Source organism: Pavona decussata, unplaced genomic scaffold, assembly GCF_977016875.1.
Source record: "Pavona decussata unplaced genomic scaffold, jaPavDecu1.1 SCAFFOLD_214, whole genome shotgun sequence".
In the NCBI taxonomy this organism is placed as follows: Eukaryota; Metazoa; Cnidaria; class Anthozoa; order Scleractinia; family Agariciidae; genus Pavona; species Pavona decussata.
In genome coordinates this window covers 3,201,000-3,265,307 of record NW_028145619.1, presented here as the reverse complement: position 1 = coordinate 3,265,307, position 64,308 = coordinate 3,201,000, and the positions used below count along the sequence as shown (strand labels likewise).

The window sequence follows — 64,308 nt, the reverse complement described above, 5'->3', positions numbered from 1 at the left end:
GAAGTGAACTCAAAAAGTTGATGCACAACTACGTCAAGATTCACCACGCTGAACTTTATACACGTGAGAACAACACTGGCGTGCTTCTTTGTATATATTAAAGTTCAATAAAGGCCTAAAGGCCACTGTTATTTTCCGGAAAAAAAAAAACGCCACCCACAAAATGTCAAACTCATTTCACTTGATCTTTTACAGTTATTTCCCTTTGTTATGGGGTTGAAATATTTTCTGCTTTCTCTATTGCAGAACACAAACGGTCGTCCATTCACAAGCGCTGCCTTTTTACAGCACATCAAAGGCATGTTCCTGAAACTAACAGGTTGTGCAGTCAGCATCAACACCTTGCGTTCAGCATTCACAACATGCGCATACAATCGCAGGTAATTAGACCACTGGTCACAGCTTACTTTTTTGAACTATGACAGCCTGGATTTATTTCGCCCGCCAGTAAGCATGATTACTTCCCTTGCCCTTGGACGACCAAGGCTTGAAATTAAACAGAAGTTCTGGAGGAAGCAAACCCTTTGCTTAAAATCAATGAATGAATAAAGGAATCAATCCATCAATCAATACAACACGGAAGTTCCAGTCACGCAAAAGTCAACCATTTTCAGTTTGGTTTCTTTCTTTCCCAGTGAGCCTTAGAATTGACAACGAATTCTCTCCACAGTGACTGCACGGAGCAAATGAAAGACAGCCTCGCCAAGGCACTCCGCCATTTCAGAGAGATGGCCCAGAATAGGTACCACAGGCACACGGCGGTGGAGAAAAATACAATGGCTGTATTCTTAGCCAGGCAGGCAGCAGAGGAAGGAGAACAATCGACAGCCCCGGCTGGACGCTTAGCTGGTGACCAGGACGAGGATGTGATCAAGGCCGGCAACTTTGTTGCAGTGTTCGAGACAGACAGCACCCTTCAACAGCCCAGGTTTCTGCTGGCGCGCGTACAAGCGTTTGTTCCTGACAGAATGGCAGCCCTGCTTTGGTTCAAGTCAGATGTTGGTAACCTGTACAGCTTACATCTGCACAGTACGTGCTGGAAAGAATACCTGGACTGTCTGGTGCCAGTGTCCGTTAAGGCCGCCAAGGCCAGGCCTCACTCTTATCACATGCTAACAAGTCTGAGGACCGTACACAAGCAGATTCATCCTAAAGAGGATTGAAAAAAAAGAAAGAAAGAAAGAAAAAGAAAAAGTAATTGACAATCCAGAGCAAAATGCTATAAATGTTTGAACTGGTGATTCAGTATTTAGGATGCTCTCTCTGTCTCTCTGATTTGTTTTTGTTTTTTTGTTTGTTGTTTTTTTTTTTCGACGCGAGCAAGCAAGTGTGTACTTAAGGCCAGTGTCATTTTTTAAATAAACTGATTTCAAACTGAGCTGAAGGAAGTATTCCAGTCTCTGAGTGTCTGTTGAGGCTCCCAGATTGGAAATAAGGTATTTATTTAGCTAGCTGATTCTGCTAACAGGAAGACATAATTACAAAACATCTTTAACTGTAAAACAATTATCATTCTCATTCATTCACCAGGCTGGAAATATACCATCACATTTCTTTCATATACCACACGTTTGACATTCAAATCCTAGCAGTATGCAGGATGTTTGTCCCATGAACCTAGTTTAATGGCCTTAGCTCCCACGAGTCTCCTGTAGCTCAGTGGTAGAGCATCCGAACTAGTAATCGGAAGGTCTTAGGTTCGACTCCTGATAAGAGCACTCGGATTTCTTTTTTCCGAGTATGCCTGCGTCACTTTCTTGAATAATCATCATTCTACCCCTTATCTTCCGGACTAATAGTACTCATCAAGGGCTATACGATGATGCTATGTCATTGTTATTACGTTAAAAAGAAGTTTGCAGGAAAAATGTAAAAAATGCCCAAAAATGGTGCAAATTTTATCTTTTAATACTTCAGCAAGACTTCAATATTTTTTTATTTTTTTTTATTCAATAGTTCTATTGTTGTATATCATATTATAGGAACAAGGCAAACTATGTCTTAATAAAAGAAAAAGAAGTCACAACGATGACATGGGCCCACCTGTGTAACAATTTTCATTTGTGTTGTGTGACCCTGATTGCGGCTAAGCAGCTGAACATAGAGTCACTCAAGATCCAAACGGAATTGACGATGGGGTACCTCGTGTGGTTGGGTTGGCACCACTTCCATTGCAATTTTGATCGCGGGCCCTTAGAGCTAAGAAGCATGAGATTATGGAGGCCATGCTGGTGATGTCCCAAGATGTGCCTCTGACAAAGATGCGAAAGCTGTTCCACCAGCTGAGCAGCAACTCTGAGGATGAGAAAGAGAAAGAGAGCAGGTCTCCTAAGAAGAGACCTTGCCGGGTGATCACTAGCAGCAGTGACAGCGAGCAAAAGCAAGAGGCTAGAAGAGAAGTGCCAGAAGAGGAAGAACCAGCAGCAGCAGCAGCAGACGTTCCAGAAGAGAGAGAGCCACCAACAGCAGCAGAAGCAGGCGGAACAGCAGGAAGAGGAGCAAAAGTGGCAAAGAGTAAGAGGATACACCATAAGACATCCCACTGCCGTGTTCCTGGGTGCTCTTTCAAGGGCCAGGACCTCATAAGGCATCTCAGACGCGTTCACCTCAAGAACGGGGACATCAATCAAGAAGACCTTGCCGAGATGACCAAAATCATGAATCAGGGCAACAAGGCATGCCGCCCGCGCTCCCAAGGCCGATTAAAGAAGTGGTGTCCCGTCGAAGGATGCGCAAGCCTCATATCCTACCTGACCAAGCACCTGAGACGGGCCCACAACCTGCAGAAGGATAGTGCTGAGCTGGCCAACATGGTCAAGGAGGCCAAACCATACAAGGGATTCCTCGGAGCTACAACTTGTGGATTCATCTTCCGATAAAGAAGCTCCAGTCATGGAAGATGTTCCAAAAACCCTTACCCTAACTTTAACCCTGAAGAAACCAACAGCACAAAGCAAACAAACCCTAACCCTAACAGCAACTAACAACCCTAACCCGAGGCCAGAAGAGGAGGAAGAAGAAGAAGAAGGGGAGCCGAACCATCATGGCATCTCTGACCCTGAAGAAGTGCCAAAAGATCAATCTGACGACAACAACGGTGACGATGATCCAAACAATGAACCATCAGATGACACTTCCTCAGAGTCAGGGTCCGAGGAATCTGAAGAATTCGCAGAGAACCAGGAGGACTACTTCAATGCAACCTCGTACAAGAATTATCGCCATCACTGGCTCTGCGGGTTCTTTAAGTACCTATCCTTACCAGACGCCGGTAACAAGAAGAAGGTGAACCGGCTCCAGCACGCCAGGCAGGTCGAGATCGTGTTGGAGGCCATTGACAAAAATGGAGATGACATCACCCCCCTTGCTGGCCAAGGCGCGACATTGTCTGGCTTAACTGGGTGAAGCCAGCAATGGACCCAAGGCCATCTCAAGGTCCCAGGAACCATTTTCTCGTACCTAACGAGCTTTGAGAAGTTTCTCACCTTGGTCACCTCCAACAAGTACCGTGTTAAGGACATGCCACCCCTCAGTCAGAGCTACAGAGAGGCCTTTGTAGATCTGAATCCTTGTCTGAAGGGGTGGAGAGCGTGTGTTGACTGCCGACTGGTTGGCTCAGTGTTTAACCGCCGACCGGTTGGCTCAGTTGGTAGAGTACCGGACTACCGTGCGGGAGGTCGTGGGTTCAAACCCCGGCCGGACCAACACTCAGGGTCTTTAAATAACTGAGGAGAAAGTGCTGCCTTTGCTCTGACATCTGCAAATGGTTAGACTTTCTAGTCTTCTCGGATAAGGACGATAAACCGTAGGCCCCGTCTCACAACCCTTGTTTGTAAATAACTCTGTGGGACGTTAAAGAACCCACTCACTGTTCGCAAAGAGTAGGGGACGTAGTTCCCGGTGATGTGGTCTGGTCTTTATGTGTATACTCTCATGGTTGGGTGGGTAAATGCTCGGAGATATTAGCTGCATTAAGCTACTCTGTAAATCCGAGGGTAAATAAAGATATGATGATGATGATGATGATGATGACAACTCCACGCAGGAGCAGCAGGTGTGATGTCACATCGACGAAAGTGACAAACTTCTCACTGTGGAAGACGTTAACAAGCTCAAGTCTTCAAAACCGTACATGAATGGACTGAAAGCAATAAAAGAGGCGGAGGCTGGGAAACGACTGAGTAAATCAGAATTTGGATTAGCCCGTGACCTGTTGTTGGGCAAATTCAGCCTTGCGACCGGCACGAGACCAGGACTTCTCAAGAACGCCACCCTGGACGACTACGACACCGCCAGAGAAGAGGGGGGGAACTAAGGTAATGCTTGTGGCCAAACACAAAAGATCGAAGGATGGCCCTGCCATATTAGGCATGGATGCAGAGATGCAGTCCCTTATGTACACCTACGTCAATAAGATCAGACCATTCATTGCAGTGGAGGGAGAAACCAAGTTGTTCGTCGAGGACGACGGCCACGGTTTTAAGGAGGGCACCATTGGCCGATGGTGAACCGAATTTTGGGCCAAGAGTGGCGTTCAACAGGATGAAAGAATGTTCCACACAAGCGCAAGAAAACTAATCGCCACACAAACCTACGAATAAGGACTGGAGGAAGCCCCAACGGTCCAAAGGGTGCTAGACCACTCCGACAAGACATTTAAAAGAGCTTACGTGCGCCAAGAGTGTACAAGAACAGGGGCAGAGGGCATGGCCGTCATTGCAAGAGTCACCTCTGCAAGTGACATCCCAAAAACGAACAAGGAACAATCTTCTGAAGAGCAATCTTCGAAGCCATCAAGCCTGCAAAAGGCGAGCTCAGAATGCGCAAGCTCTGATGTCATCCCACAATCAGACCAAATAACCGAAGACCCAAACCAAAAAAAGTTCACAGACAGAGAGAAAGACGCTGCCAAAACTCTATTCGCCGAAAACATCCGAAACGGAGTGAAACTTCGCGTGGCGGAAGCACGCAACAAGATGTGCACTGTTTCTTCCCTACGCATGAAGGCACTCAAAATTTCAGAAGCCAAGCAGGTCGTAAATTTTATAAATTACATCATCGACAAACAACCGGTTGTGTCACCAGAGTCTCTTCCTGTGGTGAGCAAACAGGCAAGGGTAATGGAGTACACAAACTTCCAAGACGATGATTCGTCCACGATTTATTCCGGCAGACACTTGCACTGGACTGAGGAGGACACTGCCCTCATCAGCGAAAGTTTCGAAGAATATGTAACATGCCCATCCCAGGACACACACCTTCATGGGAAGCGATGCCCTCTACGAGATAATGCATCGCGAAACTTTCAATCACTGCTACGAAAAAGTGAAAAACATCTTCAAGGGAAAGCGGCGATGAGGCAACCTGTCATCTTTAGAGTCGAGTGATTTGTGGAATGTCAGTGAAATAAAAAAACAGATAGAAAAGAAAACATAAATTAAAGCTCTTGGAGGTCCTTGACATCCCTTCAAGCATTAAGTTAAATATAAATTAAAGTTGAGTTCAAAGTGATCTCACAATAATACTTTGCCAGTATCTACGTAATCACTATGTTTTCTTCTTTTTTTTTCCTTTCTTCCAATCAGGTTTTGGTCTCTTTTGGTGATTTTAGCCCTTGGTCTGTCCAATAGACCAGAAGCAGACTACAGCCCGGGGCCTGAAGAGGAGAGCCAACAACCAATGGCTTTAGCAGAAATGGAAGCTGAGGTTGCCTTGTTCGAGGACGCATGGTTTACAAGGGTTCAAGGTACTGTTTGTTTTCCGACACTACAATACTATTTAATATATTACTTCTGATTGATATGAAAATCGAATTATTTCCTTTTTTGTATCCAAACAAGTTATTGGCTTACTTTTGCACCAAAAAGTAAGTGAAAAATCCGATGAATGCTAATGTATGCAACAAACCCCCAAAACAAATTAATCACTTAGGTCAACTCAGCAGTATTGTTTTAAGTTGTTTCAAGGAGTATGTTGCTGTTTGCAAAATTAAGTAACTTAGCATTTTGTCTCTGTAAATTAAATAGGATAGATTCCAAGATAAGCGGTTAGCTAAAACCTGTTCAGGTAATTTTTTTATTAATCTTGTTCACACAGAGTTCAATTAAAGCCAAGAGGAATCAACATTGGATGGAAGCCATCACTCTGAGGCTGTCAAGGTAACCATTTTACCCAGTAAGAAATAGAAGTGCAGATAATTGAGAAGCATTTGTGCACTGTGAAGTTCTGTTAATCAACAGCTTACTTTGAATCTTATTCAACTCCTGAATGCAAGTTATGCACAACTTTTTGTAGAATTAAGGCAGTTATAAACTCCCTTGCTTCACTGCATGATTACTCTAAATTTAACTAAAGTTCATAAAATATTAATTATATGGTGAGGTTCCGAATTTTGCTAAATGTAGCAACTCTTTTTGCATATTTTTATTTTGTGTTCATGTTAGATGAATTTGCTGCCGATTACAGGTAAGCGTATCGATAGAAACCCAGGTCAAGACACAGCCCCATGCTTGTAGACAATACTTGATAAGACTAAAATCTCCCTTCACAGAAACTTTAAGCCAGGTTTAACTCTTGACAGGAATATGGTATAATAATAACCTTACATATTTATGAACTATGCAAAAAAATATCCAAATGGTTCGGCCCCAATGCTACACAAAATTGAGCCACCATGTACTAAATATTAGAAATACTATCAATTTTTTTTAATAATCCAGTATGATTCCTGTTTTTTATGGCACACTTATTTCATTGCTCTTTTCGCCTTTTTTTTTTTTTGTTATTGTTAAACCAATATGATGTTAATGTGCCTTGCTCCACAGCCCATACTTGATGCATATCCTTGCATTTCTTGTTGGTGCAGGTCTTGACATTGACTTCAACAGGTTGAAAATTGCATAGCGTTACAATGTAGGATGGATCATTGTTCCCCTGACCTGGATGTCTTTGTGCAGTTGTCAAGGCACTTCCACACTGATCACAATGGCTTGATTGTGGACTACAACAATCTTGGCAAATTGTTTCCATGCTTCCTTCAGACAGCATGGAAATCATGAAGTATAATAAGGGCCGGTTTAATATCAGTGTGGAAGTTGAAAGCAGTTTGGGTAGCAAGTATTGCCTTAAAATTTGTAAGTCCCCATCTTGCACCTGTACATATAAGATAAACAAGCCCAGACAAGTTTATAAGCACATCATATGGGTATTAACAAATGTACTGAGTTTGCATCAGGATGACACAGTACTACAACAAATAGCTCTTACTGAGGCTGAAGTGTTGCCTATTTTGTTAAAAGCACCAGACGGTCTCCCAGAAAATTATCGCAGAAAACTGATTGGAAGCAAACCATGGCCTATGTGGCATTTAAAGTGAAAACCATCAGACTTTAAAGCAATTTCCGAAGGTGAGCTTCATATTGGGGCAACAGCTCTTTGAAAACCGAGAGATAGAGACCAACCAATTAACAGAAATTTCCGATTTTGCATCAATAAAGATTGTGTTCATCAAACCCACTACAAAGTCAATTGACACCATGGAATGGTGCAGAAGTGAGATCTCCAGCCCTTCATCCTCGCTGAGCTTGTAGAACCTGCTGCACTTGCATCATCCCTTGCTTCTTGGGATCCTTTAGCATCTCCTACACCTGCATCACCCATTGATTGATGGCAGCCTGTTGAAACTGTTACGTCAATACCACCTGGTGACTCATCAGAGCCTCTTTAACCAGCTTCGTGTATATCACCAATTGAGGGCTTGGAGCCTGTGGAAGCAGAGATGGCTACATTGACTAGCGATCCTTGTGAGCTTACAGAATCTCCATCTAATAGTGACTTTGGTGACAGAGGTGAAGCTGTACAACCTGTTTCATCAGCTCAAGTTCACTCATTACCTGTTAGCACCTCACAAACGCAAGAGGAAATGAATGATGCTGAGGCCCTAACCCTAACCATAACACTAACCTAATACATTAGCAAACTGCTTAAGATGTTATCCAACTGGTTGTTAGCGAAACAACTTGTAGGCGAAACGACAGTAATTCATTTCATGCCTTCCAGGAAGTATGCATTCTCTATGTCGCTATTTCAATCATCTCTTTTGAACAGAGCAGAAGACCTATTTATGGATGTGACCTGCGCCGGCAATGACTTTTTTCCATACCTTCTCAACATCGTAACTTTGAACGCACAAACACTTGTGTACAACGCTTTCACTAGGGTACTATGCAGTAAACAAGATAATGACAAGGTTTCAAGTCATTATGCCCATTTTGCAAATGGTTTTAACTTGAAGTCTATACTCGTGGATATCGACAATGCACAATACAAAGGATTCAAACAGGGCCTCAGTGAGGAACTGGTCAGGAAAGTCATCTAAGGATGCAATCAGTCAATCATCAAAGAGCCTTTTAAAGAAAAATGTCGAAGCACTCAACGATGGCAGTTGTGGCAGGGAGTTGCAGATCACCTCTGGCCTGAAGTTTAAGTCTCAAAAAAGGTGTCAATGAGCACTACTCATTACTTGAGTAAAAATTCAAAGAGATGATAAAAGGCAAAGAAAATGCTTTAGGAATAGATGTTAACATGACTGAATTAGATGTCTTAATTGAAGATATTGTGGAAAAAGAAGTTTGACAGAGATCTGTTAAAAAACAAGGTAAACGAAAGGCAAAGTAAAACTGAAGCCAACAATATGAGGCTAAAGGCGATGGAAAGTTCTAATGAAAACATGAAAAGGAGGTCTGAAGAACAAGACGACAACCAATTTGGTGAAAAGAATAGAGACTATTTAGTTCTTGAGCATGTAGGAGAAAATATGGGAGAAGAGAAACATTTGAGAGAGCAAAAATTAGAGATTAAAATAAAAGACCAGGAAAGAGATCAACAAAAGCAGAAGTTGCGTCCAGATCAACGCAAATACATGATGACAATGATGACTTTTTATTGATTTAATATCAATAGCAGAGGGAGTCCCAGAAGCTCGAATCAACAACAGTGAGAAATGCAACACGTTTTCAGTGTTCAGGTTGAATACAATCTCCCTGTAATGGAATATCATCAGGGCTTTAGCATACTTGCTCTCAAAGTACTGTCTGATTCGTTTAACGTCCTCCCTAAAGTCCTTGTGGGCTGTAATGTTTGCTCTGGCTGAGCCTAGAGAAATCATTCATGGAGATGATGACCCATACGCCAAGAAGACCACCCTTGGGTGGGGAGTAATTGGTACAGTTACACCTGGTATTAGAAGTTAACCGTATCATTACATGTAAAGTCCAGTTTAGCCCCAAAAAGTATGTCACTTTGCTCTGAAATGGCACACCAAAGATATCCAGAACCTGAAGTGTTCAATGGAAACCCCCTGTGCTACCCACACTGGATCAAGTCCTTCGAAGCTTTGATTGAAAAGAAAACAAAGGATCCTTAAGAGCGCCTCTACAATTTACGCAAATTACAAAGGTTGAAGCCAAGGAAGTTTTCAGTGGTTTGCTGTCTCTAAACAGCGTGAATGTTTACAACAAGGCCAAAAGGACTTTGGCAAGTTTTGCAAACCACCTCATCTAGCATATGCCTTCCAGAAAATAAACAATTGGCCTAAGATTCAGCAAAATGCTGGTCCTGGACTGAGATAATTGTGAAACCCCTTGCTTGGTGATCAGTCTGACACTTGCTTTATTAAGCAAACTGCTGTGGAGGAAATTGGTTTAAGTGGCCATTAAGTCCAACTAAAACTTTCTACGCTCCTTCCCCAAGAAAAGATATCAAACAGGATGATTACTGGTCCAATGGTTTGTGGTGTGTTCGAAAGTGCAGAAATCTCCCTCCCTTGGAAAAACACAGGAGATATCATCCGAGAAATACGTAGTCAGAAAGTGGCTACACTTAAATAAAGTGCCAGATCTTCTGATGCCTTACAGTGATAGTTAAATGTTGGCATCAACTGTGCCTGTGCCATTGTCGGGTCACTAATGGATTCCTTCCTTTGGGTTGGGCTGACATCATGAGAGTTGTGCCTCTCAAGCAAGATTGCTCACATACCCTGACAACAAAGTAGTTGCTTTGAAACGTCTGAAGACTGAAGGCAAGTACAGACAGGACTACCTGGCATTTATGGGTGACATCATTAGTCAATGTCATGCTGAGAAAGTTCCCCTAGATGAATTCTCGCTTAAGAATGGCCAAGTATGGTATATCCCTCACCATGGGGTATACCATCCCAATAAAACTGAGAAAATAATATTTGCCTTTGTTTATAACGTGGAATTTGCTGGGGAATGTCTGAATTAACATCTCCTTTGAGGGCCCGATCTAACAAACAATTTAGTCGGTGTACTATGCAGATTCCACCAGAAACAAGTGGCTGTGTTGTGGGACATTCAAGCCACTAGGTCAGCATTGCAATAATGCGGTTGACAGGCCTGCACGACTCTCATGTGCGTGTTTAGCCTAAATAAAAGTTTTGCCCTCACGGGTGTGTCTTTCAGAGAACACCCTTTCCTCCTTGAATATGGAGGTAAAAACTATTGGGAAGAGCCAAAGGGGATAGTGTTCCTGTCTAAACTACTTATTCTATTCCAAACCTGTTGTCAGTGCTTTGCCAGCAATCTACTTCTTTCCATATCGCAGTCTGGATCAATGATAACTATTACATGAACCTGCACCCCGCTGGAATGAGGCGTTCACATGGACCAGCAAGCCATAAATGCTTGAAAAGTTCCTTGTAGGAAATTTGTTGCTAAGCTTTGGAATTCTCTGTTCTGAGGCATGGATCCTACTTGTGTTCCAGCAAATGCGAGTCCTTGTTTATCACTACCTGACATACTTGTACCATCAACAATATCTGCTGTTTCCTTCAGTCTTAAAGTGCTGGCGAGGCTACTAACAGGAAAGGAAGTGATGCTTGCAGGAGATGATCGTCATAGAGACGAGCTACACAGAAATAAAAGGCTGAGATTTCAAAACAAAGCCAGCACTGGAAGAAAAGCGAAATTACATCCTAAGAAAGGAGCGCCTTGGCGCCAGAGTTCTTAAATGTGAATGCTAAGAATATCACCAAGGTAGAAGAAGACATACAAGAGAAGATGGCGCAATTTAACACCATGATGTTAAATTACAAGGGATGACAAATAAACCAGTTGAAAAGTACAAATGTCTCTTCTCTTAGTCTTACGATAATCAAAGGGCCACTAACAAACAAAATCTAACAAACAAAAAGCACACAAAAGAAACAAACACACAACGCAATTTAATGCGCGTCACTTTGCATCCACCACACCATGTTACGCTTCGAACCATAGTTGGTAGGTTTAGTAGAAGTCGAACAAGAACAACCATGATAGCAATGAAAGAGGACGCGGACAATCAAACCTTGCAACATAGTAGGCGGGCCTTTAAGAGGATGTTTGTTTATCTAGATTGGCAACTTACGAAAGCAACATCTGACAAAAAGATGGAAGCATTGAAGGTGAACGAAAAGATCGCCGAAATATGTTTTACCAAAAACCACTCTGCAGCTGACATGGGGAGATTGTTGCTCGCAAATTTTCCGACTTTACTTGGAATATCGCTTAAAAGGTAAGCCTTAAATAGCTTTTACTTAAAAATCCCGGTTTATTGGAACATGTCAGTTTGGTATGTTTGGCTTGTGAAATAATAGGAAAGACATGCTATGTGAACGAAACACGTATATCAATCACTTTGAACTTTGATACTGTCCAATCAGTTAGACTAAGCGATTTTTTATTTTCTGGAATGCAAATGTTTTTGCTCAGACAAATGATACAATAGCATAAACTGAGGGCTGTTACATCTGGGGCACAACGGGGTAAAGACTCCTATCTGGTAACAAGCAGACCTAAGGTTACAAATTCATTACGTCGGACAAGTAACAATTATTCGCTGAAATTAGCATAAATAATTGTCCTGTTAAACAACGGAAGTGAAGTAATTAAAAAAAAGCCAGAAAATTTTGCGCGTGACCTGTGACAAGCGCGGGAAAAGTTATAACAACAGTTGATTCTAGAGTCGAATTTGTAATAATGTAGTCAAGGAACTGATCCTTCCATCGATATCTACAATCTCGCAACCATGTTCGAATGTTGGAAATTCTTGTGGTTGGATTCGATCAGTGCTACTGCTGATAACTGGAAAAAGCTGGCAGTGAAACTGAAAATGGGATGCAGTTGTGGTTTGCAGGATGAATAACAACATGTTTATAGCTTGTGTATTACACATCAGCTTATTTTACTCAAGTGCATCCCTAGATTATGACGTGATGATCTTTCTTTATTTGACCTTTAAAATGTGGACGGTTATTTGTAAATCAGTTTGATAAATCAGTTTACTTTTATTTTTACAGCTTGACTTTCATCAAGTCTCACGAAAGAGGCCATTCCATGGCCATCATAAAGAAAGAGTTAATGAGTGGGGAGAAACTAGTGGAGAATTGTTCCTCAGCTGACTAGAAAAATATTTATTTTCATTCAGGTATGGATATGCATGGCATTTGGAAATGTCAGGGTTTGGGCCAAGAGATCCATATCTGGGTACCAACATCATTTCAAACTTGTACCACTGCTATACAGTTTCTCCCCAGAGCAAACTGAGGCGACATACCAAAGTGCTCATATTATCTGGGTGTCCGTAGATTAAGCGGGCTCTCAAGATAAATGTTACGGACAGTTGGATACATGTTTTACTGATGCAAAGACTAATTAAAGCAGACATTTCTACGTTAAAAAATATGTTATTTAATTCATTAACTGTACAGTAACTGTAACCTTAGGCTCATTTATTATAGTTTTGGCCTAAAATAATTATAATGTTCTCAAAACACAACAACGGAGTCAAGACAAACTGATTAAACATGACATATTTTGCTACATCCCAGAGTTTACCTACCAAACTTTGAGTTTGGTTTTTTCACATTCTTGTTTGGTTGAGAAGGTGCATTTGTTGTACCAAAATTTAAAACGCACGTTTTAAATTTTGCTGTCGCCCTGGAAGCTTCTTAAACTCCCTAATAACAGTTTACAGAGAAGGTTGCTGGGGCTAGATCTGTATTAAACGGCGGGAATTGTTACACTGATCTGTTCCAAAATGTTATAAAAAGTTTCCTCCGCAGTTGAGAGAATTGTTTCTGTTTTGGTTAAAACAGTCTATCATGCAGTTCATGCATCTTATTAGCCAAGGTTTTTATCTTGCTCAATAAAAATGTTTCTCAAAGCTGATTTCAACCTACTGGTAAAGAGAAGTCTTTGTTAAAACTGAGGAAAAAATCTCTTTTTCCAGGATTCTACGAGTTCAATAGTAATTAACTTTGACTCAGCTATGGCCACCAAATCGCCTACCTCGTGTCTTCTACTTCCCTACCACAGTTCAGACGAAGAATCGAATGACCAGATTTCTGATGAGGAAGAGCCACGCCTTCTCGTTAATGAGGCCGCATGAGTATGAGCACGAACCACAGTGATCGTGTTAATTCTAAGGAGCTGGAACAAGGCGCGCTTGCCGTCGATATTTCAGCCTCAACAGCTGTTGTGAAATCTGCTTCGAAACGAAAGAATCCTTATGCACTGGGATTAAACCAACTAACAACGCCTTTCCAAAGGTTTGTCGCCGAGGTGAAATCATTCTTCATCGGCAAGGTTCATCTTCAGCATCAATCTTCAGCAATTTCTGCCAGCACTTTCACAAGAGTACAAGAACGGATCCTTTGTAAGTTGTTTTCATTTATTATTTCATTATTTTTCATTAGTATTTTTGTGCTATGCAGTCGTTAGCAAGTGCTATTGGAATCCAAAAACTTCTGCTCTCGTCGCAATAGTTTAAACATACCTTTATTACTATAGGAGTCTGAGTATCTCCAGCTAGCTGCGCAGAACATGTGCGCGCTGACAAAGGTATGCCGTTTCCGGACGTTATCAGAAGTCAACTTCGCCGAAAGACAGCCAGCTCTACAGCAAAAGAAAAAAAATTGCAGACAAATCTTGCCTCTTGTTACAACGTACCACCTATCGGTCTGAACCTTAAAAATATGTTGATGCAAAACTGGCAGTTTATACAAAATTAGCATTTGCTGAAAAACATATTCAAAAATCCGTCAATTATATCCTACAAGAAAGGACAATCTCTTAAAAAAAAGGCTCGTTGGGGCAAAAATATAAAGGCAGCGTTCATAAAAATGTACACCACATAATGCAGTGAGCTGTGCAGGCCTGTCATTTCTATTATTATCGAAGCGGAATTGCGACAAGTACTATCGGGAGAGATAGAGGAGAGATAGAGGCCAGCGAAGTCGGTCTTGGAAGCGAATTGATACGATTCAGTATAATGCCAGTTGTTAGTCTGCGTGCCCTCAAGGCCTGTTGTTTGCCACTACACGTAGTGTATAACTAGGTACTCTAGAACAAACAGCAAAACGTTGTCCAGATTATATCTCTGTCTTGGCCAAAAAATTTCATAACCATCAGTTAACCCCAGCCTTAGCCAGCAGAGTTGACATTGCTGAAGGCGCCCTAGCGTTAATCGATGAAGCTGCACAAAGGTCACAAAGGTCATGGTTATCCCTAAGCACAAGAGATCTTAGGCATGGACAGTGAACTCCAGAAAAAGATGGACATTTATGCCAACAAGATACGAACATTTATTGCCGTGGAGGGTGAAAATATGTTGTTTGTCAAAGACGATGGAATGTGCTTCATGGAAGGAATGATTGGCCGACATCTGAAAGAATTTTGGGCCAAGAGTGGCATTCTGCAGAATGAGAGAATTGCCCACACGAGCATCCCAAAATTAATCGCCACTAAAACGTACGACATGTACCAAGACAAGAGCAGAAGGCATGGTAGTAATCGCACAAGTCACCCCTGGCAGCGCGGGTGGTCTTTTTGCTGTGACGACTCTTTGGTCACAGATTACTTCAGCAAGAGACGTAGAGAGGAGGAGAGCCATGACCAGGGAGATGACCAGGGAAGTGGCGTCCTGACCAATATCACCAGGGGCACAGGAGAAACTGGCAAAATCACCTTGTCGGACTCTGAGAAGGTGACATTGCGAACCGTCTTCAAAGCAGACATCGACTCAAACAAGCGCCTCAGTGAGCACATGATCCGAACGAAGATAAGCGATGAAAGTGTGCCACTGAGGTAAATCTTGCCGAAGAAACCTAAGGCGCGGAACGTGCAGAGGAAGCACTGAAGAGAACAACACAAGGCAGCACCTCTCACACTCGACTCTCTGCCAGCCGTTGATCCAATGGAGAGAACCAAGAAGTTTGTGAGCACTGGAGGGGCTGTGGCACAATCGCTCTTGAGCACCAGCATACCCACAAAGTGGTCAGGAGTTGACACATTTTCTTATTTCTCATTTTCTTATTACTCTGGAAGAATGTGGGGTTTAGTAGGGTTATCTCGCTATACCATGCAATACTCTTGTGTCTTTGTTATGGTAAAAAAATATTTTGAGAAAAATGAATTGTTAATTTTTTATAAATTTAATTTTCTATCTCATGGAGTCGTTTCCTTGGAAGTTTGAAACATAAGGTTACAGTCAATTTTAAGGTATTGGAAAGTTACATACTGTGACGTAAAAGCTCCATCTCTTAGCTTTCTAACAATGTCTTCGCCATTTTTTAAACAGGAATGTGAATTTCTTAATTAATTTTTAAACATTGCCTTCTTTAAAACCTCACTTGTCCAATGGGTACGAAGTGCCCTCACAACAAAAATGTTCCAGCCCTCAGAGCCATTTGAGGGTTAAGAAAAAGTTTAGCGTGTAGAACATGAATTTAGTGCTAAACAATACTCTTACCAAGAATCGTGCAATTTGGCCCAAACATGAACACTATCCTGCCATCCTTTTCAGCCTGGGATAGTGAGGGCAATTTAGACATAGTCATATGAATTGTTAAAGTATTAAATTTCAATCGATAAGTATGAAATACTTAATAACGATGTTGTCCTCACTTTCAGCCAACACACATTTCAAAATATCGATAGATAACAAAGGCAGATATCCTGAACATCAATGAATGGAAAAGAAAAGAAATTGGTTTAAAGATACTTTACCGAAATAATAACGTGGTGCTTTATTGTTCAATGCATCTACATGACACATTATAACTAAAGTGAATCAAAACAGACGCATATAAAGTTACAAATCACACAATAACCAATTACTGTGGATGTTCTATTCTTCCGCAGTATTTAAAAAGTAAACTAATAGGAAGTACAAGTCCCCTTCCTTGTAAAACGTTGGTTTGCACACATGTCCATACAAAGTTTTTGTGGTTCAGACGAGGAAGACAGTTGTAGCAAAAGAACTTGCAGTCTCCATAAGAAGTAAGCAAATACTGGAAAGGCTTGGGATATCTGAAGAAGGGCATTATTCAGTTGGCAATGTATAGAGTGAACTAGAGGAAAAAAGATAGACATTGTTAAGAAACCCCAACTGATCATCAGAAGATTATGCTTCCTATTGTGCTTGCACATTAACATTTTTTCTCAGTAATAACACACCAAAGCGCTACCCCCCACAGTGAGTGATGGTGCATTATTGTTATTACATTTCACCCAAAATAAAAAGATTTTCAGTTTAATGCTGGCGACATTTGTAACAGTTAATGTGTACATTTACGGATGAAGGCACAAAAAGAACTGTAAATTGCCCTTCTTTGTTCAGAGAGCGAATCGTTGGTCTCTTGGAACTAGGAGGTGACTTATTTGTTCACAGTCAGTTCCCCTCTCATCCGTTCAAATTAGATAGCACTGTATTTGCTATGAAATCTGTCGAGCATTCACACGTGCACAGATCCCTGGTGGGTTTTTTTTTTTTGCAGCAGTGATGTCAATTATTTTCATCTTCAAGTCAAATTTGCCACTCTGTAACCCAGATAAAGATGATATTTTACTAACATAACCACGACAAAAATGGCTGAATCACAGTGCCTTGCATTGAACCAGTTATTCTGGGTGTTCTTGTGAGTTCAATACCTTGAATGGTCTTTTAAAGGTTCATCCGATAATACCATTTGAGACCCTGTACTTCATCAAAGTTGTGCTGGCAATGTGTGGTAAAAAAAAACCGTTGTGCTGGTAACTAGCGCGTCTTCCTTTTTTTCTTTTTCTTCAGGAGTTGTTCCGAAAATTTAAGCTCTTCTTTATTTAATGCAATGTTATACTGTTATTCCTTTCATCGTATTGTAAAAATCATCAACTGTTTTTCAATAAAATTAATTGAAATAGGCCATTTGCACTGTGAAGTCACGTGATATTTGCCGCTATGTTGGAGGGCAAACAACTTCGTTGCTAGAGGTTACTACCGAAAAAATGGCCACCCTGGTTGAAAAATCAAGGGTAAAAAGCTCAAATTTCTTCGCCATTTTTGGCTTTGTTCTGAACAATAAGATACTTGCGGACACTCAAGATGTGTACAAGTTTTTCGGATTCTCTTGGAAATTGTTCATATATTAAATGCTTTTGAAAATCGTTTTGATCATGCGTTGTTTTCAACAGCCTGAGCATGGTTCGTCACTGTAGTCTGTTTGTTTACCGATTTTATTGACCTTTTTCTGATTTTGTTTTCAAACAACTGAAAACATTTCTTCTTCTTATGTGTCAGATTTTATTTGGACAATTTAGAAATCATAGAATTGCAGCGATCAAGTGTAAAGGAACGATGAATTACCACGGTTTAACTCTTTTTGTGTGTGTGTGTGTTTGAGCCCAGACAGGCAGCTGCAAGTATCACTGTGTCAGACCAATGTGCAACAATGATAGTCGATACCACTCAATTAACGTTTCACTGGTTCCCAAGCCTCAGAAGCAGCCTTGAGTTAAGAAAGCAGTGGATTGAGAAAACTTCACAGGGATGAAAGAGAATATTTTAAGGTTAGCCTAAGTAGTCTCTATATAACCTGTCAATTCTGTTGTTACCAAGCTATATTTTGAGGCATGTGTGTGGCTTTTAGTGTCTACTTCTCAATTTCCTATATAACAGAGTAGAAGGGTTTGTGAGGAGTACTTTTTTGAAGATGACTAGCGGACCTGGATGGGATAGTTTGGAACAAAAGAAGCTTTAAACAACAGTAATACGGATCCAATTTGCTTGGTATCGCAAAAAGGCAAGGCAAACGATCGAGAGATTTTCCATTACAGCATTATATTATTATGTGGTGACAAGTGGTGTGTCTTCAAAACCACGTCCTAGGGGCAGAACTATGATTAACATGAAGATGGGGTCCTCTCCAGCAGGATTTAGCTCACAGGTTCAATGTCCATGAGTTCACTGTTAGTGGAAACGTTATTACTTGGGCCAACTAGTTATATTTTCAGGATTTGTTTGCCCTACAGCATGGTGGGAAATGACATGTGACTTCACAGTGCAAATGGCCTATCAAAAAAGATTATATCACTACTTTTTATTAGTAAGGACCTGTTTCAGAGCAGATCTTCTTTGGATAAGTCTCCATCAGCATCTGTTCGAGTGAAAGAAGAATACTGCAGACATTGTTATACTCCTCCACTTTACTACTAAGATCCTCTTCTCCTGCAATGTCAGTATACATTGAAAGAAACTTTAGCTAAAAAGCAGAGTCACATTTGCTAGAAGCTGGAAACCCACAACAACAATACAAAGACATCGTCAAAAGAGGGAACTAGGAGGAAGTTATAGTGGAATGAAAGTCACACTAGTATCATGCGAACACCCCCATAGGGAAAGAGTACTTTACCAACACTTGCTACACTGACAGCACTTGCTACACTGACACTTGCATATCTAGTAATTAATCTTTTTTTATCTGTAGGTTATTAGGTCACATTAAAAATAAACTTTGCCGACTTTTTTTTACCATTTTCTGCGGACTTTTTTCTGTTGACCTTAAACATCTCCCTAGTTCTTTCCTTAGATTAGAAACAACTCCCTTGTCTAGTAAGCAATTTGTGTAGTTAGCATGCAAGTATAAGTTTGGCCATACGTACAGCCTTGAAAATGCATGATTTTTTATTTACATGTCAAATGCTAATAGTCAGATCATAGAGTTCCTTTATCTTTTCCACTCATTGTTTTATACAATATCTGATAACTGTTTTAATAAGTCTCAAATAATTTTGACATAAATGTAAAAAGGTTATACATTTGGTGTACCATTAAGGGTAGGCTAACTCCAATGATCAAGAAACAAAACCTACCCTTAGCAATAGGTTTCAGAGACGCAGCAAACTCATAAATTAGCCATGAAAGTCGCAATATACAAACACCCCCAAAGATTGAGGAGGAACCAACTGAAACAAGGATGTCTGTAATTTCGTCAGAATCTAAACTCTATTAAAAAGAGAAGAAAAGCAAATGTTAATCAGCTTTGTCCGACACCTCTATATCTTCAATCATAACATATGGTAACAATGCATCTCAGCAAAAATCCCTTCTACCGTGTACAAGGTTAGAAGCCTGGTTCACCTGCAAACACTGGATTTGTTTTCAGTTAAATGTCTCATTATTAACACCAACACATTAAATGTTGTACCGGAAACGAGCTTCTCCAATGAAGCTGTAATTTTATAAGACTGTCAAGCAACTGCTCCACCTTTGGTTTGATTTCTGAGAAGTCATCCATCGTCAATGGCAAGGCTAGTATTATGAGAAGGTAGGATGAACAACAATTAGCTTAACCATGATTATAAAAAGCTGTATCGCCACAACCAAAGTCACCAACAAAATAATCAATTTCAAAGCAAATTTATTTAATTGGAATCAAAAGCGGGAAAACATGTTTAATCATGTTACAATTGAAGGGCTTTTTTGGATCGCTTTTTGTTCCTTTTTGCTCAGATTAACCAGATGTTTTGCATGTGGTCTTCAGGAAACGTGCTAGTGTTCCAATTGTTGCTTAACAATCCGTTTGCAATAAAACCCATCATTTTGGGGGGAGACTTCCGTTTTCAACACAAAATGAAGCACACAGCAGCGGATTAAACATTTGGGGCAAGGTTTCTTGAAGGAATTGAAAGCCACATTTGAAAACCTCTGGTGAATGTGTCTGGGTTAAAACAACAAAAAGCAACCCTTCAATTGGTCACAGAGTACAGTAAAGCAAAACGTATGTTTATTTAAAATTCCTTTCAACAATCAACCTCTATCAATAACTTAAAAGCCAAACAACAGAAATGGGTACACCATCAGATATAAGATGCACACTGGTCACAGAGAATGAAGGGAAAAGATTGTAAAATAATTATCAGTTACTGCCTTCAACAGAGGGAATTAAACCACTTTACTAAACTTTTTCTTACAAAATAGTTACCACTCCAACCCAAAGTTGTTTAACAACAGATCAATTTCTCATAAATAGTATCACAGATTAACCACGGAAATTCTGCTATCTTACTAGCTAAACTCAGCTACAACTTTCAGCCCAAAAAAAAGATGAGAACATTTATAGCAACACTAATTTTGTCTCATCCTCAACATAATTCAAATAATGCAGAAGAGACTATTAAAAGTGCAATTCCATTAACATGAAACACTGATAATTGCAGTTTACCTTCAAGTTTACGAATGCATGCCTGGTATATCTGTTTTGGGACAGGCAATCCCGTCTTACTATGCTGAGTGATCATTGTTAAAACTGAGGAATGAAATGTAAAAAGGTAAACACCTTGATACAAAAAAGGTTAATAGGGGTAACTGTTGTGTTCACAACTGCCGTTCTTGCAGTCAAGATTTTAGGTTGTGACAAGCATGAAAGCCATGAAGAGTCACAAACGTGATAGAAATCACTCATATGCCATCAATGGTATGGCATAGAGAACTGGTGTTATGCAAGAGGAAAGCAATATATTTTTACAGATATTCTTGCAGTTAACATGAAAAAAGCCTCTTACATGGTTGCTTTGAGGGCTTCATCAATTTACTCGCATCGTATCACTTTTCTTGGACCTTGACATCTGTAGTGCTTAATTGGTTCAGGGTCAATGGTTGCTTAACACTGGAGTCACAAATGACACAGGCAACATTTCAAGGATGTTTCATAGCTAATCCACGGTCCATTTTCCCAACTATGAACAGAACATTTTCGTTCAACTTGTCACATATCAAAATTGCACTCCGCATTGACTTTATCGTTTAGTGAAAGATAGGAACACTTGAACCCTCCAACATGAAAATTTGTTCTCTAGTTAGAATTTAATGCTTCTCAACAGTTAAACATTCAGTTTGTATCTTCCTAGACACTAAATGTTTCTATACAACAACGCAAACAAAGATGGAAAACAAACAGTATTCGGTTGAACCTACATTCTAATGCACCTAACAGTGTATCCTTCCAAATGGTGGAATCCTCTTTCAATAACAAAACAGGAGTTTCACAACCCTCACTCTGCAAAGGTACTGAGAAAACGTACAAGTAGTCAAGACAACAAATGATGGCAATTAACTGGCTCAAAAAAAGCGGTTTACTGATTAGAAAGGAGTGCACCTTGAGAAGCTACTGCAGCAATAACGTGCAAGATTAACAGTTATGTTTATCGCAGTTAAAAATCCGGGGCCTGCTTGTGGTAGGAAATGACGCACATTGCTATTGTAGAAAGCCGGGACGATTATCACATGTTCATCTGTACAGCCTTAATTCTAATTAGTTTAGCAAGCACGCGATAGTCTACTGCTGTAATTTTGTTAACTTTTGTTACCCATGTCGAACAAATTCAACTTTACAAAGTGGTGCAAGAGTACTGGGTTAACAAAGAAAACAGCCGATATGTTAAAAGAGCAGGACCTTGTCGGCTTGAGGCCATCTCTTTACTAGATCAGCCTGATGTCCAAGATCTCAGGCTCACTAAAGGCCAAGCAAAACTGCTATTCATGACAATTTCTGGTTTGAAACCAAAAGAGCATCTGTCCAAAGCTGATAGCAGCAAGCCAATTACAACCGCCAGCCTTGCAAAGGATCAGGGAATGGAGGAAGTTTTAAAAAAGCTTGAAGATGGTGGCAGACTGGATGCCCTAATGAGCTGTGGTGGTCTTGACGACATTCAATAGCAACAGAGCTTGGCAAATGACCCACTTATTGCCACAGGAATAGATCTCAACCCACACGTATACCTGGGAAAGCCACCTACATCAGGTAAAGCTAAGGAGGACAAACCTTTTCTTATTCCTGATTTTGTTGATGTTTATGCTGGTGTTAGCGAACTGAGGAGCACGAGATCTGTTCAACTGGCTGTGAACATGCATGCACATAAAAAGAAAGCACCACAACTGCAAGCGACTTTCCCAGTGGATGGGAGCAAGCATGAAGATCTTAATTGACCTGTTGGTTCACAACAGGATGGAAATGGGTGTGCTCCAAGACTACCTAACCTATGCAGTTAAAATCTCGGAACTAATCGAAGATCATACGTGGCAATCAGTCATCCTCTATGACAAACAATTACAGAAAACTTCAACATCACGGCCAGTTTTGGTGGGGAAGTGATTCCCAACATCTACACACCAGATTTCTGAAGAAATGGCAAGCGAGCCTCCAATCAACAAAGGCAGAGCATTGGATCCTCAGCACACAAACCACCCTCTGATGTCCCAATTTGCAAATTATACAACTTGCCACCCGGAGTCACTGGCCCAAGTGCAAGTTTCAACATATTTGCATCACCCAGGGCTGACAACTCATAAGAAATCATAACAAGACGATAATCAGAGATTCCAATCTTTGATCACAACATTTCTTCCAATAAAGCAGACCTGGGAGTGGAGGAAAGCACTGTAGCAATTGCAGCAGTAGATGACCCAGTGTATTCATTCATTTATCAAATAACACATTTAAGGGAGAGGAGGAACTCGATAAAGACTTCATTGATTATTCTTGCCATTACCAGAAAGTGAAGTCTTTAAAGCTGCTTATACCTGCATCACAACATTCATGACAGGACTTACACCTTAAGAAGATGGATGGACATTAAAAAATGTTGTTACATTCATAAAAAGATCTAAAAAAAACTAACTACAGAAGTGCATGCAGCTACTGTGATGCACATTTGCAGTGACCTTGCACAGTTAAGAGTAGAAACAGGAGTATTTACTAGCTGTCGTTCATACGACATAAGGCAATTATTGCTTTGATGTGAACTTGAACTACTAGCAGCCCCGTCAAAAAGTGCCGGCAGCCGGCGATTTTGCCATCTACAACGAAATATCTACCATTACTTCACACTAAATTTCATTGATAACAAATACGAGGTCTCTACTAGTTCAAATAGTAATAAAAAAAATAGATACCAACGTTTCTGCCGGTGAATCAAGCGGTAATTTTGCGTATATTTATGAACCGCCGCACAGCATCGTGCAAGGATTGGGGCCTTGGAACGCCTTGAACATTACGTGGAAAAATGAGCCGAGTGAACGGTCAGCGGTCATTGCTTTTGAGGTAACAAACAAGATGGTGTCTAAACGAGCTCGTGGCGGCGATTCCACTGCTACTCAGAAAATTTCTAACTTCTTTTTAAAGTTATCAGGTATGTAGACTTGGAAACCTATAGCTTTCCATTTATACAATGTATTTCTTAAGGGATTTGAAGTGCTTGAATCAAATCTTCCTCTTCAATCATAATCATTCTTCTTTAACTGTCAACTTACTTTAACACTGTGAGCACCATTATCGGCTGAGCTCGGCTGCGAATAATTTTCCGGGGAAGCATGCCCCCCGACTCCTCTAGTAAGCAAGGGCCTCCGGCCCTTGCCTCACAGGCATTCCGCCTCTGTTGCCTACTACTTCGGCCACGTTGCCTACTACTCAAAAACATTTTGACTGGGCTGTACTAGAATGGAACCGTTTTCAAACGTACTTTCTTGATGATGTAAATAAATTCAGTAAATCTCTTGTTGTAAGGATAAAGAACCAATCTTTCTTGCTATAATTTAGACATTAGTTACCCAAATATTAGTCAAGGAAAAACCTGCCCTGACCTCAAAGGATTAATGTGGCACAATAAGGTTATGACTGTGCCCCCTCACCTCAATTGTAATCATACTGTAGCAAAATTGCGATGTAAATTTGCCTTCACTGTAAAAAGCATTATTTTAGATGCAAATCCCATTTTACCTCATCATTCATATAAAGATGCAATCTAAGTAGCTTAAGTCTTTCTAAAACATACCAAGTTTTAGGAGATGCATGCGTCGCTCATGGTAAAACAATGTTGACCCTGACAAGTCATCTGTACTCTGTGTTGATGAAGACTTGACATCTGTCAATACAAAGGTGTTTAATGGAGATGCATTGTGATATTTGACAAGAAACAAACTATTATTCAAATAGCAAGATACTGCAGGTATTGCATATCAAGGTGTGCACAATAAAGACTTGCATGGTGAATGCATCCTCTACTGTTCCTTTTCCAATTATGTGGAATGCTCTAGCTCAGCCTTCAGAAAGTCGACCCACAATTGAAAAGCTGAAAGAGTCTTTAACGAAGTGACAATGGACAATGGGAAACATTAAGCCGGAAACCAACTATTTCGGGCTGACACAAAGTCAAAAAATGAATTAAGCCGATTACTAGGTTGTGGCATCTGGTATTTGTCACGTGATGGACAGTTTAACAGTTACAGTTACAGTTTTATCTAAACAAAGCAACAAAAACAAATTTGTCGCTATGCTGTAGTTTTTTTTTTCATATTTTATTCAGGGTGATAGGTTCCTCACGTGGCTTAGTTATATGAAACCGATATACATAGGTTTAATATATCAAAAATTGTGAGTTTCAGATGTATAAAGCCATCCGTATAAATGAAATTATAAGACAAGAATGAATACCATAGACTTAATGAAACACTTGCTCCCATACATGCTGAAAAATGTGGTGGACAGAACAATCCCTCAGTGTGTATAATCTTTGGAGAGAATGACCAGCCTTCATCATGCATTCGACTATAATTGTCCACTTCCCAGTCACACCAAACTCTCACCAAATTGGTGCTTTGGGTCAGTCAAACAAAACACTCTAAAAACATTCATTTAATCGGTATTTGATATAGAAAGAGGAGTAGATGAATCATCCACACTAAAAACTTTTAGTATAAACTGAATCTGCAGGCTATCCAAACAGAATTGAGGACAATCTGCGACTCTGCTACTTGTTGGTGACTTTCCCTTTTAAACTTTTCTGAGCTCCTCCAGAAAGAAAAAGGTGAAGCAACAAAATCACAGCTGCAGCAGCAGCAGCGTAATAATTAGTTTTACTGATGCTGACAGGGTCACCATGTTGAGACAAGCGACATCGCATGCAAGAATCTCATAATGCATTGTCTTCAGTGTGCGAAGGAAACAGTAAATTGCATACTAATGAGAAAATTGACTAACATGTAGCCAGTGTGTGAGACCCTTCTTTTGTTGTAACATGCAAGTCTGCCATGCATGTGCATTCACCTTATTCACTGTTTAGCCATGGAGGGTCTTATATTCAACTGTTGGCTTTGTTTCTTTATTTCCAGGAAGTTAAACTTATTTTGTTGAAAAAGTGAGGCTCTACGACTACTACTTGTATTGATAGATAGCCTTGGGGATGGTGAGGTCAGGAGATAGTACTGCATCATTGGACAGGATTCCAATCTCCTCTACTACTGTTAAAGTAACTTCTGTTCTAACTGTACAGCACATTACCTACTTATGAACCTACCTATCTCCATGTCTTTCTTAGAAAGAATGACTGACATCAAATCTTGCTGCCTTTCTAACAGCACTTTATCCCACTCACAAACCTTTAAATACAAACAGCTCCTTTCACACTTGGTATAATTAAGGCGTACTACTTTTTCCAAAATATACTCGTTTTGCATCACTTCAAAACAATCCACAGCACTTTCAGACACTTTAAAAGTTTCTATTGGAGGTTGCAACACCAACCAACTACACATGGCAAAGAATGCAAAGAGAATTCTAGGAAACCGCACTGTATTATTTTGTGCAAAGGTCAAAACAAGGAAAACATTCCCCTCCTACCGTTTTACTCCAATTGGCATCCTTCAATTTAATCTTTCTCAACATTTCATCAATACATGTTTTGGCAGTCACACCTTTGGGTTTTCTTCTTATTATTGCAACAGCCTAGAAAACAACAATTATACCATAAGGGTAACCAACTAATCTGCACCGGGACTGTCAAGGCAAGTTATTGTGTTACCCACATTTCATTCCTAAGAATGACCGTACATTCATGTTTGACGCACCTTAATTATGGAACATGTTACCATCTAATGCTTGAAATGCCAGCATGATAAACACTTAAAACTAGTCAAGACGTTTTTAACTAGCGCGAGTTATAGCGATAGTTGACTGTCGACTTGGTTGGTTAGTTGGTCGGTCGAGTTTTAAATTCAATTAGTGGAAAAAAACACGCGAACATTTGTTGTTCACGGCGCATCAGGAAATTCTTATTCAATATGTAGAGAATAATTTGACGATCATTTAGTGCAAGAATGGAGATTTTTCGTTCAATCTGAGCAAAGTTACAAGTTTTTTCAGTTTTTCAGAAAGTCTGGGGTCGTAAACTCAATTAGTGAAGAAAAAAAAAACGTGAAAATTTTTTTCACGACGCGTCAGAATTCTCTCATTCATTCTGTAGAGAATTTTGACAATCATTTTAGTGTAAGAATGGAGATTTTTCGTTGAATCTGAGCAAAGTTATAGGATTTTTTCGTTTTTTCTACAAAGTGCGGTATCTTTTAAGAATTAAAAATAATTTAATTTAGAAATAATTTAATTAAAAATAATTTAATTTGTCAGTTTTCACGCGAAAGCGGAATGTGCCATGTCATGCATCATTGACGTCGTAAACAAAATTATGCAAATTTCTGGTGAAATGAACACTTTAAGATCTTGTCAGCTTTCATAGAGGTTTCAAAGGGAAAAAATGTTTCATTTTCGAAATTTACAACTGGTAATTTATGGGAAAGCAAAAGGACGCGGTCGATAAATAATTCTTATTTAGCAAGAGCTTGTCATAGTTCATTATTTTTACTTGAGGATTGCGTGTACTGAATTCCAAAGGAAAAATATCACGCATTTATGTCGGCATGAAATGTAATGCGATACTTTGTTGAACAGATTTTCCTTTGTGAGATCGGCTACAGTAATTTTGTAATTTTAATTCCCAAAAAAACTTCACTTGCCCATCGGGCAAGTGATAGTTAGAATCCACTAGCCCGATCGCAAAATCCAGGTAGCCCCGGACTATCGGGGACACGAATTTGCATGACGTAGCTGCACATGGCGTGCTTCTATGAACTTTGAATAAAAAAACACGTGATTTTTTTTAATCGGCGCATCAGAATAATCGGCTTATTCAATCTGTACAGAATAATTTGACAATCATTTTTATAGTACAAGAATGGTTATTTTTCGTTACATAATCGGGCAAAGATATAATTTCTTTTAGCTTTCAAGGAAGTTTCCATAGCCGTCTAAATTTCAATTACTATGTGTCACCTGCATTCACGAGTTGGCTCACAGGAGCCTTTGACTGTTCAAAGAAGCATTCAATTTACGTTAAGATTCAATTAAAGACTCTTTTCTAGCGAGAGGCAAAACCCGCATTTCTTAATGTTTTGGTCCATATTCAGAGCTATCAGAAATGGGATTCAAGTAGGACTCGAAGAGTCTATCAGAAGTTGAAATTATGGTGGAAGAGCAACCACTGCTGAGCATCAAGAATTATGGGAGTGTGGTAAGTTAAGTTTTCAGGTCGAAACATTTGGAACTCTTTAATTTGAATGGACTCCGATATTCGCATTTACGATGAAAAGAATGCAGAGCAGGAAGAATTACAAGACCCTGAAAAAGAACCTCAACATGTCCAGTCAAACAGGACTACTGCAAGTGTAAGTCCGCTTGCAAAACCAAGCAAAAGAATGACACCAGTCCCGGTTGTCCCTGCCGAACCGCTAATGTACCCTGTGCTCCTAGGCTATGCAAGTGGAGAACTTCACGGAAAACACGTGTGAATACGGTGAGATTATTACTTAGTGCCATGTGTCGCAACTTGGCAGTTTACTTCTTGGTTTACTATGTTTATTTGTGATAGAAACTAGGTTATTCTAAAACATTTTTATTATAAGTTACTTTTGTAGCATAAGGAAGCTGCAACTTGTGAATGTTTGCCAGCAAGCTGTTTGGAGACAAAGAGGCGACATAGAAAATGCCAGGCAAGAAATATAGGTGAGAAAACGTTTTATCCCAAATTGCCTCATCACTGCACAAAGACCAAAGAACCTTCCATTATCGGCCAGTTTTACTGTGGAATTCCTTACCTGAAAGGCTCTCTGATCTAACAAACCTTGCATCATTCAAAAAGGAACTTATGCGTCATTTCCAAAATGAAAGTTAGAAGCTTTGTACCAAAAATATTGTAAATTTCTTGTTGTTATATGCATATGATTTTGATTATTTTATTGTTATGTAGTTTTACTTATTTTATTGAATATTGTAATTACTTTAAAAAGCCAGAATTTGCAAAGAAATGGAGTTATTATTATTATTATCATCAGTATTACAATATCATTTTGATCTTGCCCAATTTCTGTATAAACATACTCGCTTTTTCTTTCCTGTTACGGTCTGGAAGAAAGGCAACGGCAAAGATTGCTTGTACTCGTGCTGAACAATGGCCAAGGAAGTCTCAATTATGCAAGGAGGCATAATATCTTGATTCAAAACCGTAACCAAGATTAGGATGGTGTTCTGCGAACGCAATGAGGTCATCAATAAAAATACAAACCCAGATGGCATTCTCACTTTCTTAGGATTCGCTCCTGAAAATATAAACAACCTAGGGCCATTTGCTCCAACGCAGTTAGAAAAAGTCCAAATCCCAACACTTGTGAAACGCTCCATGATTTGATGCACCATTCAAAACATCAAACAAAGTCTTCCCAAATGCCCAGAATGGAACCAACAATCAGATTGCCGCCACATTTGATTCTCATCTCAAAACAAATGTTCCAGAGCATTTCCACGATAATTTATAAAGTAGGAAGCTTGCTAGAAGAGTTTTTCGAAATCAAAAGCCTTGCGAAACTCTTCTTCATGAGTTTCATATTACATGTATGATTTTTCTCGCGTGAAGGGCAGCGAAAAAGATAAAAACCTCGCCATGATTTCGAATGATTCCTTCATGGAAACAAGAACATCTGGCATTGGTAACCTCCTAAGAAGGTTCTAGAAACCTTTGCTATGTAATAACCCCGAAAATAGCTGTGACACATGCAGAAAAACACATGTTTTTCAAAGTAAATGTCCCTTGGATCACGTTTACTAGGCAAGGTGAGTTTACGCGAGGCGGTTTTCAACGAAGCATGAGAATAAAGCAGAATTAATGAGACAGTGGAGAGAAGAACAAAAGGAGATGAAAAAAGCTCACTACGAAAAAAAGAATCAGTATCATCAAGGAACACATCTTTGTGATCAGTGATGATCCAGCACAGGACTATGATTCTGTGCACCAAGCCCAGTTGCTAGTGGGAAAATATCTCCCTGATGATCTGAAGCTTAATGTCACCAAGCTTCGCGAATTTACAGATGCCTGTGCAGCGCAGTACAAGTCAAGGCACTGCATTGGGGATGTCATTTTCACTTGCAGACTTTGGATTCACAATTCAAAGAAACTTTTTGGAAACATCCCATGAGAAAGGTGAGCAAGATGCTCCCAGATCCCACTTAAAACAACAAGCCAGTCTTGCAGTAGTACGTGGAACAGCAAGCATAACCATTGCCAAAGATCTGTGTGACCATCTATCAAGCCATTTCTCCAAACCTGCAGTCATCATTTCCTGCTTGCTCCAAATCAGTCAGCTTAAATTTTCAATTAATAGTGCTCGGTCGGATAAGCTTTCAAAACCGACCATTCACTGACATAGGAAGCCCTCACCACTGCACTTCATAAATCATATGTTTACAGGCAGTGACACAACCTTTACTCTTTGAGGGTGAAGGAACAGTGGCAACAATGCACCTTCTGTGCTTGCACATGCCAATTTGATTCGCTTTATCCACATCAATATCTCACAACGTTTCTCCTTTATGTCCCTTTTTGTTCGTCTCCCAGTGCAGTTATGGTGCTTCCTCTATCTCCTTGTACACATTTATTCCACTTTTTATAGTTTTCTTTATCTTTCTTATCTTCTCTTTTGTCTTCATGAGTTTGTATGTGAAACCCAATACAAAATTACAAAATAAAAACAATTGTTTTTCATTCTCGTTTCCATGTTATTTGACTCTTTCTCGCCTTACATCGGCATGCATGCCTTTTGTTTCCTCCTCTGTAAAGTTGCTAGAGGCAACTCTTCTCAGAGGGGGGGATAATATGTTTGCAGACATTTTCAATTAAGTCTGTCATACTTTTGAGGTTTGAATTGTCTAGATACTTTGCATGCATTAGAAGGTTTTTTTATTTCAAGTCTGTTAGTTTACTGATTAAGAGTGATTAATTTAAAGGAATGAAAGGACTCAGGGCTCAAAATTGCGACTCACTGGTCACCAATGCGGCCAAAAATTGTGTGCTGGTGACTAGATTTTCAGAACTGGTCGCCAGCTGGCCAGACACGTTTTGTGTGATAACCCAGGATAAACATTAGCAAGCTTCTGTATGTTAACTTTTAAATAAGGAATTAATTCGGAACTGGTAACTTATAAGAAGACGACTCTCCTTTCCATCCCCACTAAAATGATGTCAGAATACTACAAGAAAATCGGTTTCACACTCTGTTAATTAATAAGACAAAATGCACTTTGATACTTTGATCGGAAGTCAATACATAACAAGGTGCCATATTGCTTCAACAGCCTCTTCCAAAAAATTGGGATCGCGGGCGCACTTCAACACCATGTGCTTTTTATTTGCTCGGAAAATAATGGTAGCAGATGCAAATCAGTTACAGGGTTAACATAAGTTTTTTGTGGGCGAGAGATGAAGATTCAGCCAGAAGGTTAATAAAAAAGTTACATCCATTGTCAGTCCTGAACGCTGAAAACATAGACTTAGCCAAATTACCGAAGGACGTCCTCGGAACTAGCTTCATTCCAGATATCGATAATGAACCTGGACATCGCATTGCAGTTCAAGCAAGAGGAAATGGAAATTGTTTGTACAACTCCACTTCACTGAGTCTATGTGGAGATGAATTGCAAAGTACAGCTTTATAATGTCTTCTTGTTGTCAGAGAACTTTACTTCAATGCAGAGTATTACGCAACTCATGAAGCCTTTAAACGGACTGCTGAGCTCATGAAGATTCCCGAATCTGTGTTATTTCCGGTTGCTTTGGGTTGACAGGGTCGAACATCGAGTCAGTACAGGTATACTGCTTTAATACACCAAGATCCTCTGAATTTAGAGGCCACTGAAACTGTGCGAGCCATTCTTTTTACATGTATTTTATCCCAGTTGGAGACTGGTAAGAGCAATGTGGTTGTGCAGGGGCCTAGGTCGAGCATATTTGTTAATTGGCGGTGAGGAAGGTAAGTTGTTTGCCATGCGGGCTGTAGGAGAATAAAGAACTATGTTTTGAAGAAAAAAACAGGGATAAAAGAGCCATGTTTGTCTTGCTATGGAGACCACGGACTTAGTACGTTCTGTGCTTCGCTCCATTTCAAATAACAGAAAAGAACATGATCACCGAACCAGAGACATAAAAACCGAAAACAACAGTAGTTTTAAAGGTCTTTCTTGTGCTATAAGTTGCAGGGTCCTGCAGAAAATCTTCCTGAAGTCAACAGGAAGCTGAAATATGGCACCATTCAGAAAATAACATGCCCAGAATTGGTGTCATGTTACAACATGTGTGGTGTAGACAAGAAAGACCAAATGAAATCCTACTACACCATTCCTGTGGCTGGAAAGAAATGGTGGGGTAGGATTCTCCTTAACCTAGTAGACAAAGCAATTACAATAGCTTTAAGCTAGACAAGGCTCTCCAAATCATGCAAAAAGAGCCAGAAAAATTTTAGAATCGACCTTGCCAAGAAGTTGATCGACAATTTCTCGTCAAGAAGGAAACAAGCGTTGGTTTGAAACCTGATGTTTTTTCATTTGTCTCTCATTATTTTAAGTATGTGTTGCCGTAGTTATTATAAATGATTATCACCTTCGTAAATAGATTCTAGTGTTTACCCACTGTGGTTTCCCACCCCTTTACTGTAATGTCCTCATTGGAAATATGTAATAATTTCTAGATTGTTTCATGCATACTTTGTTAGCTATAAATCCTATGCCTTAACTTAGTAGTATGTCCATGAATAAGCCACCTTTTTTTTGGTTGCTCACTATTTTCATCTGTGTTTGTTTAGAAGAGTATGGGAAAGAACAGAAAGTTCACTGACCAGACAACTTTCATTGTGGGCACAAAATAACACCCACGTTGTTGATATGGGTGATTGGCAAATCCATCATGGCATCACAGTCACAACAAGTGAATGCCGAGGAAGCTCTGGTGGAGACTTTTGCCGCTCTTGAAGCACAGTGAATTTCTGTTGACAGTGAGCCAGATGTTTCAACCTTCACTGGTTTCTCCAGGCATCAAAAGTCCAACTGCCAAAAAATCCCTCATCCACACCCTTGTTGGCCAAAAAAATTTGTATGCAGCACAGTAAAAAAGGAACAATCCCAACCTGCCACCAAATAGCCATGCCAACAGTGGTCTGATACCACCTTCGTTCAAACAATATATTCCTATGAAGAGAACACGATTTGGAATCAAAATGTTTACTCTGTGCAAAAACTCAGGGTACTTGTGGAATTCCTTTGTTTATGTCATGAAGGAACCCAACTAAGACGATCCTGATCCTAATCTTGTCCAGAGACTTGGGAAAAGTGGAGCTGACATTCCCAGGTTGATGAAAACTCTTCTCAACAAAGGGTCCAAGCCTGCGTGGACAACTGGTACATGAGTCAGGAATTTTTCACTTTACTCCATGAAAACGACACAGTTGCAGTGATACTGCACGAAAAAACAGAATCAAGCTTCCAAGAGAGTTCCTCTATGTCCCACTTGCAAAGAGAGAGCACATTTTTAGGAGAAATGGTAATCTGTATGCAGTTCACTTCAGTGATAAGAAGAAAATATTCTTCTTGCCAACTATTCACAAGGCAAATGTTGTTAACACCGTTAAGCCTGATCGGCATGGAAACCCAGTCCAAAAGGTACAAGTTATAAATTACTATAACCCATGCATCAGTGGGGTGGACAGAAATGATGAAATACTTGCAAATTACACCTCCATTCGAAAGAGCATGAAGTGGAGAAAGAAAGTTACATTCCACTTCATTGAAGAAGCTGTGCTGAATTGGTTTCTTTTGAAAAAGAGATTAAACAACATCAAGCACTTTCTGAAATTCAAGATGGAGGCAATTTCTTCACTGCTAGCTTCAGGTGGTTCTGATGTGGCTGCCCCCACTGGATTGATCGCTTGTCAGGACACCATTTTCCTGAGCTCATGCCACCCACCCGTTTGAAGCAGAGTCCACAGAAAAGATGTGTTCTCTGCACAAGGAATGGTAGAACAAAAGAGAACAGATACCAGTGTGGAGACTTTGTGCTGCGCCATATTTTCAGCAATTCCATACACAGGCTGACCTCACGGGTCCCTTAACGTCTTCAAGCAATACCAAGAAAGACAACCATTGAAATAGTGTTTTTTTATAAACTTTATTGCGACAAAATTATGGCCGTTATAAATTCAAAATGGCAGCTAGTCAAAACTGACTGATCTATTACAGCCATATTATCCACGTTATTCTTTGTTGACTTTTCTATCATTAGGATAATCAGTCTGATATTAACTGCACTTGATTTGTAAATACAAAAATTTGGAGAAGTGTCAAAGGATAAATGTAGTATCAAGTAAGGTAATCCAGTGAATGGCTCCACGCTGAGTCGCAACTGCCCACCAGAAAATTAAAAAATTCACGTTCTACACTTTTCTTGATCATGAACGTGCATTTAACATAAATTACTAAAGTTACAAGTGCTAAACTATTTAAAAAAATAAATTTTCATGAGAAATATACATGTAAGATAGCTGCAAGTCACCGGGATTGCATCTGGGTTGGCATTCAAAGAGTTAATAAAAACTTGCCAAACCACACACACCAAACACACAAAAACAACAAACCAAATTACAAAACTAGTTCAAAACAAAAATAACACAGCCCTGATGCATTTATCAGTTCGCTTTCATATATTGTGTAATTTGCTGAGTCCCTATTCCTGATCCCAACATTTACAAATTATTTTATTCCATTTTAGTCAAAAAGTAATTTTTTTTTTAATAAATTCTCATGATTTAACTCAGCTAGTGACTTATCTCCCTTTTAGAGTCACCAGAGGCGATAATATATTAGCAAACATTTTTACATTTAGTTTGTCACATTTTAGAGGATGAAATGTCTCAACACTTTGCATGCATTAAAACATTTTATTGTTTTCCTCTGTCTATTTCAATGATTAAGTTTGATCAATTTAAAGAAAGCTTTTAAAAGGTTGTAATCTCACTTGCTTTCCACAGTAGACAAAATACAAGACTGGGAGACCAACCTCCAAACCTGGAGAGAAAAGGCAAATTAGCCAGAGACCACTGCAATGTGACAGTGTTCACCTGAAAACAAGTCAGTGAAATCACCGCCTTCGGTGCCTTGCAAAAAGCCTGGGAAAGATTACAGCACCAATGCCCCTATTTATACGCAAGCACACATTGCCTCAGAACTCTGCTTCTTAGACGGTGATAGGTCCACAAAACAACAAGAACTCCTTTGCAACCTCCTCCATGGAAACCTTTTCACCACACAAACAAATACCTTTCTACAACATGACGTCTTCCCATTTTGGGGGGAATATATGTTAGCAGACATTTTTACATTTCATCTGTCATATTTTAGAGGATTAAACATCTCACAACTTTGCATGCATTAGAAAGTTTTGTTCTATTTTGGCTATTTCGATAATTAAGTGTGAATAATTTAAAGAAACGTTTTTGAAAGGTTCAAGCCAGGAACGTGATCTGTACTTTGTACGTTGCAATGCGTGCATACCAGAACATAAAATTTAGCCTGTGCATGTTTCTGGCAACGATTAAGCGACTTCACTTCATAACCCCTGGGACTTTTGTTAACTGTGCAGAAGTCACTTATAACCTGAACGATTTCAATGTATTGACCTTGACAGGGTAAACAACCTTTGTCCATGTTAATCCAACTGAACTTATTACTAAAGTTGTGTAAAGTTTACAGATCTGTACACATTTCCAGGCTATTAGTCTTGTTACCTCTTAACTCACATAGTTTAATATCTGGAATGATTCAAGTTGAGTTGTTACTCTTAAACGTATTCCTGCTGATACACCAACAAGAACTGTTGAACTATTTCTGGTTCCATCAAACCAAGAACACATCGAACACGACAGGGCTGCACACCCATTGTACATTTCTTTGTGTCCAAAATAGATTTCAACCGCAAACTAGCCTGTGGAACTACGAAAAGGCCATCCTCATCAAAATATTTGCTTTGTTCAGAAACCTTTTAATCTCCTCATTTGATGCTACAATACGAGTAAAGAGGGCTTTTATTTATTTCAAAACTCGAACTTCAAACGATTGTGAAGTCATGCACAGCCATGCATGGCATGAGGCTGACTGATCACACTGCAAAATCAAACTTCAAAGAAAAATACCTGCCACGCGTTACTTTTGCTTATCAGAAGGCTAACCAGACAACACTTCTACCAAATTGACTTTTTCCAGAATGGAAACAATTTAATAACTTTGGAACACACTGGAACACTTTAATAACTTGGTTTATCTGCCATTAGGTTAAATTTGTGCTGACAGCTTTTGTTGTATGACTTGTTTGATCAAAGCAGAAGAGGCGGATTACATGCGGAAAAGTTGCAGCATATTTCACCCAGCAACTGCAGTGATTGGTTTCAAGAAGCACTTCTAATTTGAGTTACTTTTGTTACCCAAATATCTTGACCACTAAGTTCAAAGTTATTTGAGGTTTTATTAGCAAAACTAGTATTGGCGCCTTAATCCTTCAAAGAATGCCATGCTAGTTCTTTACAACTGAATAGACCCTTCAGTTGCACCGTTGTGTGAAATGTGGTGTATTTGTAATATGATCAACACTTGTGAAAGAGTCAGTTGAGCTTAGCTGCGTCCAGAGAACTGAATAAAAACACCAGAACCAAAACACTAAGATTCTCATCTGTCCCAAAACATATTCTTAATACTGCAACACTGTCATATTAAACTGCTATCAGTGAACAATGAACGCTTAGTCCGGAAGTAGAGTATGATAATTCATTAAATTAGATTGGAATGTTTAAGTTGTCATTTCGACATTTAAGATTATAGTTCTAAGTCATATATTTGTTTGCGTGTACCCATCAGCTAGGAACAAGAGCAATAAAGTATCATCATTACCAATACGAAAAACACTCCAGGAAACAGCATTCTAAATGGATTACCATAAAAAAAAGACACACCAGAGTTGATGATACAGTGTATGTGTTCATCAGAAGATTTGTATGGCGGTTAAGTGGTTCACTTTTTCTTCGCAATCAGCCTTTCATATTTAACTCTGCACAAAAATGCTGGTCAAAATTGCAGATTCTGCGATCGTACATTTATCAAACAGGATGATAAACATTCAGAATTTTTGCTGCTTTGACAGGTTCTTTGTGGTCACTAAGTTCACCATGGGGTGGTTTTTTTTTTTTTTTTTCATTTAGGTGTATTATTTCTTAATTTGTTTTCCCCAGTCATTTGCTTTTTTTTCCTGTGGTCGTTTAAAAGGGTCTGGGAAGTAGTAAAGAATCCGCTGAGCAAAGAATTTGAATGAGGGCACTATAAGATACCCAAGTGGCTTTGTTGATTTCCATGCACAAATCCAACATGGCGGCACGGCCACGTAGGATGAATACAGAGGAAGCTTTAGTAGAAATTTTCGCGGATAAGGACTCTGATTTTAACGATCAGAGTGATCAAGAAAGTGAAGATGTTTCAGAGTACAGTGGAAACAGTTCAGAGTCAGACGATAAGGAAGAGAGCCAAAGTGTAGAAGAAAATGACCCAATTAATGCGAGCGACAGTGAAAGTGAAGAGGATTCTGTGGGAGATAATGAACGCCAAGGAAGAGGAAGAGGTCAGCTGCTAGAGCCGGTTGTGGGAAGGCAAGAGGTGGTCCTGGGGCTGCTAGAGCCGGTGGTGGCATAGCACTCGTGGTGTATGTGTTGATCCTGCACAGCAAGCAGCTCTTGAGGCACAGTGGGTTTCTGTCGACAGAGAGCCAAACGTTCCAGCTTTCACTGGTTCTCCGAGAATAAAAGTACCACTGCCAAATAACCCTTCAACAGGTGACATTTTGAGTCTATTTCTCACTGATGAATTCTGTGATATCCTTGTGGAGCAAACAAATTTGTATGCAGGACAATACAAAAGGAACAATCCTAACCTGCCACCACATAGCGGTGCTAATGAGTGGTTTGACACAACTAGAGCTGAAATAAAGCAGTTTGTCGCTCTTTCCTTGCCGATGGGGATTGTAGTGAAACCAGAAATTTCTAATTATTGGAGTACAAATCCTCTCCTCAAGGGATCAATCTTCAATAGTGTGATGTCCAGAAACAGATTTCAGAGCATTCTCCAATTTCTTCACCTTGCTGACAACAACCAGTTTGATCCAAATGATCCTGATCGTGACCGTTTATATAAGGTCAGACCTGTTGCTGACTAACTGGTCAATAAATTCAAAACTGTGTATATTCCTGAGGATCACATTTCTATTGATGACGAACTCCTTCTATGAAAGGGAAATCTGTCATTCAAACAGTACATTCCCATGAAAAGGGTACGATTTGGTATAATGATGTTTAGTCTGGGTATCCATGGAACTTCCCAAAGACCACAAAGAAGTAGTGAACTCGGGTACTTTTAAGAAGAGACTTGTAAATATGCTGTTAACATAAAATTCATTTATCTTTATTTCCCTTAGTAGTTCATTTCATTAGTTATTACATTTTATTCTTTCGCCTCATCTTGTAATTTTAATATATTGTGTCTGAAAACCCCTGTAAAGGGGAGCTTCAATAAACGTATGTATGTATGTATGTACGTACGTACGTACGTACGTACGTACGTACGTACGTACGTACGTAAGTACGTATGTACGTACGTATGTGTGATGAGAATAAAGAAAATCGTCAACCAGGTGATATGGTTTGATGCAACACCAAATTCTGTGAACTAACTTTAGAAAGAAATGTATGGCAGTCAGTCAGGAGAATTAACATTCAGATCATGGGAGTGAAATGGTTAAATGACCAGTAATACCAACTTGCCCTTTACTATCCCAATGTACAATGAAAGTTTGCAATACAAAAAAAAAACCTCGAATACAAACTGTTTGGCAGTGGCATTAGTACAAGACTAGTCAGGCCTTCCCAGAGTTCTCATCAATTATTGTGTTTCTTTGACCCAACATTTACCAGTTGCTTGTTCATATAAAAAGCATTTACCCAACATGCAAGATCACAAGAGAAGATAATTGCATATTAAGAGATAAAGTATTGTTTATGCAGTTGTTACATGGGCAACAAAGTTAAACTTGAGTAAATGCGGTCAGTGTTTGGCTTTGGGACAGTACTTGATCTACAAGGTGGCCTTACCCTCTTTGCAGTTATTATTTGTGATGCCATTGTGTTTCTTGTTTCATTTGAACTGATCTTTGTGCATCAAAATCAACTCTTTTAACGTGCCATTAGGGGTAAATTTTTTAAAGAACAATTAGTTTTTTTGGATTTTTACATGTAAGTTTTAATTAATATTATTTCTAGAAAATCGTAGTTTTTAACTTTGTATTTTCTTATAGTTTTAGATAGAAAGCCACAGGTTTGTTAGTGTTTCTACACTATTTAGTGTTACCCTCTTAAAATAAGAGATTACTATTGTTTACTAAAGAGCTTACCATGACTATTGTTATCATAATCACTGTTATCATATCAAACCATTTTCCTCACTGATTGGTGATTGCAGTATGAAAAAATGTAAACTCACACTTCGCTGTATGTTCAACTTGACAAAAAAAATTAAATCTACCATGACAAGTTTGTTTAAACTTAATCATGTGAAAGAAAGATTCTCGTTGGTCAGTTTTGGACACGTTGAAAAACATTCCCTTATCCTTGGCAGAGTAAGAGTAAGTGAGGCAATTGTTTAAGACTTGTGGCATCTGCAATGCTCTTGATGGCACAGAAGGTGACACTGTTTACTCAGGTGAAATTTTAAGACTTACAAACAGAGGATAAGGAATACGTTAAAGATGAATTTGACACCAACAGCAAGGAAGAAGAACAGTGAGTCCGGCTTATGAGATAACATACATGTATGTCCAGTTAGTATTATTCCAGTGTGTAAATAAAGTTTTGTTTGGCAAAATACGCATTTCAGCTATAAGCCAAACTCCCTTCTTTGAGTAATTTTTTACTGAAAGCCACTTTCAGTTTCTGTTAAAATCGCTGCGCCTATAGCCAAATAAATATGGTAACTTTCTTTCCGCGAAGAAACCGCTATGAATATAAGTTGCACATTGAATATGCTGGATTTTAATTTTATCAAGTAGAATTTGAAGAACTTTGAAAGCCTAGTCAAAAACTGGCTGCATGCACAAGAATTGAAAGCTCCCTTTGTAAACCGCAATTAGTCCATAATTAGTCTGTAGATTCGCGTCTCGGCACTTAATAGTTATCTCTGTACTGAGTTTGTGAATGAAATGAATTCAAGAAAGAAAAGAAGTTTGTGTTTTCAACATTTTATGTTAGGTTTTTATCAAATAAACATCGCTGTTTCACGTCCTACGGAATTCAACCTTGAGCAAAATTTGCATACATCAGGAAAGTTTTAACGTTCTGTGCAGGATCAAATTTCAACTGCGATGTTCATCAAAATTCACTGCATGGAAATATCTCTGCAGGATCTTTTCCCTTTCTTCCAGAAATCTTTTTTGTGAAAGATTGCATTGAAGAAATTACACATTTTTGTGGCCGCTGTTTCCGTGGAAAATAAACTCATCGAACACGACAGCACTGCACGTCCGATGTACATTTCTTCATGTCCGAAATAGATTTCAACTGCAAACTAGCCTCTGGATCTACGAAAAAGCCATGCTCATCAAAATAGTTGCTTTGTTCAGAAACCTTTTAATTTCCTCGTTATAATATTTCTTCCAAAGTGGCGACTGAAAATTCTTGTCAGCCAACTCTGTGTCGCTTACGATTTTTTCATAAATTTCCTTACCCTCTGGAGAAATTCTTCATAGGAACACCCCCAACCCCTCAGAAATATCCATTTATTAGCCTCCCTCCCCCTTAGAACTTCCATCGACCTTCCGTGGGGGGTATGGATATTTTCTGGAACTGCACAATTTCAAGTTCATTGGCACATAATCCTGCATCAAAAAAACCTAGCCAGAAAAAAATGGTGGATAACTTACCAATGCAATTTTGACATACTGGTGTAAGTACACATCCTCCATGCAGCTGTTCATAATACTCTGAAAAAAATATACATGTACAGATGTTATTAAAAGTAAACTTAACCTGTCCAGAGGCCTGTACAAGGGTTTTGAAGAAGAAGTAGAAAATACTCAAGCACATATATTACTAAAGGTCTCAAGTATCATATTCTTCAAATTCGAAAACAGTAACCCTGTCAGGATCCCAAATGGATTTTGTACTAGTTTTTCAAAAGCTTTTGATACACTCATATGTAACTGTTCAAGTTTATGTGCCGATCAGTTTGAACCTTCAATATCCTCACCCCTAAGCCTTACATTTTCAAAAAAGGCAACAAGCAATCTCAGGGAAAAATTGACAAATGACACTGCTCGGAAAAGTTCCAAGAGTGTTTGCAGTCAGACAATGAATGAGTGAGTGAGCGAGGGAATGAATGACCTTTATTAATACACAATAACAATGATAATATTGTTAGAGCCAAATGCTTATGGGCTTGTGTAACTACTAAAACTACGAAGAAAATTCTTAAGCAAAAGCAATTGAACAAAAGCTTAATTACGTCAATGCACATCCATCGTTTATAATTGCTTTTTGATTGGTTTTACAGGAAAAATAACAACCCATAACAGGAAAGAGGGGCTCAAAACAGGGCCGTTTTGATGATTTATCATTGAAAAGTATTTTTGCAGGCATGAACAAAATAGCTGCCACTGAAAACAAGCTGATGGGATCTTTTTAATTTTGGGCCAAGTTTTATCAGTTCAACCTCAAATCTGTGATACAAAAAACATGTTGATTTAAAGTTGAACATAACATTTTCTTGGCGTAGGCACTTCAGTAGCGGCTTGACAAGGAACTTCAAAACTCCTGGCGTATCTTCACAGTGGGATGGACACAGAATACCCCCAGGGAGGCTGCTCGTCCCATGCACTAACATTTTAGAAGGATTCTACTGTATCTTTTAGTTACACATGACTGAAGAGGCTGAGGCATTAGAGGCCAAAGTTACAAAACGAATAATGAATAGTGACACGCAAAACACCGGCCTGTGGACATTCCTCAATGAAATCTTTAAATGGTCAGGAAAGGAACAAACTTTAACCCATTAACAACTGACGCGCCCAAAACCGGCCGATATTTTCCGCACGCCCACGCTAGGTTCCTGCTTCCCCTAGAAGGGATAATTTTGTCCTCTATTCTAATTGTCTTTGGAAAAGACTGACCAATCAGAATCTATCGTCTGCGCATATATTTTTTGGGGCCTAACAGGGTCTAGATACAAAAAGGTTTTTGTCTTCCGAAAATATCGGATTTCAGCCATAATGGCGGCCACGCGCTTTACGCTTAAATATTCAAGACGCCAATTTCGCGTTTTCGTAAGGAAAAGACACCTTTTCAAAACAGTAAATCGAAAGAGGAACTTCTAAGGAATACTCGACAGTTTCAACAGCGGAAATCCAAGTATAAACGGCGAAGAAATTATGCTTTGAGGAAAATTTGTAGTTTTACCAAGGCAACAAGCTGGCGGACATCTCAAATCATTATTTTTACCATGGACTTTCTTGGTTATGTTGGAATGTTTCTTGCAATACAACTCACAAAGAATTACAGGTTTGATTGTGAATTTGTACTGAAATACTATTCTAATTGATCGATTCTTCGTATTCCAAACAGTTTTTGCAAAATTTTTGAAAAACGTGCTCCGCACAGGTAGATAAATTCGCTTCAAAATCGACTCGCAATTCCTTCAAATCGCTTGCGAGTTAGTCGCCTCGCAGCAAAAATTATACGCGTTTCCTTCTTAGACCTATACAAAGACTTATTTGCATAAATTTTTTTTTTAGGAAAGCTTTATTGCCTGTTTTTCTTTCTATTTTCATTGATGAAACGTGACAACTGCCTAATCTTGCTTAAACAAACACGTCTTCTCAAGAGCGGATCAAATTACTGCCATGTGACGCGAGGATCAAATTTCATCGAATTTTCGAAATTTTTACCTTCAGGTTTGTTTTTTGGGTAATCTTTAATTTGCAGCTAGGGTATTTTATTCAACAAATTATTAGAAATTCTAGCTATTCTAGACCAAAGGAGTGCTGTTTCTTTGACCCAGTAAGTTGTCAATTTTTACTGCACATTAGGTTAATTATTGACAATATGCTAATTTGTGAAATTGTCGAACAAACGTTGGCTGCAACGGGTTAAAGGAAGGCAACCACAAACTGGAAGTGACAAAAGATACTTGTAAGATCATCGAGCTTTACTCTAACGTGCGTGACACGTGATTCGGCTAAAACCTACCTCGGGCTACGAGCAAACCGAAGCTGTTTTCGAATTAGATAAAATATGAAAAGTTTGCAAGCGCGCAACTGGTTTGTAATGTTTGAATCAAGATTTATCACCTATCAAGATGCACATGAACGCTCGGCTTCACTGTCCCCGACAACGAATATTCTAACTCATCAAAATGACCGAGAAATAAGTTTTCTTCATTGCTTACTATTTCATTTCAGTTTTGTCGCTTACCATTGTAAATGTTCGCTGGCAGTGAGTTCTTCGCTTAGTCCATTTAGCTCGGGTTTAGCTGCGCCACCTCACCTCACGTCGTTCTCCGAGCACGGAGTCAACTGCTGCATCAAGCATGCATCGCGCGCCCAAAAATTGCTTTGTTCGCAAAGTCTCCCGGGAGCTCACATTTTGGCGGGAAGAATTTTTGAACAAGAAGCGCGCCAGTAGAAAGGTGAGTTTGAAATTTCGTCGTTTTTGACCAGTCTCTTTCGGAAAAAAATAGAAACGAAATCGAAACTGCTTGCAAAGCGAATACATAGCTAGACATTATTAGACTTTCATTCAACTTAGACCTCTAGCAGCGGTGGAAACGATGTCTAAGTTATTGTGTTGGTTCTTGGAATCTATTCGAACGCGCTTTGTTTTGTAAAATCCATCGAACGATGGTTGAAAGCAACGTTCCATTTTCGAAAGATTTGCCGAGTCCAAATGTGTCAGATGTATTCAATGGTCCAATGGCGTTGTTTTGGTTTTCTCGGCAGATATCGCCACTCGAGAATTATCGTTTCAAAGTCAAGTAATTATACAAACATGATTGGACTCAAGTCAATCCAACAAGTCACAGCTTCGCCGGCACAACTTGTTATTGTGGAAGGAAACATCGGCGTTGGTAAATCAACTTTGGCCTGCCAGTTAGCGAGACAGTTAAATTATAAAGTTTTCCTGGAACCCACGACAAAAAATCCTTACCTGGCTAAGTTTTACAAAGACCCAAAGAAGTACGCTTTGAAACTACAACTGTGGATCTTCAGGCAGCGATTCAAGACGTACATCGATGCAACGGAACACGTCCTAAAACATGGTTAGTGGCGATTCCTATTTAACGTAAATGCCCCATTCACACCAAGGCTTTATAGACACGTTTAAAAGCTGTTTAGTTAAACACAGTTTGAAATTGTTTCCTTCATAGAAGCTGCTTTCGGATTTTTGTCGACTACAGATTTAGCACAAATGAAAGCATAAGTTAAAGTTTACTTGAATCCTGTCAAAGCTCAGCTTTCTGTTACCAATTTTCATTTTGGTGTGAATGGTTCTTTAGGTTGTCAAAATACTAGCAAAAGATATTATGATTATGTTTCCTTTCTGAGTGTCATTAGTTTTACAGCTACTAGTATAAATTGCCCATAAAGTACACTATACTTTGTTTACTACCATTGGGGTTATACTTCCTCCATGAGTACCAAGCCAACCACTAGGTACTCCAAACTATGAGTGGTCTCTTCTTTTTCTCAATACCAGAACAGGGAAAATCATATGCTGATTTAAACAGGGTGGAAAAGAGGGTTGGCTCTCGGTGGCATAACTTATCCTTTACAAAACCTCTAAGGTGTCACCTATCATCCCCTCCCACAGTGAAGTATAGTGCATTGTGTTGTGTGGTATGGTGGAAGGAAATTAAAATTAAATATTTGAGCCACAATGACCAAGCCTCGTATAAAATTTCTTTTTCAAAGCCATCAGCTCAAAGAATTTATATTACACCATTAACACATGAGATCATTTCCTGCTGAAATATATATAGTCAACTGTTGCGTTTCGGACACCTTGCTATTGTGGACACCCTGATAATACGGGCAGCAGCTAAATCCCCGGCAAAAATAGAGTACAAACGTTTGACTGAACTAAACACCCTCTATTAAGGACTCTCGCTATTAAGGACACTAACTTGTGGTCCTGAGGGTGTCTGAGATTAAAGCAAGTTGACCTTAATACATATTATAGAACTAGTTGTGATTGTCACTCTGAGACATGGTGTGTGGCTTTGTACTAAGAAATCCCTTCTTGTGCTTATTTCAAGTGAAAAAGATTACTTCAGGTATCATTGTTTCTGGGCGCATTTAGAGCCATAGTCCCAGAAGCAAGTTTGTGTGCTTTCTACAACATCAACCGCATTTAGAAAATTATCATATCCTTTTGTTTTATAACCCTACTTCAGTAATGCTCTAATGTATTGCAATTTATACTTAGGCTGCTGGGTTGGACAAAACAACTAAAAAGAAAAATGTGCGAGCTGTATATTTTTATATTTATATTTATATTAATTTATTGGCCGCACAAATATGTATCTGTATCTGTCTGGTCTGTTTTAAAAAGCAGTGATGTAGCAAAGAAAAACCTCAACAGGCTCGTTAATAAACCCAGTCTGCTCTTTTGGGCTGTGTACCTTTAAACTTAGCCTCAAGTATTTATGTTCTCTATAAATTTCAACTGGCGATAAGATCTCTTTCAGACAGTGAAATTCACCAGTAGCCAGCTCTTGGCCACATCCCTAAGAAAGTACAGTATAACAAACGTTGGGCAGTTGCATTTAGTGGTAGTGCATTAAACTGCCCAAACATGACATTGATCTCGCATGATTATTGTGTATGAGATAAATATTAAAAAAGGTTACTGTTTACAAACCTGTACCCAGTCAAAAGCCAGCCTGCAGGCCTGTATTATACTGTATTCTTATGTTTGATTTATTTTAATCTTTTGAAGGTCAAGGAGTGTTGCTGGACAGATCAGTTTTCAGTGACGCAGTTTTTGCTGAGGTGAATTACCAACAAGAAACCATCTCCCATGAAGGTACATTACTTGTAGAATTCTAAATGAAAATGCTGTAATTTTCTGGAAATGAAGAAGATCATAGCTAGGTTTTCAGCAAGCACAAGCTGGGGCTAGTATCAAAGCTACCGAGTGGGCCCTTCTTGGTAGTTTTAGTACTCTTCCCAGCTCTTCATTTGAAACCAAGATGCTCGCCTTCCAGTCAGAGCATACAATCTTTGCACAGAGAGAGGATCGTAAACAGTCCTTTTCAAAACCCTTTAAGCAGTGAAAAGAAAATCTTAACGTTTTCATTCATGATGCATTGGTTATTGATCGATTGATATCTTATATCACTTTGAACAGGTTACGAGTACTACAAGGAACTGAGAAAGCAAGCATTAACAGCTGTTTTGATTCCACACACCACACTTTATCTTGATGTTCCACCTGAGACCTGTAATCAGCGCATTCTTGGCCGAGGAAGGGTACAGTATCATGACTAATTTGTTACACAGTAGCATTTTTTACATGTTGGTCTAACTGTGCTCTATCAGGTCAATATGTTAACTTTTGATAAATAAATCACTCTTTGGTTTTGTACAAAATGTAACAAGGTGAAAAAAATGAAGAGCTTGGTGCATAACCGACCTATGGTGTATTTAAGATTGTTTTTTGTTGCTTCAACTCAGATTCACAAGATTTTTTACATGTCACCTTCAATTCCTTCAGGAAAAGTTGCTCCAATATTTTATCCGCTGCTTTGCTATTTGCTTTATGATAAAAAAAAAAACGAATATCTTGCCCATAATCATGTCATAGCTACAGTGTATTCGTTGCAATCGAAGCACAAAGCAGTTAATGGATAAAACATTGGGGCAATATTTCCTGAAGGAATTGGAGACCACATGTAAAAAAAAAAACAGTGAATTTGAGCTAAAACAAAAAAAAGGAATCTTAAGGACTATAAAAAGATTGGTTACATATACATGTATGCACCAATCCCAGTATAAGCCAGCTGTGTGAAAGTGAATCCAATGTGAAGTCTTGTAAATATTAATCACCTCAGCACAAATGTATCAATATCCAAGAAGTACATTTCTGTTATCTTCAGGATTATGAGAAAGGCATTCCTTTGGACTACCTCGAGGGGCTTGATGCATGCTATAAAAAGTTTTTAGATGAAATGAGGTAAGATGGTAATCAACGACAATCTCTGGTAAAATAGTAAGAGCACCTTGTAAACCTTTTATCTTTTACCTTTTTTGTTCCTCTGGAGAAGGTGACACTTCAGGAAATGGTTTCAGCCAAAGTTTAAGATTTAGAGATGAAAACTACACAGTCACAATGAAATTATAAACTGTAATATCATGAGTGTTGTGAAGCATACAGCACAATTTATCTGATTTCTTGATGCAAGATTTTGAAAACAAGGTTCATGAATGACAGTTAAGGGGGTTTTAAGATTTCTTTCAACACAAAATGTTTGTGAATAAATTGGATTATAATCTGACAAGGTTGTCTAAGATTCTTGAACAAAATAAGAACTCTGTGATGACACATCTCGCCAACACATCTATGAGTTTAGTGTTATTTATTTGTTTATTCATTCATTTATTTATTCATTTATTCATTTAACATTTATTCATTTATTTATTTATTTATTTATTTATTTATTTATTTATTTATTTATTTATTTCAGAAATGTTGGCTCCAGGGTCTTGGTGTATGACTGGACAGATTTTGGTTACAAGTATGAGGTGAGTAATAATAATTTATTATTAAATATGGTAGGTATAAGATAATGCTACAGCTCCCATTCAGGACAGAGTCATTTCCTGTATATCAGATCCTAACTGGTGACATTAATCAACCTTCTTTCTAAACTCAGTAGACTTTAGTACTGCTCAGGAGCAGGACATCAACAAGATTTATTAGTAAACTTAGGTCTAAGCCATGTCAATTACCAATACCCTTCTTAGATTGTGCTCTGTCAAATGTGAAGGTTTTAGTGTAGGAATCTTTGGCTCCATTCTGTTGCACTTACATCAAGCCTAATGGGTATGCTATAAAACTGGTGAATAAAAATTATATCAAGATCTTAATAAGTACACACACTGTAATCAGTTATTTACTTATTAACAATTTGCAGGGCTTTGTGCTTCAGACTTTTGATCAAAAGATCAATGCATTGCTATTTCAAGGCTACGTTTTCATTGCAAATTATGTCATTTTGCTTCCTTAGACACCAATGTTAATCTGGAAGAAATTTCCTTGTCTATCTCTAGCCAGTTTTGAATGGCAAAAGGATTTGAAGAACCCAAGTTTAAATAATTACAACAAATTAAACGCATATAGAAAAGGTAAAAGCTCAAAGGTTCAAAGACTACATCGGTGTGGGATGAGACAAAAGCTATTTAAAATCTAGCCTGGTTCTTATATGCCACTGACAAGTCTGCAACAAAGCCTACTACCTTGGATACTCTTGTGTGATATGAGAACATCAATTCTTGACACCAGAAGACATCCCAGATTTTAATCACCAAGTGAACATTCCTGCATTAAGTTTACTGGAATTCAACTTCCATGGTACCTCAACTAGTCTTCCAGCATGCCTGCCATAAAAATTTCAAATGAGAACGTATTTGGAGATTCCTAAGTGGTAAAATCCAAAATTCATTAAATTTCAAAATGATAGAGAGCATTCAGTACTCACATGAAGAAGTGAAGGAATCTTTTCTAGTTCAGCAGTCAGGTATGTTAAAGAACTTTACCGGAACTGAAAGTGAATATTGCCGTCAATCATGTCGCAGGTACTTCAGTGGCATATGAGAGCAAGGCTTTAGCACATTTATTTTGAAACGATATTGCCTTTGATAAGTATTGTCTTGTAGTTCTTTTTCTTGCACCTCCAAACATCTTGTTATCTTACTTTGAAAGGTGGCAGAAGATATCAAGAAAGGTCATGTCCCTGTTTGGAATCAGGAAAATAAGGAAAACTTCACCAAACTGTAAGTATGACTGTTAAACTGCATTCCTGTTTCTCTGAAGCAACAATCGCAAAGATGGGATTTGAACACACGGCTTTCCACACATAGGTTGGAGACTTTTGATTGACTGTGTCATTTACTTGGTCACTGTGTAACACTGCCTTGTCTCAAGTTGCTCATTTGTTTTCTAGCTTAGTTAAATAAGCCTGATCACACTCATTCCCAAGCTCCTACAGGGTTGCCATGGCCAGGGAAAAACATTTTTTTTTTCTTTTTTTTGTCAACATCAGAGAAAAGTCATAGGAATTCAGTTTTAAGTCAAGGAAATACTAAATTCTACTTCAAAGTCGGGGAATTTTATTTTAGGGTAGCCACTAGGTTTAGGAAAGGGTTTCCTTGTTAGCAAAGGTAATGTAGTTTCAAAAGCCAGGTAAAGAGAAATTGAATCTGTGACTTTATTACGTCTGCCTGAACTGTCAACGAATTTCTTTTCTGTTGTCAATGAAAACTGGTTTTTGGTAAGTGAAAAGTCAGGGAATTTTTATTATCTTGTTTAATGGCAACCCTCTCCTTTCCAGCTGTTTTTCACATTCATTCTCAAGCTGCCACCATTTCTGCTCTTCCTTTTTGAATAGAATATTTGTGCTCTTTTTCCAGTGTCCCATTGAGTTGCTGTTTAGACAATTGCTGTTCATCTGCTAATAAAAAAATTGTTAATTTTGCTTTTTTTTCTTTCACAGAATTTCAGAGAAGTCGTTGGTTAAGGGTTTGTTGACATTAAATCACACCATTCCAGAAGCAGTCATCAGTGAAGATGAAGAGGTTTGTATTGATTCTTAGAATAAAGCAGTTTTCAATTAAGTGTTGTGAAACCAAAACCAAATTAAATACTCTGGCCACAGCAGATGTAAACAGCACAATGAACCAATCAGAAATCAAAGCAAATGCATGTAACCAGAGTGCCAAGCTCTAAGAAATGAGTACAAGCACATGACAATCGGTTTTGGTGGCATTCATTATTGGTTGAGAATAGGGGTGAAACAATTCAGCTTCACCTTGATATTACAATACGTATCAATACATTGGCCACGATTCTTTGTTTTTTTAATTCGTTACATACGCCAACACAAGGTTTGTTTCTGTTTATTCAGCTGAAGAATTCAATGGTACAGTTGTCAAGTTCATGGCGTTTCCCAATTTGGAACTCACATCAGTAAAGTAAATTTTGCAAGCGGTAGAATCTGTGAAACCAAAATGCCTTGAGTATTACTAGTTCAGCCATTTTTGTAAACACATGCTTCAGGATCCCCAAAATAAGAGCATTGATTTGATGCTGGAAAACTCTTTTAGCGAATCATGTTTATAAGTTTTGTTATAAGTGAGCCATATCAAATCAAAAATCAAAACAAAATGTTTGTGTCATGATGAACTGTTTCACTGCTAGTTGGGAAAGTGGCACAACTTTTGGCAACCAATCACAGGGCATAGTAAGGCAAAACCAAACCAAACCAAACGCAAAATGGAGCTTTTGACACTCACGGGTAAAATACCATAATAATGTTCAAAAAGTACCACCATGAACTTTCTCCAGCTTTCATTGGCAAGTCAAAAGCATAAAAGAACCAGACTAAATGTGTACATGTGATTTCTTCAACCATTAACCAATTTTATGGTTAACTTCCTGTTAATTGTGTCAATTGTTTTCTTCTTACAGGAACAGCCACAGATCCTGGATAAAAAGCAGTCAAGGGATGCACAAAGTAGCAAAAAATTAGGCAATTCTTTATCACAGCAGTTAGTGTCTTCGGTTGAAGCTTAACGTTTGGTCATAGCATTATTCATACATTGTATCAGGGTTCATTTTACAGTTTGGCATTTGGAGATGACTGCGAAGAAAGATATATTGTCACATACAATAATTATTGTAAAATTTGCAGAAGTATTTCAAACACTATACGCAAATTTCACCAGGGAATGGAAACTTCCTATTACAAAGAGGTTTGATCGTTAAGCACCTTTTGAATATATGGTTACGCTGTATGCTATCTTTAATTAGTTCTGCAGTATACACACCTGAAAACGTTTCACTGCAAGTCTTATCCATAAGCAATGAAATGGACTATGACTCAAAAAATTAATGTTATGTACACCACGAATAATTATTTATAATCATTAATTCTTATGTTCTTTGCTAGAAGCCAAAATATCTTGGTTCCCCCAGGATAAGCCCACCATACGAAACTCAAAACAGTGAGTTATGTATTATCATGCAAACGTTTTAAGTCACTGAAATTTTTATGTCGCTATTTGTGCATCACTATAAAAAAAAAAAAGAAATTTTAGCAAGTTTTGCAACCATTGCCTTCATTTTTCTTAAAGAAAAAAAATATATATCAAGAAATAAAATTTGCAGGCTGCAGTTTAACTCGTAGTAATTAATATTTTAGAAATTCTTAACGTTTTAGCAAACTAGTGTTGATAATTAAGTTGCCACAACTGATTATGAAGTGATATCTAGTGCCCATGCCAAACTACTCAGTGATTTTCTCCTACAAATGGGTACAGTCAGTTTGCAAACTGACCTAGCTAGCTGGCCAGTTCTGACAGATGGAAAGCGTCCTTATATTGTGTAGTTCATGAAAATAACTATGCTCTCCTCCCCTTTTCTTCCACCCCCCCTCCCCCCTCCCCATGCAGGGGATTTTTCTAAGACCACCCTAGTACCGCTGTAGAAATTGTAATTTAGCTTCATGCATTTCTTTTAATGTTTTGGCCTTTAAGACTCCCTTTCCCCACCTCAGGGATGGTGGAGGGTTATGAATATTTTCTGGAACTAAACATTGCTTTTTGAACCTTGCTAGAATTGGGTCTGATTACAAAGTACCAGTCAAAGTTGGTAATCTTTATCTCGTACTTATATCTTCAACCACTGTACAAAGGACAATAATAATAATTTGCCTGTAAAAAGTGAGCTTCCCTCCCAATAAAATCTATGCACTTTGCTGTGCAGTTATTCTTCCCATCGTTTTTGTTGTACATGTAGTTACATACTAGTCTGAACCTTCTGTAGGACAATGAAAGTCATTATTAGCCAGTTTCAGTGGTTGATGGGTGTATTTTTTCAGTCGGTGACACAGGCATACTCCCAAAAAGAAAAATCCAAGTTCTTCCAAGAGGGGTGAAACCTATGACCTGCCGATTGCTTGTTCAGATGCTCTACCACTGAGCTAGAGGAGATTTGTGGGAGATAGGCCATTATACTTATAACACTAGGTTCATGTGATAAACAATATGATTAGTGTATTTTTTCAGTCTGTTCCACAAGCATACTTGTGAAAACAAAATCCAAGTTCTCCCAATGGGAGTCAAACCTATGACTTATCAGGCGTTTATTGAGCGGTGAACACCCATGCTCTCAATGCAATAATTTGCATCTCTAAAGAGCGATCATGGTTAGATGAAATTCACTTATAATCTTTCAAAAATTATTTCACTTTTGAGGAAATGATCAATCAATCATCACTCGACTGTTTTGTAACTTTACATACTTTTACTGTGGTATCTGGATACTGCCAATCAGTCAAACTGTTAGGTTCTTTCTCAGAACACCACACACAGGATAACCCACAAGCATACTCAAATAGTGGCTCCACATGACTCTTGGTGGCAAAGGGAGAGTAAGAGCTAGAAAAAGGGTTCATCCAGTCTGGAATTCTTGAAAATGTATGAAAAACCGCAAACTAGTTTTCCACACCAAGAAAAATAATGGAAAGCAAAGATAAATTCTCAAAAAAAGTCTGGAATTTTTTCAAAGCAGCAACAAGGGCTTAAGTGGTTTCATGGAATCTTTGCCAGCTAGTCAAATATAATTTTCATTTAATTAAAAATGAGAACTCTCTCCACCCTACCCCTTGTTTCAATCCAAATAAATATAGTCCCTTACGCAGTTATTTGACAGAAACAATGAGTTTTACGATGTACACTTTTTCAACCACTTTTTTATTTGAATTTGTAAATTTTACAATTTATGGGATCAAAAAAATTGCCCTGTATTTCAAGAGAATCTGTTTGCATGATATCCAATCACTGATAGAAGATTAAAAATTCTGCCAATTTACAGTAATCCTGCCATACCTGATGCTGATTTACAGTTGAATCCCTTAGTCTCTCATGGAGAATGTTTACTTGTGAGATTGTATTTTACAGTTCAGTACGTTATTGAGAAATGATTTGCTGAGCCTTTATCTCATTAAATATAATTTGAAAGCATAGTTAATGTCCCCTGACATGAACCGCCATTGAAAAAAATGCAACCATAATACAAAGAGGTATTGAACCCAATCATTTAGGTAAGCAAGTTTTATCAAGGACTTAGACTTTTAATAATGATAGTCTGCAAAGCAAGCAGTCTTGCAACGCTAGTGTAATAATGGCAAACAAAGTTGTTTCCTAACTAACAGAATTCAAATAAGCCCACAGTTGGAGCTCAGGATGTAAAATGTGAAGGACAGGACAATTAAGTGTTTTCAGTTACTTGGGCTACCAGCTTCTACACTGTAGGCAATCACTTTCACAAGCAACAAAATAACAAATAACAGGATCATGTCATCTGCAATTGCAGATGACATGATCCTGTTATTTGGACACGTTTCCAACCAAACCAATTGTACAAGTCATGTTAAATTATCTCAAGGGAAAGCTTCATAGTTTGATAACTAAATTCAGGTCTATACTACATGTACAGCATAAGGAACAACCCTCAGTTACATTTGCCTTGGAAAGCATATTTTTGCATTGAAACATAGCATAATTATATCACTGATTTTTATTCTTGAATACTTTCAATTCACAAGTTAAATCTATTTCATTGCCATAAGAACAACAACAGTCATTATTAATCAACCTCCACATGAATTCTGTTGGATCCCTCCATATAATCCTTCTATCTCAAAAAAAAAATCAAAGCAAAAGATCAACCTTCAGGGCTGACACCCATCAACAAGAAGAGAAATTATTGGCATTTTCACATAATACAACAGGAAGAAGTCTCAAAGAAATAATTTTAAGATACATGTAGTGGCATTCTACCCTATTAGCAATTAAAGGAACAAGGAGAAGTGAAAATGCATTGTTCCAGAAAGTATCCATAACCTCCAAATATGGAAGGTTTTTTTGGTTTGAACATCCCACCTGTCCAGATAGATGTCTAGAATATCCAATTTAGTGCCAGATTTTAATTCTCATTCTTAAAGCCGGTTCACATGCTATTATAAGTTGGTCTGATTTCTCAGCCTTAAAGCATCAGAGTGTGAATCACACATGTATTTGACATCCAATTTACAGTCAATTCATGATACGAAAATCGACCTGATTCAGAAAATTTGTTGCAGTGCACAGATTTTTTCAAGTTGGGCTGACACCCTCAGAGAAACCAACAGGTAAGTTGACATTTAAGGTCAAAATCAGGTGACAAAATTCACATGTGATTTGTGCTCCAACACTGCCGGGCTGACAAATCAGACCAACAAATCAGTGTGAAAAACCAGCCTACAAGCCTTCCTCACTCCTTTGGTGAGCATAGAGCATCTACTGTGGTTCTCCACGGGACTCTGTTTAGGGCATTACATAATATTATTTCATTGCATTTAAATTGTTATCTTTTGAGCTCCACTTTGCCCTCTGAATTTCCAGTGACCTGGATATTTTCTGGAACTGCACATAAATCCAAAGTTAAAGACGTAATTTATGAGTCATGTTTTGATGGCTATTCTGTGAATATCATAATTTCATGCACATTTGAAAGAGTCTGTTCCTTTTTAAATAAATTTGATTCTTGCCCTCATCAGTTAATTGGTAACTTACAATATTGAGATCATGTCAAAATTTTAAACTGATATCTTTGAGCTAACTGCATTCAGGATTACGTCTTTCAGACTACTTGAAGTCTTCTGCGCTGAAGAGACCCTAAAAAGTACCAAAAAAATAAGTATGATTAGTAACAGTTAAATGCATCCTAATTCAAATGTGATCTAGCAGGCACATTAAGGACCGTGCCTACTAATAAAGAAGTATTTTTTGTGTGGTTTATGACTGCTGGGAAAGCAGATCTTAGCAAGGGCTATTGGAATCCAAAAAGAAAATTGGGGGTAACCATGCATTTTTCAGAGATAATGAAGTAACAATTATTCTAAAAAACAGTAAAATACAAAGCAATGTATGGTGTTTATTTTCCAAATTGAAGCTTTATTATCTCTGAAAAATGCATGGTTACCCCCAATTGACTTTTTGAGTACCAAGAATACTTTCTAAGTTCTGCTTTCTCTGCATAGTTTTAAAGCGCACAAAAATATCCCTGTATTAGTAGGCACCACCTAAAGGAAACCCAAGTATCTCGAGATGCATAGAACATATGTGCAGTAACAAAAGTAGGCATCGTCCTTAAGGACCATGCCTCCTAACACAAACATATTTTTGCACAGTTTATTACTATTTGGGAAAAGCAGATTTTAACAAGGGCTGTTGGTATTAAAAAGAAAATTGGGGGTAACCACCCCCTCCCCCCCTTCTCTGGCCCCCTCCCTCCCTTCTCTGGCCAGCATTTTGATAGGTTTTTCCAAACAAATCAGTGATAAAGGTACATATCTACAAATAAAAATTTTACCCCTTCCTTTAAAAAAAGATCAAAACTATTAACAGATAACTGAGAAGTATTTCTATGCTGTTTATCTCTCTTCCATACATGCATTTACATCCCAAAAAGTAGAAAAGCATAGATTTCTCCCCTGCCCCAACATGGAAGGGAATCATTTCTAAAGTTGCCCTACACCTCTGCAGATTCCAATAGTTTGTTCTAATTTTCTTTTATCATGCTATATGATTGGTTAGCAAAACTTGCACCACTTTCTTGACCAATGAGGAAAAAAAAAACAACACCAGTCGTGACTTGATTGGTATGCATTTTCACCCACTTTGCACTAGTTATAAGAGATGTCATTAAGAGCTGGTTACTGGCAAATTTTGCAGTCTGAAAGACTTCTTATCACCGGCTGAAATTTCAAGAGAACACAAATACTTGAGGCTAATTTTAAAGATGCACGGTCCAAAAGAGCTGGCCGAAGTTTTTCTTAGCTACACCCTAAGTTACATATACAGTAGAGTCCTAAAGTGTGACATCACAAATATTTGAATTTTTGAAATTATGGAATTTGTTAGTAAAGAGCACGATGAAAAATGCCTACTTGCCAAAAATCAGCATCTTATTGCAACTTGGGAACGAGATGTTAGCTCTGTTATGCCGTAATGACTCCATACAAATCCTTCTAATTTTGTCTCAGTTCTCAACGTCTGGAACTGAGACAAAATTAGAAGGATTTGTATAGAGTCATCGGGGCATAACAGAGCTAATATCTCACCTCCAAATTGCAATAAGATGCTGATTTTTGGCAAGTAGGCATTTTTCATCATGCTCTTTCCGAATATACTAACAATTCCCTTATTTCATGAATTTAGTTTTTGTGACGTTATCACTTTGGGACTCTATTGCTTCTAATTTTCATTGGTTCAATGTGTTGTTAGAGACTTTAGTTTTGGCTTTATGACAATCAAAAGAAAACCACTCTTTGGTGAAAATAAGGCAAACGTTACCTTTGCTCTCCTTAAAATAGAGTCTTTAGATGGATCATAAGGGTGTTCCTTAGATGGTATCTCCAAGATGGCCGGGATGGCTTTGTCGTAACCATCAAGAATGTGTCGGATCTCCTCAGCAATCTAAAAACAACACGCACATCATTTGACATTTCCACTGATGTTTCAAGTTTTCCCAAAATGTTCGAGTTTTTCTATGGCTTGAGTGCTGATGTTTTGAGTGTTAGGGCTAATGCTAAAAAACGTCACCACTCGAGTATCCTCACAGTGGCTAAATTAACTATCATCTCTGTTGATAAAACCAAAGACTCATTTTTACTTCCCCACTGATGCAGCACCACATTTCTTTTAAAACTAACCCTCAATCCATTCCTATTGTGGTATGCAAACAGGACCAGGGAGATTACACCCCCAACCAGTTTTTGCTCGCCTAATGCCTTTCAACTTTTTGTCCACAAATTAATGAGCACTCATCTGTCAAGTGTATATGAACTCAATTACCCCTGAACATGGACGCTAGTCCCAACGTGCCCATGCCACTCTTAATTTTTTTTTTCTTACAAATGCTTGAGTATTCATTTTGTTTTAATTTAGGTCTTAATTCAAGGGCGGTGCCTCGCATGGGACGTTCGTCCCGTTGCACCTGCCCCTTTTGGGTCTTGCTTCTTTCTTTTTAATTTATTTATATTATTTATTGTAAGAGGAGCACCCAATAAAGCTGTTAAAAAAAAAAAACATGTTAACCTGTGCTGGGGTTTGAGGAACAATAATAAAAATTATGAGAATGATGTATTATTCAGTGAATGACATAGGCATACTCAGAAAAAGGAAATCTGAGTGCTCCTACCTAAGACCTTCCAATTACTAGTTCAGATGCTCTACCACTGAGCCACAAAATTTAATTTACATTTAATGTACACGAGACTTGTGGGAGCTAAGGCCTTTGCGAGTCTCCTGTCTCCTTTTTCCAAGTATGCCTGTGTCATTCACTGAATAATACATCATTCTCATTTCTTTAACGGGCTCTAAAATATTCCATCACATTTATTTCATTGCGAATAAAATAATTATCATGGATTACCACTGATTTCACTTATTTCATCGTTGGAGTAAGATTGGCCCTGTTTTGCACTATACATATTTTAAGCATGAGAAATTGTTACATTTGAGCCTCCTTGTCACTTTTAGATGCGAATACCCCTGCTAAGCTGCTAAGCATGGTAAAGTCTCTTGTTCTTAAAACAATTTAGTAACTGCACACTTACATTTTGATTGATTAGAAGTATAGCAATGTCACTTCTGTTAGTAAACTGAAGGAATGCTTCTTCTATTTCACTCACTGAGGTTTCTGCAAATAAATTATGGTATGCAGTTTATTGGGCAAAGAAAGGTACAGTCACAATTGAGTGAATGATTTGTGGCCTTCAGAAATCTGACACATATTCACTGCATTCACTGGACAACACTTTTCAGAACTGTCCATGAAAATAAGCAGTCAACAGACTATCATTGTGGTATTTTTTAACTTTTTTGATATGTATTCTTCCCATGAATTCATTGTTTTAAAGAAAACGACAAAACCTTTAAGTTTCGAAACTGTTTCGACAAAGACTTCTGTGATGTATAAAATAATCTATTATTACTTTTACACGCAGACTACAAGAACGCATCCTCAGGTTTTGAAAACCCTGCAGGGACAATTATACACTCACCAATGTCATACTTGCTCTCTTTTATGAACAGTGAGCATGACAAAAGCTTTAGTCAGAAAATGTATACAAAATTAATGTACGGGGCTGTTTTATATTTGGGAATCTTGGCAAGAAAAGTCGTGAAATCGTAAAAAATTGGAACAGAAAACCCCCTTATTTTAACGTCTAGGCGGGTTAGTTAAGACTCCTTTACATAAAGTATTTTAGAAAAAAAAATCACTCGATTGATTGGTAAGCTTACCTTTCGTTACAACCAGAAAATTCTTTTGTCTTTTAGCATTGATTTCTCCGATTCCTCCCAGTAAAAAGCCGGTGCAAGTGTCCTTAGAAACGGAAATAAATATATTTGTCATTTGGAATGAAATTTAAGGTTAGAAAGTAGGCTATCAAGAGCTTACTTCGTCTCCTATGACCGCGACAAGTCTACCCTTGGCACCAGCACTGATACCTGAATGCGCCATCTTACTTATCTCTCTAACTACTTCATGTATAGCGATACTCACGTATCTTTCAGTTTGGTGGCCGCTGACGAAATTTTAAGGGCGCACCTCCCTTTGGCAATTGCAATGGAATCCGGGGGATCCCGGGGGAGGGGGGAGGGTACTCAAAATGTTTCCGGTGGGGGTGTACCGCTGGGACTCTGAACCTCCTTGCCATAAACCAGACCAATTTCAGCTGCATTTTCCAACCCTATACTAGACTGAAGTCAAAAATCCCTACCCTATTATCCCAGACAGAAACCCGGTCGATCACCTGGGGACGATCACTATCACAGTCCAGCCAAAAAAGAATCTTCTTAAGTGCCATTTCCTGGGAAACCTTCTCTATACTAAATTCCTCAAGAAACTGAGCAGTCTCCTAGCAAATTGTGGACCCTTCTTCTACACCAAACCTCTCTGATTTCTATACCCTATCCCAGAACGTGATACCCTGCGAGAAGGGCCTCTGCTCGCAGGGTAAGAACGTGAAACTGCTTGAAAACCATACCCTTCACACCGGCACGTACCCATAAATTAATAAATCGCTTTATTTTAAGTGTTAATGTATTTAGCGCAGAGCAGTAATTGGGGACACTTTCCTGATCGAATTGGAATTTAGAAATGTTGGTTTTTAGGAGAGACGAAAACCAGAGTACCCGGAGAAAAACCTCTCGGGGCAAGGACAAGAACCAAGTATTAACTTGGCTTAACCCACATACTATCTGACGTCGAATGTAAAACTCGAACCCGAGACACATTGGTGGGAGCCGAGTGCTTTCACCACTGCGCCATCTCTGCTCCCTCTATAGTTTATATATGGGACTACCCCCGCCACCCACCCCCCTCCCACCTCCCACCCACCCGGGCATGGAATAGACGGTATTCGTGTTCTTCTGGGACCTATTCTGGCTTCGGAATGAACAGAATAGTTCTGCCCTTAATAGCAGGATGAGCGGAATACAGTTTACTCTGAAAAAAAAAAAAAAGATGAATTACGTCCTAAAGGAACCGGAATAAAAATATCCTGAATTTCTTTAAAAGAAACATTAATTATTTATTGATTATTTATTGAACGTCACTTATTTCTGTATTTTTCTACTTCTTTACGTGTATCCTATGGACCGTTATATAGGCCATATTTATAGTTATATGTACTCTAACCTTCCGTTCACATTTTTTTTGGTTTTCGTTGAAACGTGAAAATACAAAACTGAATGCAAGGCTGGTACTACGGCAAAGGGAAGATTTATTAGTGGCCAATATTTTGACTAATAGAATTAGTCTTCCTCCGGGCCAGAGCTATACAGAAGGAAAATATAACGGCTCCTTATATTAAAGTTTGAAAAAATACATGGAAAAAAATGATTGGCTAATACATGACATGAAGACAGCGTACTCGTAAATATACGCTGTTGTATACGCTACATCACGTACACTAGTGGCGGAACCATTAACCGGTTATGCTTACATTCTAAATTAAACTTTTAAGAGCCGTTAGTTTTTCTCATTGTAACTCTGGCCCTGAAGAAGACTAGTTGTACTAGTTGAAATATTGGCCCAAATAAATAAGCCCTTTGCCGTAGTGTCAGCCCTGCAATCAGTTTGCTTTATCTACACGTAAAGTGACGTCTGGCGCGTGCATTTCTACTGCGAGAGATCCGGCAAAGAAACGTATTCAGAACAGTTTATTTTGCGTCGTGTGGTCCCCTGCATCCAAAAGTTCTCTAAAAGAATATGCCCTAATAACCCTGTGCCACTTAAGATTTATATCACACGGACAAACTTTACTGAGATATAAGGTCGAAATTTCCATAGTAGCCGCCTAATCTGCCTAATCTAGCGCATTTAACAACCTAGCTTATGGCGTCATTCGTTTCAACCATACATACAAGTTTAGGCACATCTCCGCCCATGGTAGCACCTACAACTAGTTCTCTTTTTTCCCTCCTACAATCCCGTTATGGAACAGCCTTTCTCAAACTCATTAATAATTCATCAAGCAAAAACAAAGCAAATCATTACCTTGAAGGAGGTCACTTAGAAAAGTTTGTGGACTTTTGCTTCGAATTTCTCCAAGAATTATCAATAGTTTGAGAAGCTATATCAAACACTCGAAAGAGTGTTTCCTCCTATTTCCAAACACCTCGAATTTGATTAAAAAAAAAAAAGAACTCGGCTGCGCCTCGTTTTTCCAACTTACTTCTCGGTGTTTGGAAATCGGAGGAAACACTCTTTCTTGTGTTTGATATATTGCATCTCTGTCATGAATGCAGAGTTAACTGTTGTTTTCCAAAGGAACGCTTTACGAACTCTTAGACAATAGTGTGCAGGGGTGTAATACTTTCATGATTATTGTAAGTAATATGATGATGTGATTTAGTCACCGTCATATGTTTATTTGTTTATTTCATATGTTTATTTGTTTATTAGGTTAGATATATAGGCATACATATTTTTCTGTTTCTTTTCCCGCCTCGGCTGACCGCTTCCTAATATTCTAAATATCCCGTATGGTCTTCCGACTGCTACGAACGAGAAAGACTCCAGGGCCCAGTTGCTCGAAGCATGGTTAGCGCTAACCCGGGTTAAATGCCATGACGACCTATAGGTTTTGATACCTCTTAACCAATGGTTAGCGCTAACCATGCTTCGAGCAACTCACCCCAGGAGTTTGTAATAGCAACTGGAGTCAACTAAGAAAATGGCCCTGGGAGCAGCAAGGGAGTACTCAGCTATATAGGTATGTGCGGCGCCAAAGGGTATGGTTTTATTAGCCTTTTGGTCTGAAACAGGGTATAGATTTTGACCAATTTGGTTTGAAAAAGGGTAAGGCTGATCTGGAATTGGGTATGGTTTTCACCAGTAAAATGGAGTTGGAAGGCCTTCTCACATGAAGGTCCCTAATAGATTTTTTTTCATTGACTGACATGATTCGCGGGAAACTTTGAAAACGTCTTAAATGAGCGATGTCGCCGTTATGGTGGAAAGAAATTAAAGAAATAATCTTACAGCTAATTTCTCGGTGACCAAAGACCAGTTCAAAGATCAGTGCTCAGATTTGCAGTGGGAATTTACATCCAACTGAAAATGCCTTTTTCGTCGAGGTAAGGGGCTTGAAACAAATTATGACCTGACCAGGATCGGGATTGGGATAAAACAGCTGTCGGGACTACGGGATTGAGGGGAAAAATTGTCCGGGATGGCGTTCTCGATGACCGCCCATCAAAAAAGGTATGCACAAAATTCAACCGAAACGTGTCCTCTAGGATCAACTCAAGGATTAGCTACAATTACCATTATTGAAAGCCTATGCAATGGGAACGTGTTCCGGAGAAATTCCAATCCTAGACGTTCTTTTCTGACGATTCTTTGTACCCACCATCTCAGGTTCACATCTTTGCTTTACCTTTTAACCTTACTTGGATTTCTCTCCGCTGTTTCTGGTGTGAGTAAGTAAGTAACTGAGCTTTACTTAAGACAGGGTGGCCCAATCAGCTACAGGGCTGTTATCCTGAGGGGCCCTGCATTCACCTAAAATCATTATAGCAAAGTAATGAATAGCCCTTTTCACGGTTAACTCTGCTCATTTGAATTACAATGAAATCTAGCATGTATGTGAGGCAATTTCGAGCTATTTTGTAGTTTTAGCCCGAAATTGCCTCGCATCCACGTTCGATAACATTGTAATGCAAATGAGAAAAATCAACTGTGAAAACGGCCATTACAATGAACGCTTGTTGTCTAAAAACTTGTGGTACGAGAAAAAAATTACAATATATATGATTCTAATAAACACTTTTGGGCTAAAATATTACAGGATAGTGTTCCCTTTCTTTGTTTTGAACAGTGGAATATTTCACATCTGCTGTACCACCAGTTTTGTTATAAACACCTCAACTTGTTAGTTGCTCAAAAAAAGTTATTAGCAAACACCTCTCTATACTAAACCGTTTCCTATCAAATAAAAAAGCATGTTAAAACAAGCGCCCCTGGCGTTCATTAGATCATTTGGTAATTTACTCGTTAGCAACTTCATCACAGAATATCCATCATACCGGAAACTCGAGAAAGTCAGTATAAAAGGAAAATAATCGTTGAAAACTTAGTAAAATAACGCATAACATAGCAGAAGCGCACCAAATCCGGAATCCTGAACGAATATCGAGAGGACACCTTCATAATTTATGTTGTAGAGGAGCTACATGGATTGTACTTTTTAGGATAATTTTTTTTTTTCGGGGGGGGGGAGGGGTGCCGCACCCTTGCAACGGACACTCCCATAAACTCAAACCTTACACTGTTTTTCAGTGACCCCCTAATACAACCTAATTAATTAATGGATACAAAATATCACCTCCAAAGGTATAGGAAAGCAGACAAATATACACTGAGGGAAAAGATAAAGTGGTCGTGTTCTATTTTGCTTTTGAGTAAGGACAAACAGTATTCTATTTAGCTTAATATTTTTTATTATGCTTTTACAAACGTCGTTCTAAGTCTAATAACAACAACAATAATAATAATAATAATAATAGTAATAACAAGTTTGCAGAGGAGTTAAGAATGAAGCTAGAGATGCGATATCCAGATCCATCGGGCACTACAGCAGAGAGTGATAAGATAGAGGGGCGCAAAATTGGAATGTGGAAAAAGAAAGTCTCACAAAACAAGCACTGTGAAGGCATAAGAGAACAGAGATGGCAGGGAAAGCTCCATACAGCACGCTGGGTAGTATTTCCCTCAAACTACTACTCCGTCCCTTTGAAAATCCACCAAGTACATCCATTACAATGTTGATTTGAGTGATCTTGTAGCCCGGGTACTGCTTCTTGATTTCCCATCGTAGTGGGGCGAACTTGCGGTTTATCTCCTCGGCCTTCTGCTTCCGGTTCTCAATCAAAGGGCAGCTCATCTCCAACAGGGTTACTGTCTTCCTCTCCTTATCTACAATCCTCGCGTCCACTCTGTTAGCCCGCACCTCTGTGTGGTCTGTATATACTGGTATTTTGGTAAAACGGCTTAGGTTGCGTCGGAGTACCAAGGAGGAACGGCATCTATCAGTTGGTAGTCTTTCAGCAGCTCATGCAAAGTATTTTGAGTGCTCCGTTGTGTCTTGGTAGATACTTCGTCTGTGCCAATGCACTGCAACTTGACAGCACATGTGCGATAGTCTCCTGCGCCTTTCCACACATCCTGCATCTGACGTCAGATTCTTCGCTTAATTTGGTCTTCCTTGAGTTGTACAATATTTTGTTGGAAGCAGCTGTTCGTAGAGCTCACTTATTCCAGCTATTGTGGGCGTCGGTGCTGTTTTCCAGTCTGACATCCACTCGAAACTCTCACTATCAAGATCTTTATCCGGAGAAAACCGTAGCAGAGATGTTCTAGGACGGATGCAGAAGTCTGTCCTGAACTTTCATGGTCTTGAGCTAAATTCAAATGCTTTAACTCCCGTTGCATCAACCTAATAGCTAGATTAAGCATAGACCATTTTAAGATTTTTAAAATTTTATTTTATTTTATTTTTTTAATAATATTTTTTAATTTTTAGTTGATTTTCTTTGTTTATCACATAATTTTATTGTAAATTTAGACGCAGGGCTAGCCACGGGTTTCCGCCTAGCTCCTTGTGTGTTTTGTTTTATTTTTATCTGGCATCCAGATGTTGACATACTGCCTCCATGATGTTAATGATAATAATAGTACTAGTTTTTACAAGCACAGGTGGAATGGCCGATGAATGCAAGAGATTCCATAGCCGCCTTGCAGAGCTACTTGCGTTAAAGAAAGGAGATGACTACGCTACAGCCATTTCTTGGATAAGGGCGAAGGTATCCTTTGCTATTC

The 64,308-nt window shown here is 38.8% G+C and overlaps 3 protein-coding genes across 4 annotated transcripts; 1 reads left to right on the top strand and 2 right to left on the bottom strand.

The window, feature by feature from the left end:
- Positions 1 to 16,065: 16,065 nt before the first annotated feature.
- LOC146460323 (meiosis-specific protein MEI4-like) lies at positions 16,066 to 43,159 on the bottom strand. The gene is made up of 11 exons (XM_085088221.1): positions 43,069 to 43,159; positions 40,524 to 40,583; positions 25,991 to 26,095; positions 25,668 to 25,749; positions 24,147 to 24,236; positions 21,292 to 21,384; positions 20,540 to 20,623; positions 19,523 to 19,626; positions 19,188 to 19,320; positions 18,430 to 18,543; positions 16,066 to 16,408 (listed from the first exon to the last, which is right to left on the bottom strand). The coding sequence occupies exons 1-11, from the start codon at positions 43,069 to 43,071 to the stop codon at positions 16,215 to 16,217; spliced, it is 1,062 nt and encodes a 353-aa protein (XP_084944347.1). The 5' UTR covers positions 43,072 to 43,159; the 3' UTR covers positions 16,066 to 16,214.
- Positions 43,160 to 43,249: 90 nt separating this feature from the next.
- LOC146460322 (deoxyguanosine kinase-like) lies at positions 43,250 to 51,639 on the top strand. 2 transcript variants are annotated; one of them, XM_085088228.1, is made up of 9 exons: positions 43,250 to 43,282; positions 43,593 to 43,912; positions 45,592 to 45,678; positions 46,003 to 46,124; positions 46,751 to 46,827; positions 47,339 to 47,396; positions 48,577 to 48,647; positions 49,367 to 49,448; positions 50,341 to 51,250. In XM_085088228.1, exons 2-9 carry the CDS (start codon positions 43,642 to 43,644, stop codon positions 50,443 to 50,445), a joined length of 873 nt encoding a protein of 290 aa, XP_084944354.1. In that variant the 5' UTR covers positions 43,250 to 43,282; positions 43,593 to 43,641; the 3' UTR covers positions 50,446 to 51,250. The 2 variants fall into 2 exon arrangements, with proteins under 2 accessions (XP_084944354.1, XP_084944353.1); XM_085088227.1 differs by lacking the exon at positions 43,250 to 43,282 and having other exon boundaries at positions 43,307 to 43,912; positions 50,341 to 51,639.
- Positions 51,640 to 52,606: 967 nt separating this feature from the next.
- LOC146460321 (V-type proton ATPase subunit F-like) lies at positions 52,607 to 58,512 on the bottom strand. Its single transcript, XM_085088243.1, has 5 exons — positions 58,381 to 58,512; positions 58,224 to 58,305; positions 57,536 to 57,618; positions 56,271 to 56,393; positions 52,607 to 54,590 (listed from the first exon to the last, which is right to left on the bottom strand). The coding sequence occupies exons 1-5, from the start codon at positions 58,441 to 58,443 to the stop codon at positions 54,561 to 54,563; spliced, it is 381 nt and encodes a 126-aa protein (XP_084944369.1). The 5' UTR covers positions 58,444 to 58,512; the 3' UTR covers positions 52,607 to 54,560.
- Positions 58,513 to 64,308: the final 5,796 nt, after the last annotated feature.

Bases quoted from the DNA above. Each gene is read 5' to 3' on its own strand.
- LOC146460323 (XM_085088221.1), bottom strand. The intron at 24,237-25,667 runs GTAGGTTCATAA...TTGTATTGACAG, and splicing joins TAAGAAAGACATGGAGATAG to ATGTCAAGTCTTCATCAACA. The intron at 19,627-20,539 runs GTAAACTGCAAT...TCATAATACTAG, and splicing joins ATGCATTCGTAAACTTGAAG to CCTTGCCATTGACGATGGAT.
- LOC146460322 (XM_085088227.1), top strand. From the start codon at position 43,540: ATGTGTCAGATGTATTCAATGGTCCAATGGCGTTGTTTTGGTTTTCTC. The intron at 46,125-46,750 runs GTACAGTATCAT...TGTTATCTTCAG, and splicing joins GCATTCTTGGCCGAGGAAGG to GATTATGAGAAAGGCATTCC. The intron at 46,828-47,338 runs GTAAGATGGTAA...TATTTATTTCAG, and splicing joins AAGTTTTTAGATGAAATGAG to AAATGTTGGCTCCAGGGTCT.
- LOC146460321 (XM_085088243.1), bottom strand. From the start codon at position 58,443: ATGGCGCATTCAGGTATCAGTGCTGGTGCCAAGGGTAGACTTGTCGCG. The intron at 57,619-58,223 runs GTAAGCTTACCA...ATTTATTTGCAG, and splicing joins TTTTCTGGTTGTAACGAAAG to AAACCTCAGTGAGTGAAATA. The intron at 54,591-56,270 runs GTAACGTTTGCC...GGTACTTTTTAG, and splicing joins CTATTTTAAGGAGAGCAAAG to GGTCTCTTCAGCGCAGAAGA.